Here is a 65,536-nt window from a genome sequence, read left to right as displayed (position 1 = left end):
TGACAGCAAAACAACTACAAAGAGTGATTGTAAATTGTTCAGAAGATATTTTTAATACCCTCTCCACATGCACACAAGCACACACTCTATTCCAGGAAAGAAAATTTTCTGTATGATACTTAGAGACTTAGCTGACCTGAATGTGAGTTATTTTCACATGGGCTTAGAAAGTTTGATCCCTGGGTTGGGAAGATCTGGAGAAAGGAACAGCTACCCATTCCAGTATTCTGGCCTAGAGAATTCCATGGGCTGTATAATCCATGGAGTCACAAAGAGTTGGACACAACTGAGCAACTTTCACTTTTCTAGAAGAAAAGCTAGGAGGACATCCTTAGGCTCAGCATCCTTACAACTGACTGGGTGCCTGTAGAGCTGTTAAGCATCCTGAAGACCGAGTTGCTTTCAGCCTCCTTAAAGTGGAAGGACTCTGGTATTGTTATTATAGTATTATTTAGCTTAAACCAGATGCTAAGTGCATGAATTTGTCAGACAAAGACTGCCACCAGAGATGAAGGAATATTATCTTTTAGAAATACTATGTTCTGCTTTTGTGAATAGCACAGTCTCATGACTGGTTCTTTGTAAACATTTTCTAAAGACATAAAGCATTTGTGACTTCAAATTGCACCCATTTTGAAAAACCTGAAAGCTGTTTCAGAAAGGAAATGCCAAATTTATTGCAAGTCAGTACAAAAGGAAACACTTGTCTGTTGAATATGTTTCACAGAACTGAATAGTTAGTTGTCTTTTCAGGTATAAAATAATAGCCTGATGTTTTTGTACATTGTATTTTGATGGCTGGTTATCTATGGAGCCAAAAGAAAATCAAATATGGCTTTGTGAAACTGCAAGTTTTCCCAACACTCTTCTACTGGATGACTGTAAACAAACAAGTGAACAAATAAACACACAAATTTTCACAATGAAGTGATTTGAGAATTGCTGACTATAGTTAGCTATTTTCTTTCTTGCAATATTTAAAAAACAACCTATGAGTCCATGGTTTTATCAATTTTATTTGCATTATACAAAATGATATATTATTATTGGGCAGATGTAAATTGTTACATATATCCCAGGTAGGACAAGATTTGCTTTTTCTCTTATAGAATACATATCTTAAAAAAGAACAGTCAACAATTCAATGTTTAGGTCCCAGAGTATCTGCCTTACTGCAGGCTACATCAGTAAAATAGAATAATTCTAGGGTTGTGCCCTGAGTCTTTATTGAGATTATTGTTTGTAAATTGATTGTTGATTGCTATAGTGAAAATGGAGTGGGTGTTCAAGATTTATTTGACTTGATTTTCTCCATGAACTGTGGAAAATATGGCTTCCATGGCTTGAGAGGAAAGATAAATGTCTCTGACTCTATACTGTAATATCTTTTCTATGGCATTCTTGCCAGATCAAGGTTTAAACAAATTCATTTTCAGGGTTAACATACAACTAAGTTTCTGTAAACCCCATTTTTCTCACTATGAGAAGGAAAATAAAGACGGTGAGAAGAGGATTATAAGCAAATTAGTTCCCTTGAAAAATGGAAATCACCATTCCTCTGATTCGGGGTAGGCCATCTCAATATCAATTGGTACCTGTTGCCATGGGTCTTACGAGAGAGAAGAATAGCAGAATTTAGTATGTGGTTACCTTATGCATCATTACTGTGGTATATCAGAATTAAAATCAACGTGCGATGGAGGGTCTCAATGAGGTTAACCCGCAAGACAAGAAGATGAAGTCATAAAAGACCAAAAGATTAATTAAGGGAAACCTGGCCTTTTTCTCAGTCTCTGGTACTTTCCCTGCTCTCCCATCTTTGCTCTCCCCCACTTCCACTCTACACTCTGCTGAGGTAAAGTCATCCATCATTTCTTGCATGTCTGCTTCCCAAGTCTGGTCATAGGTGACCAAGATACCTTCTTTTTTATGAACAGCAGCACTATTAGTCGAGAGAGCAGATGGGCAGCTCAGTTTGAACAAAATGTCAAGCTAACTATGGAAGTTGACCCCATCCCTCTGAGAATGACTAGTCAGACACAGCTGCTAGATTTATTCACCTGAAGTTAAACTAGGCTCTCTTCTTGGTCTCACTCTTTGCAGTCAAATTTAAAGTGAAGAAAAACAACAATAGAAAAGTTACTTTGACTTAAAATCTAATTGGCATGAAGCTCTGAGTTGATTTGATTTGCTATCTCCTTTACAACTGCCTATGAATACCTTCTGGCAAAATTTTTCAATCTTAAACTCTGTTCAGAAAACTATCATTTTTCACCCCTAATTAACCCTCCTGTCCAAGTTCTATATTTGTGCCAATTACACTATTATCCTCCCCATTTCCTAAGTGAACTATTTGATGTTATTCCTTCTTTCACTCATTACATGTATATTTTCCAAAGCCTGGACAGTCATCCTTTACAAGAAATTTTAGATTTATGCTTTCCTCCCCAGTTTCACTGTGAGCACTGAGATATAGGCTCCTAACTCACAATACCAAAACTTCTGGTGTTCATCTCTAGTCCCTTTTTGTTGTATCACATCTGCTCATAGAATAGGCACATCTATTATAATATTTGATGATATTAAAAGTTGGGGCAACAAGAGATATTTTGTGGGTTTTATTATCTGGTTTTATGAGAGATTATATAGTGACAGTGAGCAAGTCAGGTAACCCTATGTGCCCCAATTTTTTATCTGTTACCTGAGGTTAATGATCTGTATTGTTGCTGTTGTTCAGTCACTAAGTCCTGTCTGACTCTTTGCGACCCCATGGACTGCAGCATGCCAGGCCTCTCTGTCCTTCACTATCTCTTGGAGTTTGTTCAAATTCACGTCCATGGAGTCGGTGAAGCAGCCTAACCATCTCATCTAATATGATCTATTTTCTAGAGTTTCTATAAGGATTTTAAGAAAACTTCTTTAACGTATTTCTCACGTGAGAAGAGCTACATGTGTTTGTTTTTTTTGTTGTATGTTTTTTATAAAGAATTGTGCTTTTATACAGACTGATTAAAAGTCTAGTAGTTGTCTGCCAACTCTTGGATACAGTTTTTAATATGGTTGTATAAACTATTATTCTGTCTTTCCTTGCCTAAGCAATGTTAATCTTTCTCTTCAGCTCCAGTTAAACACTCAGCTGCAGTCTCTGTTCTTCCCTAGAAATCCAAGACTCAAGCCCAACCATGTGAGTGTTATCGCTTATTTAGAAATTCATCTCCCTTCTTTTATAACTAGGCTTTGTCTCAACTACTTCACACAATATTCTTGGAGGAATCCACGGTGGTTCTATATTGTTCTACAACTTAAAAAATTAAACATACAACTTGTGCTCTAATTCCTTCTGGTTATTTAGAGATTTGCGATAGCACTGCTCTCTAGTTTTTGCATTTATACAGGTCTTCTCAGATAGGTTATAAGTTCTCTGAGGGTAAGAACCATGTTTTCTGCCTTCTTCTGTATCTACAGTGCCAGGAATAATAAAGCACTCATAAGCACTAATATGCACATGTCAAATTTAGTTGACAATTTGGAAGTTTTCTGTCAATATTCATTTGTATATGCATTCTTGGAAAAAGTCCAGAGAGAGGGAAAATAAAACTTTTTGATTTGACATTTTATAGTTTAAAATAGCTAATTAAAAAGAAAATTCCCTACTTAAGAAACTGGCAAACTAAGGAGAATGTGTTTGTCAAGAAAAGAAAAAAAATTTTAACCTTGTAAAAGGCCATTTTCCTTTCTCTCCCTATAGTTCTCAACCTCTTGCTTGATCCTCTCTTTTCTCCCCAGTTCCTTCATCTAACCACACCCTTCAGTGGGGTTCCTTCCCATCTTCCAAGCTCATGCCTGCCATTCTCCCTTTTCTTACAACCAAGCTAGGTTGCCTGCTTTCTATTCCTTAAACACACCTGGTTCTTTCCAGAGACTTTAGGACTTCTGCATTTATAGATCTGTTGGCCTAGAATGCTCTTCCTCTGACTCTTCTATCTTACATTCCTTACATTCTTCTAGCAAAACTCAAGGGTACCTTTTCGGGAATCACCTCCGTGACTACCACGTTCAAGAGAAGGTGTTATTCTTTTCCCATCATCCTCTGTCGTATGACCCTGTTTATTTCCACTACAGCCCTGGCCACAGCCTGGGCTCATCATGTCTACTTTCTCCTTGCTGCTGTCTTCTTACACTGGTGTGTATGTTCCACAGTGGCTGGAACCTTAGTCTCCATGTTTATTATAATGTTTCTTGTACTTTATAAGAGTGCCTGATATACAGTGGGCACTCACATGATAATTTAATAAACAATGAACTTATAATAATAAGTTTAAGTTGCAAAAATACATAAATTATCTATTGAGGTATAAAATAAATATTCTTAAAAGGGCTGTAGTGAGGCATGGGGATACAAAATACTGACTGCTTATATATTTGCCCGCAGAGAGAAAAGGGGTCTGGAGTGAAGCTAGTATCATGTAATAAACCAATTACTTTGATAAAGCAAGGTTTCATTTCTCCCCAGATGTGAAAGGACTAATGGATCTTGGGTATATGTGTTTTTCTCCCATGCGTTTCCTGTCTATTGTGTAACAGATGAAATGAAGAGAATTATTTTAATAGCTGCTAATGTTTTCAAGCAAAAGTAAAACATGTCTTGCCCTCAGAGCTTGCCAGGGTTTCTGACTAACTCTGCCAGTTAGTTCAGAGAGGAAATAAAATTTACCTCTGCAACTTCTGCAGACTCTCATAGATGTGGAAACAAAACAATGTCTTAGCTTACGGTGTAAGAATTTATGGCATGACATTTAATATATAAATTATGTACTCTTACTAATCTAAGGAGACTTATATACTTACTTTTTTGCCCTCCTAGCTATCCATGTTTATCTCCTGCTGTCAGCTCTCCATTTCTCCCAATATACAGTTCTCAATCGCCAATAAAAGTCTGATGTTTATTCTTTCCTCCAAGTCTTGGCTGACATTACTTCCCTGGCCTACATTCACCAACTTTATTTCAAGGTCCAGTCCAAGTCCTCTGTCTTCTCTGAATTATTCTTTTCTAATCTTATCCTTTGAATTTTTTTTGCTTGTGCCCTTAATCATTTGATGTTAACGTTTCCCACTTAAAAAAAGAAAGTCTTTATGTATTCCTCCTTTAATAAAAATTTGAAGATTCTCTAGGGAAGAAACTATCCCATATATATCTTTTTCAACCCCTGTAACTCCTAGCACTGTCTATATTCATCACATGTTGGTGCTCATTAAATATATGCAGAATTGAATTGGCTTGTAAGAGACCATGGAGATGATGGAAAATAGAAGTCCACATTGTATAACTGAGCTCAGTTAGGCCTGTGTTTCTAATCTTATTGCCCACTAAATATTTGCAGAGAGTTTCAATGAAGTTATAAAACTAACTTTTTTTTCTTCTTATAAAATCAGTGTCAGTAAGAATGACCAGGGGCTTTCCTGGTGGCTCAGTAGTAAAGAATCTGCCTGCCAATGCAGGAGACACAGATTTGATCCATGATCTGGGAAGATCCCACATGCTGTAGAACAGCTAAGTCTGTGTGGCACAAATATTGAGCCAGCACTCCAGAGCCTGGGAGCCGCAACTGCTGAGGCCCACGCGCCCTAGAGCCCATGCTCAGCAACAAGAGAAGCCACCACAGTGAGAAGCCTCTGCTCTGCAGCTAGAGAGTAGCACCTGCTTGCTGCAACTAGAGAAAAGTAGCCAAAAATAAATTTAAAAAGCAATGACCAAAGGACAACAGTCTGTAATAGAAGAAGGGAAAATTTCAGCTATTAGATCAGTGAGATTATTCTTATTAATTTGAATCTCTAATTGTCTTAAAATTTGCTTTCTATAGAGAAATATATACAGTTTAGGAGGCCCAGAAGTAGCTAAAGAGAGATTTATTTTGCAGTAGCTCATATTAAAGAAACGTGGTCATATGGATTAAAGCCAAGACCATATGATGTCTGTTTTAGTTGTTATATATGTTCAAAAGACCCACACTCTTGTTTCCCTCTGCCCCTATTCAAAGAAAAACCCCTGTGTTTATCCAGAGAATGAATTACTCCATTACTGGTTCCTTTCAGCTCTCCTGTGTAGGAAAGTATAGTCTTTGGTCAGATGAGCATTCTAAATTTTGATGATGAGACTTCTATTTTTCCTTCCTTTCTCTTGGTAAATAGGAAGGTTCAGACTGCCATAGGACTCTTCCTGAGCATAGATTTTATGGCATAATATTTTTATTTCTCCACTTCTCATATACCCAAGTCAGTATTTCTGGTGAGTTTTTTTAAACATAGTTTTAATTTCACTATTTCTTTAATTTTAAATTTCATAAAACTTTTTGCAAAGTAGGTGGAGCAAACAGTATTTTTTGAAGATCCTGACTTACCATTACAAGCGAATACCCTATTCTAAATAAAAGTGCAATGGAAGGTTCTTCTTTTTCTTCTTTTTTTTTTTCAAGCTGACATACTTTCCCTATGGCAAAAGGAGAAGGGGGTGGCAGAGTATGAGATGGTTAGATAGCAATACTGAGTCAATGGACATGAATTTGAGCAAACTCCAGGAGATAGTGGAGAACAGAGGAGCCTGGTGTGTTATAGTCCATGAGGTCACAAAGAGTCAGATAATTTAGTGTGTCTGAATACAACACTTATCCCAACGTGCTTGCTCTGCTGCTGCTACTTCTGCTAAGTCACTTCAGTTGTGTCCGACTCTGTGCGACCCCATAGACGGCAGCCCAAGAGACTCCCCCATCCTTGGGATTCTCCAGGCAAGAACACTGGAGTGGGTTGCCATTTCCTTTTCCAGTGCATGAAAGTGAAAACTGAAAGTGAAGTCGCTCAGTCGTGTCCGACCCTCAGCGACCCCGTGGACTGCAGCCCTTCAGTCTCCTCCGTCCATGGGATTTTCCAGGCAAGAGTACTGGAGTGGGGTGCCATTGCCTTCTCCACACCAGGCTCCTAGGTACCGACAAAATTCCCACATTCATTTGCAACTCTACCAATATAATCGCAAGAGGCCAGGAATGGCTGTTCTTTAATGTGAGTATCTGAGACCCAAAGAAACTCGTCCAAACCTGTGGCACCTTGCTCTAGACTGCACCAAATGTTGCTGTCCCCTGAAAATACGTCATCACATAGGATTCTCATACTTACTCTGGCCTTCAGAAGGAGAGGTAGGAAGTGACCTCTTATTTCTGTGTAGCACCATGAAAACAAACTCCATCAAGTTAGTGATTCCAGCTAATGGGGAACAAAAAATATTAATGCAGTGTCAATAATGGAGATATATTTTTCTTTTAAAGATGAGATATTATTTATGAACTGTCTGAATCCAGAGACACAACTGGGCAGAAGAGCAGGATACCTACTTTAGTTCTCTTGACATGCAACTTTGAAGAAGGGGCTCAAAGAGAGGACAGGGGAAGACTGGCAAAAGCCTCTCTATTTATAAGTATTTATAACCCACATTCTGCAGTCTTGAATTAATCCAAGAGAAACATAAACTTCACCTCTGGGAACAGAAACATTATAATATCTTCATCTAACATTATGTTTGCTCCATTCAGAATTCCTTTTGCCTGATCCAAACCAGCCAAATACAGATGAGTCTATTTCAGAAGAAAAAATATCATATTGTCTCCTTAGAGATGGAAAAATCTATGTTGGAATAAACATTATAATAAGTGTTATTATGTTGATATAGCAGTAATTTATATACTATAATGGAATACAATGATTTCAGGCCAGTACATTTTCTTGATAACCCAAATTATTCTTATTTATTGCGGTTTTACATTTTAGTCATTTGGGGTGGAAGTTATTCTAAAGTGTATTATGTAATGGTTTGCTTCTCTAAACAGAGCATAATGATCATTATATGCTCATTTTACTAATGATCAAAAGTCATCTAAATGAAGAATAATTATTATTTGGTGCTATAGCATAGAAATATTATTTACAGTCTGAAGTGAGCAGAACCTTCTCAGTGGCTCAGTAATAGAGTACAGTGAGGAACTCGGTATTCTCATGGCATGAAGAAAGAAAATATCATTCCATAAGGAAGAAGTTGAAAGGTTAAATGATTAAAGTCTGGAGTTAATATCGAGGTACAAACAACTTATAGAAATACTGGCCTCATGACACCAAAACTCAATATTACTTCATTGATTCAAAGATAGATTAAGGTATCTTGAGGTAGCTTATTCTCACACTTCCCCTTAAAATGAAAGTGAATGGTTTGAAATGAGCATAACTGCTACACAAACCACATTACTCTCCCCCGCCCCCCACAAAGAAAAAAGATGGCTCTAGTTTTCTTATTGTTTTCCACTTTGATTATGTCTAAATGCATCTTTCAGTGAAAATATTCTACCCTTTTTAGAGTTGTAGTTATTTTTCAGGTATTCTTGAAAGGTCTCTGTATTGCTTATGAGGACCATTAAGGTTGTTTGGGTTAAATGTTAGTTGTGGGAATACTCTCTATTGTTATTAGCTCCAGTGTTGTTTGGGTGATAAACAGACAGTTTCATATCGGGTCACAAACAAATGTCTCCTTTGAAGGAAAGGACACTGCTTTGCTGTACTAATTCCCCTTCCCCCAGTAGAACTGAAAATTTTAAATAGTGGTATACACTAATGAAACTTGTTATGATGCTTTCCTAAGAGATTTGCTGCAGAATCCAAGCTATTTCTAATTTTAATTTTTCAGAAAGCTTTTCTGACCCAGTCTATTTACCCAGCGGTTAATATCATAGCATTCAGATCTCACACGCTCTTTCACTAAAGGAAGAACTTTGCATCTTTTCCAGACTGTATTCCTCTTTCCTGCTTTATACCTCTGATCTGATTAACAATGTTAAGACATTTCAGGAGAGCAAAACTGCTCTTCCTTTGTACTTAATGGCAGATAATCTTAGGGAAACAAACAAGTAACAATTTGATGAGAGACAACTATAATCCTTCAAATAACAGCTCCTAACTCTTTATCACACTCCAACTTGGTTTTTGCTAAATAGCTGGAATCTGTACATTCCTTTCTAAAAAAGGCTTACCTTTCTAATAGCACTGAAAAGTGGCCTTGTGGAGGAATGTTCTGTAGCACTAACTAGTAATAGCTTTTTCTCTGAACTCCAAGCCCTCTTAACTGACAGACAGATAAAACCCCATCATCTACTTCATTTTCTCTAATTCTTTTTTCCCTTTGCCTCTAGGGAAAAAAAAAAAGAAAATAGTTGGCAGCACATTAAGGACACAAAACAGAGAAAAATGTAGGTTCCTGAAATGTTTAAGGGAGATGAAAATCATCTATGTTTGGGAACTGCCTCATGGAATTTAGCTGGTGGGTTAGTTATCCAAATTACCTCTTGCTTTTATCGCACAGACAATATACAGCTGAATTGTTAAATGATCTGCACTTTTTTTTTTTCCCCCTGAGAGCAAGATTGGGTACTTAATCAGGTCAATAATTATTCACACATTAGCACAGTCTTCTTCTTAAAGTGTAACGGTGACTCATTGGGTATATAGTCATTATTACTGATTAGAAGGAAATTATTTTTGCGCATCAGTGGTTCATGTGAAAACAGCTAAATTTATTATGCTGAGTTATTTAACAGTTGGACCATGTGAAAATTCTGGTGTTACTATTGTGATTAAGTCTTATGCATATACCAGGAGATAACTATGAAAAAGACCATACTGCATTTACTGTTAAATTTGAATTTTGCTACTAACAGACCCAAATTTCTGAAGTTTGGTACTAAACTTGGACATCCATAATGCACTTCCACAATGAAATTTCTTTATAGGTAAATTTATTTGAGAAAGAAATATGGAGCAAGAAGGTAAATAATATGAAAAAAAGAAGATGAAATATGAATAAGTATAAAAAAGAGAGAAAAGCAATGAATAAGGAAGAGGAAAGAATGAGAGAAATACAATTTCACTTGGTTTGAATTGTTAATTGGATTTCATATTTGATGAAATATCTGAAATACTTGGTTTGTGCAATTAATTTTTAATATTATAAGTGAAGGACAAATCCTACATTTCATTTCAATTGTTTTACATAGAAAATATTCCAAGAATATTATATATGTATTCCAAGAATATGCTGTAAATATAGCAGCATATATTGCTAAAAGGTAAGGATTCCCTTTTAAACATACCTACAGTATTATCTTATCTTAAAAATGCATTAGAAATAACCCATTAATGTTATCTGATAACATGTCCATGTTCAAATTTTCCTATTTATATGATAGTTTATTTACAATGAGTTTGTTTACATCAGTATTCAAATAAAGTCAAAACATTGTGTTTATTTTGATGTATCTTCTTAGTATCTTTAAATCTTAGATTACCTTTTCTATTAATTTTTATTCTTGCAATTTATTTAAAACTAGATTATTTGTATGGCTTTATCTGATTGAAGCTTGTTACTTTTGGCAAAAACACTTTAAATGTGTGGTTGTATCTTTTATCAGCTGGCACATAATATATGGTTGTCTCTCTTTTGAGGCTATTAGTCAAGTATTTTGTTAAGCACTTGTTTTGTATGGGAGAAACATGTTAGATACTTGATTATTTCCCTTTATTTGCCACTTTCTAAGTAGTGAATTAGTTAAATATTATCATCTAAAATAATTAGTATATTTTCAATATAGTTTGAACTTGTGAATTTTAACATTTGCTTGTCATCAATCCTTTACAGTTATTTTTTATACACAAATCTATAATGCTATAATAAATAGCATTTCTTTTTATTGAATTGTTTCCTCATGATAAATTGTCATGATTGAAATTACTAAGTCAAAAGATATAAAAATCTCCATAGTTTTTGATATACTGTGACATATAGTTTTTCAAATAATGCAACTTTAATGTTACTAGAAGTAAGTAGTGAATTCTTTGTAGCTACAGATTTTTAATTTACAGATTGTGACTTATGTAAAAATAAATCTTTGAAATGATTTAAAAATCAAAATGTAATATATAAAATGTAAACTGTAGTCTCCTGTCCATCCTTTCCAGCAACAGTTCTGTACTCCCTGGTGGATGCCACTTTTAAATTTTTTAGTCATTTTTTTTATTTGGCTAGGTTTTAAAATAACTCATTTTGAATATCTTCCCAAATTTCAGATATTGTATATTGGCTATCTACTATAGAAACTGAAAATTTAGCTCTGCTCTCACATCCTGATGTTCCTCTTACAGATATGTGTATCTCCTCTTCCTAGCTGACGAACCCAAATTTCAGATATTGTATATTGGCTATCTACTATAGAAACTGAAAATTTAGCTCTGCTCTCACATCCTGATGTTCCTCTTACAGATATGTGTATCTCCTCTTCCTAGCTGACGAACCCAGTTGTTAGCATTCAAGTTGAAACTTTCTTCCGTTTTTAGTTATTATGCCTATGTGTATATTGTTTAATTCAGAGCCAAACTGAGCACACACACACACAGTATTAAAACTTTTTTCTTGCACAGCTTGTATTCATCTGTGGAATTAATTTCCCATTATTATTATTATTGTTATTTAGTGTTTCTTACAATCTGTGACTAACTTTTCCATATTGTTTAACACTTCTCAGTTCCATTTTCCACTAAGTGAAAATTGTCAAATAATCTATTTTTTGGAATAATTTTAATTTAATTTTAGGAAATCTCTCCCAGAACTTTAATTCTTAAGTCTTCCACTCCAGTCTGTCTGGTTGTTCTCTAAGTTCAGTGAATAACCATCGTCCTCATATTCCATGTTGTTGTCTAGGACAATTCCTTTCACCTCTCTCCACTATTTCATGGATATCATAGAAAAATATAAAAATACAACAAAACAAACACTTGTTGTCTGTTTTGTATGGCCAGCATCTGAAGCCTTTTATGTAATTGGGAAAATTCTCTCTCTGATGGACATTGGAGGAAAGTAAAGAAAGTCTTACTGTATAGTAGCTGAAAATGCTGGGCTTCCCAGGTGGCTCTGTGATAAAGAATCCACCTGCTGAGCAGGAGACGTTCTATCCCTGGGTTGGAAATATTCCCTGGGTTGGGAAGATTCCCTGGCATAGGAAATGGCAACCCACTCCAATATTCTTGCCTGGAGAATCCCATGGACAGAGGAGTCTGGTGGGCTACAGTCCATGGGGTCACAAAGGAGTTGGACATGACTTAGTGACTAAATAACAACAAAGCTGAAAATGCTAGATTCTCATTTTCTCTGATATCCTTTCACCCGGGATGCAGATGTGTGAGCACCTGATGTCTCAGTCAAATGTGTCCACGGCCAACTTTAACTTGGCTTAGGATGGATAAAGGAAGGGGCAGGGAGTGCTCTTCTCCATTGGTTTCAGAACTAACACTGTAAGGAACAGTTCTTTTTATAGGTAGGGGCAACTCAAGGCCCCCAGTCAGTTCCTAAAAGGAACTCCAGCAGTTAACTGCCCTCTCCGATTGCTGTTCTCACTGCTTCTTTCGAGCTGCTATAGAAGTTTGACCATCTGGAATCCTGCTGGAAACTCTAGATCTGTAATCACGTGATACACTGAAACCATTGTTTTTTTTTTTTTTTTTTTCTTACCTCACTTCATACCAAGTGGCTGGAGCCATATGTATCTAGGTTGTCATCTCTGAAGTGTCCACTGATCCCCAGTGATTTTGTGTACAAAATAAAAAGCTTCAGTGATTTTTTTTTCATTTTGTTTCATTTTCTTTATTACTTACATCCAAAATAGTTAATCACAAGGCAGGATCTTGGGTTAGTTTTTGGAGCTGCATCTGTCTGGTTGGACTTTGGCACGCTGGAACCTCTGGTCCCACAAAGGGTTTGGTGTGGCCATGCTGTTCCCCGGGCCTTAAGGAAACGCCTGTATACCTCCCTGCTTTTGTGAGGGCCGGAGAGCAGGATGGTGCTGCAGCCCTTGGGGGAGTCCAGGGCCAACTGGTTGAAGGTGAGGCTCTTACCCCTGGCCTTGAGGATGTGGTTCCACACATGTCTGCTCATGCACAGCCCACAACTTCAGTTTGGGCATTTCCTGGATACGCACATTGTTCTCCACTATAGTCCCGGCACCCACAGCTGTTTTGTCTTCTGGGGCCAGGATGCTTCATCTTCTGGATCATCAGGGAAAAGGACAGAGCGCTGCCAGTTGGTGTGACCCTTGAAAAGTCTCTTAAGCACAACTTGATTGAAGGCGGTGTTTATCCTCTGACCAGAAATCTGTACAATTTAACCAACAGACTTTGTTAGATGTACACGATCTTGGGTTCATTGAACTGAACTTTTCATTCTACCAGCCGTCACCCCACTCCCACCTCCGCCACTCCTTGAGAGATGAAAAATGTCACATTTCTCTGGGGTCAATGCAGTGGTATGGCTTGTTTTTCTAGCACATCCAATAAGTCTACAAATGACCCATGTCTTTCAGATAATGCTCTTCATCTAGGTAATCATCTAGAATTCTCTTTGGTTGTTTGAAACTAGGAACTCTGATAGAAAGTTGGAAGATATATCATACTTTCCTTTCTTATTTGTTCAGTCGCTAAGTTGTTTCTGACTCCTTTGTGACCCCATGGACTGCAGCCCACCAGGCTCCTCTATCCATGGGATTCTCCAGGCAAGAATACTGGAGTGGGTTGCCATTTCCTCCTCCAGGAAGTGTCTCAACCCAGGGATAGAACCTAGGTCTCCTGCTTTAGCAGGGGACATTCTTTACCACTGAGCCACCAGGGAAGCCCTCCTTTCTTATTTCCTCCCTTGTTTTGCTTTAGAACATTCTCCAGCAGCTGCTGGTGATCATATGGAGGGAGAAATTATTTGAGAGCATGTATATTGGAAAATACTTTTCTATTCTCACAGCTGATAGTTTAGACTTAAATTTTTAAGTAGCAAATCATGCTTGGTAATTTACAAGCATGTTTACCTTGTTGTTAATTCTCCTTCTCCTCACACACAAGAATCTCCCTGTCAGGTCTCCTGAATTTTTAACAACTGGCCATTTGGCTTCCATTATTCTAAAATGTAGTTAACATCACTACATTGTTCTAATTCTCTTTGGCTTTGTGAGTCTATCCTTTTTTTATAAGACTGATTCACTGCCTACTCTGCTAAGGAGGCAGACGAATCTGTTCCTTTTTAATTGCTTATGTGTGTGTGTGTGTGTGTGTGTGTGTGCTAGACAGAATAGAAATAAATGCATGTATTAAATTCACAATGCTTAACAGAAAATTCTAAGTATATTTCTTTCATAAGCAAAAATCATGTGCTAAAGAATCCTTCCATGGACAGATTGGATAATAAAACTTAGAGTGGAATGGGAATTCAGAATTCTATTAACTCTTCTTGGGCTTTCTCATATATCTGCTCCTCACTGATGGGCACAGATTGGAATTGGTCTATTCTATAATTGTATATTTTCTACTTTCTCTATCTTACTGTGTTCAGTATTAAAAATGTGTTGATATTATTTTGTCTTATATGCCTCATCTTTATCTCTCTTTCTGTGGATAAGATCAATATTATCAAAAGGTTATAAATTTTGTTCCTTACATCCCAAATTCTAGTTCTGTATTCTGTAACCTGACTGAGTCCACTTATTGAATCTGTGCTCCTGAAGCTACTCTATCACAATAACTATGTTCAAAAACACCTCTTTCTCTTTGCTCTTTGAAATTTTATTTCCTTTCTGCATGCATGTGTGCTAAGTCTCTTCAGTCGTGTTTGACTCTTGGTGACCCTATGGACTGTATAGCCTGCCAGGCTCCTCTGTCCGTGGGATTTTCCAGGCAACAATACTGGAGAGGGTTGTCCTGCCTTCCTCCAGGGGATCTTCCCTACCCAAGGACTGAATGTGCATCTCTTACCTCCAGGCAGGTTCTTTATCACTAACACCACCTGGGAAGCTCCTTATTTCCTTTCTAATATAACTTATTTTAAGATTATAAACATGTGCTAAATAATATTTATGTAACTATTATGTTTTATTAATTATACATATAAAGCATTCTATCCTCTTATTTTTCTTTCTACCTAAAAACATTGTAAGTGCCTAGCAACTATTAGGCTTCTCTGGTAGCTCAGCTGGTAAATAATCTGCCTGCGATGCAGGAAACCCTGATTCAGTTCCTGGGTTGGGCAGTTCCCCTGGAGAAGGCATAGGCCACCCACTCAGTATTCTTGGGTTTCCCTGGTGGCTCAGACAGTAAAGAATCTGCCCACAATACAGGAGACCTGGGTTCAACCCCAGGGTTGGGAAGATTCCCTGGAGGAGGGGGTGGCAACCCACCTCAGTATTCTTGCCTGGAAAATCCCCATGGACAGAGAAACCTGGCAGGCTACAGTCCATGGGGTTGCAAAGAGTCGGACATGACTGAGCGACTAAGCACCCGCAGCAAGTGTTAAACATTGCAGATAGAAGGAAAACAAGAATGTGGAAAGAGTAGAGAATGTGAATTTATCAGACATAAAGATGCACAGAAAGAAAAACAGGGGGAAAATAACAAGGTAGTCATTATAGTTGTAATTATCCTCTTGATAATTTCTGGATATTTGTTTTTATTTAACTATAATTATACAGCATATAAAACCTGATTCTTTTTTTTTTCTTTCAAAATAAGCTATTGGGAAAATTATTGCTAAGTGTTATATGTTGCTACAATGTAACCAGTAGCAACTGTCCAGAACTGCATACCTAATAGAGTGCTTCCTTATGAAGTTAATCTAAATGGGACCAAGAGACAGAGTATATTGCGCATTCTCTTTCTAATGTCCATGGAATACAAGTAAAGCACTTGTCAAATGAATAAATACCAAATAGGTTGCTTGAAATGAAGAATTCCTTTCTATAGATGTTTATACAAATTTATTCTAACATCCCTCTGCTCGCCAAGCTCTCTGGAGGGAAAAGAGTTCACAGAATTATCTATTGAAGTCTCTTTAACGTATTTGTCATTTCAACTTTCCTTTCTGTGTTGTTCAAGATTACAAACAGAATACACTGTTGTAAAGAGACATGAATGAAGATAGTCTGGTTTGATAGAAATTTTGCAGTCATTGTGATGTGTTAAACTGAAAACTTTTGAAAGAGATAGATAGCTACTTTTCTAGCATGTGAACTCAATTTCCCTAAAATATGAACTGAAAGAAATATGAGAAAATACAGAAAACAAATCCCCAGAAACCTCCTATATAATTTAAAATTTTCAATGGCTTGTTTTGTTATGAAAACCATTAGGTAAAATGCCTATCTATCCTACAATAGCATTGAAAGTGAAAATCGTTAAGTCGTGTCCGACTCTTGCGACCTCACATACTGTAGCCCTCCAGGCTCCTCTCTCAGTGGAATTCTCCAGGCAGGAATACTAGAATGGGTTGCCTTTTCCTTCTCCAGGGGATCTTTGCAACCCAGGGATTGAACTCAGGTCTTCCACATCAGAGGCAGGTTCTCTCACCATCTGAGCCATGAGGGATACCCTTACAATAGCTTTAAAATAAATCAAAATGACTCACACAGGTAGAAGAAAAAAAGAAGATATTCAGGGTATGAGTTTAAGTAAATAAAAGATGACTAAATGCCTCCTGGCTCTGTTGCTAGTCCAGTATTACCATAAGCACTCTTATCTAGTTTGAGAATATGTGCTTGTTTTTGACTGAGATGACAGTAAAACCTTAAAGTATGTCATTTTTGTTTCTGTATTGAAAACTTCTATGGGTTCACCTTCCACCTCCTTTTGTTATTAGACAAGCAAGTCTATTTGCTTTCCTACATTTTTGTTTGTTTAAGTCAGGAATTAAAACCCCAGATTTTTTAAGACAAAAGGTTCATAAATCAGTCAGGCTTGGGAAACAGATATTTTAAATTTCTGCTTCTTTTCTTATAATGCTTTTTACTCTAATCCTCGTGGCACATTGCCCTGATCACTGAATTGTTTGCTTCATGTTGATTCAACTTGATACTGTGTTTTCATTTTATACATATAGAAATTTCCAGGACAAATACTGAAAAGTGTTCACATTGTTTAAGGGTTTAACACTCTGCTTTAAGAAAAAGATAACACAGAATTGTCCTCCATTTTCTTTTGTTAAATATGAATACTTCTTTTACTCTTTATCATCACCAAATTCTATGAACGGTTTTCTTCCCTTCTAGGCTGTCTGCTCCTATATGAACAGGGCTTCTCTTTTAGCTCACTGTTTTATCTCAAGCATCTAACATCCTATCTTTCACATACTGCTAAGTCGCTTCAGTCATGTCCGACTCTGTGCGACCCCATAGATGGCAGCCCATCAGGCTCCCCTGTCCCTGGGATTCTCCAGGCAAGAATACTGGAGTAGGTTGCCATTTCCTTCTCCAATGCATGAAAGTGAAAAGTGAAAGTGAAGTCATTTAATGGTGTCTGACTCTTCAGGACCCCATGGACTGCAGCCTACCAGGCTCCTCCATTCATGGGATTTTCCAGGAGGAGTACTGGAGTGGGTTTCCATTGCCTTCTCCAATCTTTCACATAGTAGACAATAATTAATTCATTATAAAATGCCTGCATCCTGCCCTTTCATAAAAGGCATAGTATTTTCTTTTCACTTTCCATATTCTGTAATATTGTTTTAATATTTTTAATTATGGGATTTGGATACGAAAAATGGTTGTTGAATTGCCTTTTCAACCAGAGTGGTGTATGATGAGTGAATAACAATAGCAGTATTGTCTTATTTCACAGATTTAAAAAGAAACTTAACCATCTTCCTCCTCCCACATGTTGACATCTCAGATCTTGGAAAGGATCTACAATAATGGCATACCATGATTTAATTGTAGACTCTTCTTCCTTCCTCCCTCCACTCCTTCCTTTTCATGGATCATAACATAGTGATGATATATCTTAAGATCAGTGAAAACTTTTATTTGATTAAAGAGCATAACTACAATTGGATGAACTCCTATTGTATGTTAATGCACATGAGGTCTTATTTTTTTTCCTATTTTACAAATCAGGAAATTTATGTCTAAAATTTAGCAACTCACTCGAGGTTATAGATCTAGCAAATGGTGGCATCTGAGCTGATATTGCTCTAGTCCAAAGATCGTGTCTTTTTACATAACTTAAAGATACACTATTCATTGTATGTGAAGTATAACTGAAGTTATAAAAACAGAATCATATATGTTAAAGTTGGAAGAAAATTTAGAGAGCATCTATGCTAATTCCATTTAGAGAGTGTCTATTCTAATTCCATTATTTACAGATCAGAAAAGAGCTCCAGATAGGTTAAGAGCTCTGGGTAATAAATCTAGAAATTTGTGAACATAGGACTATGAGAAAAATCATGCATACTCATAGTAACAAATTGAAATACTACAGAAATGTATAATGAAAGAAACAATCTTACTGTACCCCAATTTGGACATATTCTACCTTTCTGATATATACTATATATACATATATACACATGTATATTTTCTAGTTTTTAAATAGGACTCAAATATATGTTTTATGATAAAAGATTTGTAAAACTCATTCTTAAAATTATTTTGGAAGTCAAAAACTAAATATTGATATGCATACAACTTCTAATATGTTTCTTGTAACCTTCATTTAAAGAAGAATTGATGCAGAGAATATATAGAACAAATTTAAAAATATCTATTATGTACTTAGAATTCATCATACCTTAACTCATTTAAACTACATCACAAAGTTTTGAGATGAAAACTAGCTATTTGTGAAGTAACAAGAGGTTAAAGAGGACAAGCAACTTACCAAAGGTGCAAGGATGAAATAATTGAGGACTCAGAATCTTTGGGTCATTTAAACCCTGGTTAATTAAAGTTCTGGGTGATGATAGAGGTAATAACTAATGGATAATGAGAGAAGAAAGCCAAAGATATTAGTAAAAGTCCCAGGATCAATCACAGAAATGAGGCCTATAGAAGCCTTGTATAATTTTATTTGACTATTTTTTATATGTGTGTGTGTATGTGTGTGCACTTATTTGTATCCTACAATTTTCTTCATATCTCACCTTATTCTCTGTGTCATATGAATGATATTGGCAGTTAAATTTATAATTTAGTGTTTAGGTAACAGAATATTTAGTGGGAGTCTTACTGAATCTGAGGAGCAATCAACATAGCCAATGATGGGTACAATAACTTTTTGGACTGTTTCTCATTTGAAGGAAGTAATACAATCTCTTTTAAGAAGCATAACTCTACATTATTATGTAGTGATATACAGTTGTTTTACTGTATGGGATCTAAAATGTGAGCAGCAAGGACCATGCAGAAGTTGAGAGTCAAAGAGGTAGACTGTGCTCCTTATCTATTGATTACCTATGTGCTCCAAGTCAACACTTTTTGTCTGCTCTGTGAAAAGGGATCTGGACCCTTTGACAATTGGCACAATGTTAAGCCTTATCAGAAGGATGGAGAATTAATGCAGAAGGAAGGGCTTTGTTTTCCGGTTTTGGAGTGCTTGACCAGAGGTCTCCAATAGTGTGGATGGCTTCTTCATTTTTTGGCTTCTGCAGCCCCTGAATTGTGCAACTTCTCAGTCCCAGCTCCTGCAGTGCATGGCAGCCAGCAGCATCTAGTAACCAGTAGCTTCCAGGTGGCTGATTTTGTAGTGACAGGCACGTCTCTGTGAACAGCTTTCACAAGCAGCACTTTAGACCACAGATATCCATCAAGTTCTGCCAGCTAGGCACCACAGAAAATTCTCTGCCATTCAGCCAGTCATGGCTGTGCCCTTCTCACCTTCAAGGTCTATTTCTTAGTCCTGGTGGGAGTGGGAATTCTTTAGGGTGTTCTCTCTCAACTCTAAGAGTAGTGATTGCTTCTTATGTCTGCTATTCCTATATTTTTTAGAGTTCTCTTTATGTTTTACTAGCCAACACCTCCTTATTCCAATCCTTCATTATAGTTAATAATTCATTATATTAAACTTTCCTTTTTCAAATTATTGTGTGGCTTCTCCTGATTAGACGTAAGACTGTCTGACATCTATTTCTGGGCTTTTAGACCATTACCACTGTTCCTTACCATTAACAGGGTTAAATTAAAATGGATAATAATGAGGCTTTGCATAATTTTAAACATAAATAATTAATACTTCAGGTAGTAGAATCATAAAATTTGCAGGTGAGAAGGAACATTAGAAATGATTTAATGTAGTCTTCTTTTTTGAGATATGGAAACCGAGGCCAAAATAACTTTAAAAATGAGGAGATCCATGTTCTACCTGTTTTCTATATCACCATTGTCTATCATAGAGTCAGTGTTCAGTGACTGTGAATTGAATTGAATTGAAATAAGGGAATTAACTTTGAAAATATTTATTGAGCACTGTGATTTAGACATAGTTCTTTCTCTCAAGAGATTTTCAGGCAAGTAGCTAATTTGGAATCAGAATTATAACTTTGGTTAAACCTATGCCCTCATTATTTTGGTTATTACCACTGATTTAATTGTGGATTAAAATCAGAAGTTGTTTTTCTTTGTGTACTCTTTGTACATGTGTCTAAATTTTCATTGGAAACAGGATTATATGGGCATATTTAAACCTAAGTTAATTTAACTCTGATATGGTTATTATAACCATCCATCTTCCAGGACAAGTGTTGTATGCTGCTGCTAAGTCACTTCAGTCGTGTCCTACTCTGTGCGACCCCATAGACGGCAGCCCACCAGGCTCCCCCGTCCCTGGGATTCGCCAGGCAAGAACACTAGAGTGGGTTTCCATTTCCTTCTCCAATGCATGAAAGTGAAAAGCTAAAGTGAAGTCGCTCAGTCGTGTCCGACTCTTAGCGACCCCATGGACTGCAGCCCACCAGGCTCCTCCGCCCATGGGATTCTCCAGGCAAGAATACTGGAGTGGGGTGCCATTGCCTTCTCCACAAGTGTTGTATAGTTACCCATAAAAGCTCAATTTCCAAAACACACATGTATGGTTTTACTTTTTCATTTATGGGGATATTATTTTTATACAAGAGTCTTAAACTCATTTTAGATTTTAATTTGTTAGAAACCTTCTATTCCACTTCCTAGAATGATGGGTGACAGGAAATAAGGCCACAATCTTGTAGGGTCAGATTGTGAAATACCTTGTTTATTTAGCATATGTGATTTTAATAAACCTTGGCTGAATTGGTTTATGAATTCTTATAACCTTTATAAATTTATTAGATGTCTATCTTTAGCGTGTCTTTCTGGATATATTTCTTTGATAACAGTTTGTGATACTCTAGACCATTTATTTTGTTAATGTTAATTTACTACTCTTCCCCATTTGCAAGAGAGATTAGGATATATTTGAATCCATTAAGATTTTTTTAGACAAATTCTGTTGCATTTTAATCAAATATGTATTTTAAAACTTCTGGGTATAAAGATAGGACATTATAACTTTGTAATCTTCATAAATGGTTGTGCTATCCTGTACTTCATGTAGATATCTTGCCTCAATTCATTGAAAGGGGTTGGGGGGATTGAGTATCAGAATATCTCACAAAACTTGGAATAAATAGTTCAGTTCAGGTCAGTCATTCAGTTGTGTCTGACTCTTTGCAACCCCATGAACAGCATCACGCCAGGCCTCCCTGTCCATCACCAACTGCTGGAGTCCACCCAAATCCATGTCCGTTGAGTCGGTGATGCCATCCAACCATCTCATCCTCTATTGTCTCCTTCTCCTCCTTCAATCTTTCCCAGCATCAGGGTCTTTTCAAATGAGTCAGCTCTTCGCATCAGGTGTCCAAAGTATTGGAGTTTCAGCTTCAACATCAGTCCTTCCAATGAACACCCAGGACTGATCTCCTTTAGGATGGACTGGTTGGATCTCCTTGCAGTCCAAGGGACTCTCCAGAGTCTTCTCCAACACCATAGTTCAAAACCATCAATTCTTCAGTGCTCAACCTTTATGGCTCAATTGTCACATCCATACATGACTACTGGAAAAACCATAGCCTTGACTAGACGCTACTGGAGATGGGTGAAGAACTAACTCCAGAAAGAATGAAGGAGTGGAGCCAAAGCAAAAACAACACCCAGTTGTGGATGGGACTGGTGATAGAAGCAAGGTCTGATGCTGTAAAGAGCAATATTGCATAGGAACCTGGAATGTTAGGTCCATGAATCAAGGCAAATTGGAAGTGGTCAAACAGGAGATGGCAAGGGTGAATGTCGACATTCTAGGAATGAGCGAACTAAGATGGACTGGAATGGGTGAATTTAACTCAGATGACCATTATATCTACTACTGTGGGCAGGAATCCCTTAGAAGAAATGGAGTAGCCATCATAGTCAACAAAAGAGTCTGAAATTCAGTACTTGGATACAATCTCAAAAACGACAGAGTGATCTCTGTTCATTTACAGGTAAACCATTCAATATCATGGTAATCCAAGTTTATGCCCCAACCAGTAATGCTGAAGAAGCTGAACAGTTCTATGAAGACCTACAAGACCTTTTGGAACTAACACCCCCCAAAGATGTCCTTCTCATAATAGGGGACTGGAATGCAAAAGTAGGAAGTCTAGAAACACCTGGAGTAACAGGCAAATTTGGCCTTGGAATACAGAATGAAGCAAAGGCTAATGGAGTTCTGCCAAGAAACGCACTGATCATAGCAAACACCCTCTTCCAGCAACACAAGAGAAGACTCTACACATGGACATCACCAGATGGTCAACACCAAAATCAGACTGATTATATTCTTTGCAGCCAAAGATGGAGAAGGTCTATACAGTCAACAAAAACAAGACTGGGAGCTGACTGTTGCTCAGATTATGAACTTTTTGTTGCCAAATTCAGACTTAAGTTGAAGAAATTAGGGAAAACCACCAGACCATTCAGGTGTGACCTAAATCAAATCCCTTATGACTATACAGTGGAAGTGACAAATAGATTTAAGGGACTAGATATGATAGACAGAGTGCCTGATGAACTATGGAATAAATAAATGAGGAATAAATCCTACCTTTAAAAAGTAGAATTTCTAATAATTAATATATTTTAGATAGAATAATTATCTGGTATAAAGTTTATTTCTTATGTAAAATTAGTGAATAGACAAACTGAAGATCAGTAAATGGCTTTTGTAAGTCCATATCATTTTTTATTGTAAATAATGTTCAAATTATCACACAGTTACACTCATTTCATATGCTAGCAAAGTAATGCTCAAAATTCTCCAAGCTAGGCTTCAACAGTACGTGAACTGAAAACTCCAGATGTTCAAACTGGATTTAGAAAAGGCAGAGGAACCAGAGATTAAATTTCCAACCTACATTCAATCCTCAAAAAAGCAAGAGCATCCAGAAATTGCATCTGCTTCGCTTCATTGACTATGCCAAAGCCTTTGACTGTGTGGATCACAACAAACTGTGGAAAATTCTTCAAGAGATGGGAACACCAGACCACCTGACCTTCCTCCTGAGAAACCTGTACCCAGGTTAATAAGCAACAGTTAGAACCGGACAGGGAACAATGGACTTGTTCGAAATCGGGAAAGGAGTACATCAAGGCTGTATATTGTCACCCTGCTTGTTTAACTTATATGCAGAGTACATCATGGGAAATGCCAGGCTGGATGAAGCACAAGCTGGAATCACGTTTGTCAGAAGAAATATCAATAACCTCAGATATGCAGATGATACAATCCTTATGGCAGAAACCAAAGAGGAACAAAAGACCTTCTTGAGGAATGTGAAAGAGGAGAGTGAAAAAGTTGACTTGAAACTCAACATTCAAAAAACTAAGATCATGGTATCCGGTCCCATTGCTTCATGGCAAATAGATGGAGAGTCATTGGAAACAGTGACAGACTTTATTTTCTTGGGCTCCAAAATCACTGCAGATGGTGACCGCAGCCATGAAATTAAAAGACATTTGCTCCTTGGATGAAAAGCTATAATAGATCTAGACAGAGTGTTATAAAGCAGAGATGTTATTTTGCCAACAAGGGTCCATCTAGTCAAATTATGGTTTTTCCAGTAGTCATGTATGAATGTGAGAATTGGACCATAAAGAAGGTTGAGCACTGAAGAACTGATGGTTTTGAACTGTGGTGTTGGAGAAGACTCTGGAGAGTACCTTGGACTGCAAGGAGATCAAACCAGTCAATTGTAAATTAAATTAGTCCTGAATATTCATTGGAAGGACTGATGCTGAAGCTGAAGCTGCAATACTTTGGCCACCTGATGCGAAGAGCTGACTCATTGGAAAAGACCCTGATGCTGGGAAAGATTGAAGGCAGGAGGAGAAGGGGACGACAGAGGATGAGATGATTGGATGGCATCACCGACTCTATGGACATGAGTTTGAGCAAGCTCCGGGAGATGGTAAAGAGCAGGGAAACCTTGTGTGCTGCAAGTCTATGGGGTCACAAAGAGTCGGAGGCTACTGAGCCACCGAACAACAAAGCAATTTTATATAATTTGCGATGCTAAGAAAAGTCACCAAAAAATATCTCTATCAAATAGTGGTTTTAATATCCCTTGTTTCAAATAATAGCTTGTTGTGAAATCATAATTTAAATCATTTGCTTTGTATTCAGTGAATCTTTTTATTTGCATTAATGCTTAAATTGGTGATATAAATGTAACAGCCAGGATGTCCTGAATACTTTGGAAGGTATCTCCTTTTTCGCTTTACTGTCTCCTTGTGCTTCATATTTCCATGTCTATCTTGATTATTCTCATTTATTAAATTCAATTCCCCTCCCACTTATTCCCCTCATACTTATTCCTTGCCTGTTCAGATCTCCTGCTGACCTCTAAAAGTCATGGCAGACAAATTCGATATGAATATGAGAGTAAGGATTTGGTCCTTTACTTCTACTGGTTCCTCCAGAGGTCATTTGTTTTATGATAGCACTTTAAAAATGCTCTATATTTTTAAAATGATTTAAAAATACAGTAGGCAAAATGATAAAACATAAAATCTACTAAATTTACAAAACAAGAGAAAACATAGGTACCATCTTCATGAATTTTCTCTAATTTCTTTCTGTGCATTTTGGAGATATAATTAAGATTAAACTTTATAAAAATTAGGACCTTGTAGCTTTTATTTTGGGGCTTCCCAGGTGGCTCAGTGGTAAAGAATCTTCCTCAATGCAGGAGAAGCAAGTTCGATCTCTAGGTTGGGAAGATCTCCTGGAGAGGGAAATGACAACTCTCTCCAGAATTTTTGCCTGGAAAATCCCAGGGACAGAGGAGCCTTGTAGACCACAGTCCAGGGTGTCACAAAGAATTGGATACTACTGAGCACCCATGCAACTTTTATTTTATATTTTGGAAATTTTCCCATTAGTAAGTAATCTTCCAAGACCTGATTTCTAGTAGCTTTATGACATTTCATCATATAGAAGAGTGGCTTTTAGATGCAAAGGTGAAAGTGTTTCCAAGGAATCATACAGTGAAAGAGATGGGCTGTCCTGAAATGAAGCATGGAAACATTTAATATATTGCACCTAATCTGAGGGAGGTGGCAGACAGAGCCCCAGCCCATGACATTCTTTACCCACAAGAATATGTCCCTCTTGTATGAATGGCCTAGAGGAACCATGAAGGAAAAGAGACAAGCCTGCCTCACAGAATTGTTCCCTTCAGTAAAGAATGGAACAAAAAGGTGAAACTTGTCGTCCTCTCTAGCATGATAATTGCTGAACATGGAATCCATAAAAGGAACAATGAAAATCTAAGGTGATTATATAAATAATTTATAGAATAGTAATCATTCAAATTAAATCAATATTATATTTTGATCTTAATGCACTAAGAATGATGCAATCTTTGGTTACATTATTTTCATCAATTAACGCCCCCATCCTAATTTTTACAATGGGGTAGTAGCCATTAAAGTGACCCTAAATTTGCCAGTGTGTCTGGCTTACTGTAAATGGTCATTGGAGATGAAAATTAAGTGTAACATCTCTCAAAAATGTTTACGTTTCCATAAAATCCAAACTCTTTCTTAGAGTAAAATTGTTCACATCAGCAAATCTAATGCTAAGTAGAGAGGGGTTTTTCTAGAATGGAGAGTTTTTTTTTTCCCTCCCCTAATAATAATAGTAGGCTGAATTCTCTAGCCAAGTTTATTGCTTCCAGTAGTATATTCATGTTGGTCATGATCAGTCAACAGGCATCAATATGATACAAATAAATGGAGGCTGGTGACTATTTTGAAGTCATCTATTTTGCATATTTTAGTCTCATGATAAAAATATTTGTGACTAATATTTAGACTTGAAAAACCTTTTTACGTGAAAAGATTATTTTCTGTCCTTAGAGTGCACAAATAGATAAGCTACTTTGAAAACATAAGCTAAATGAAATGTTCATGTGTATCTATTTAGATGATAGAACAGTTTGATGGTTTTCATAAAATACATTTGAAATTATTGTTTTGCGATAATGCTATTTATATAATGGTGATATTACATCCTTAATAAATATTTGAGTTATTTGACTCCTGGTGAGCATCTTTAATTGAAGTTTACCCAGATGTCTAAATTTAGCAATTGGAGGTGTTTTTTTTTTGGCTGAGATTGGAGTTGCAATCAAACCTTGACTGTAATTTCAGTTCAACCTTTTTGCATAATTATTTTGAAGTTGCCGTAATGGAGGAAAACAAAGAGCACATGTGTATGGGAGAGAGACAGACTGAGAGAGAAGAAAAGCAAGGCCATATTTTAAAATAGCATTTGATGGTTTACTAGAAAAAAGAAATAAACTCACCCAATAATGTTAACAAACAGTAAACAACTCATGTAGGATTTTAAAAATTATTATACATTTGTTCTTTATCATTTGTATAGTGCGCAATAACTTTAACAGATCATGTATTTGTTTGCTTCCCTTTGGGACCAGTTATTTCACTGCAGCAAAACACAGTGATTCTGTTTTATAGGTCTGTGGTCAGAGTAAGACATTTTTAAAGATTTGCTTTTTATCTAATTGAAATCTATAATTAAAAAAGAAAAATAAAATGGGGAAGGAAATAATCACCCAAGTCCAAGAAACCCAGAGAGTCCCAAACAGGATAAACCCAAGGCGAAACACCCCAAGACACATAGTAATCAAATTAACAAAGATCAAACACAAAGAACAAATATTAAAAGCAGCAAGGGAAAAACAACAAATAACACACAAGGGAATTCCCATAAGGATAACTGCTGATCTTTCAATAGAAACTCTTCAAGCCAGGAGGGAATGGCAAGACATACTTAAAATGATGAAAGAAAATAATCTACAGCCCAGATTATTGTACCCAGCAAGGATCTCATTCAAGTATGAAGGAGAAATCAAAAGCTTTTCAGACAAGCAAAAGCTGAGAGAATTCTGCACCACCAAACCAGCTCTCCAACAAATACTAAAGGATATTCTCTAGACAGGAAACACAAAAATGGTGTATAAATTCGAACCCAAAACAATAAAGTAAATGGCAACGGGGTCATACTTATCAGTAATTACCTTAAACGTAAATGGGTTGAATGCCCCAACCAAAAGACAAAGACTGGCTGAATGGATACAAAAACAAGACCCCTGCATATGTTGTCTACAAGAGACCCACCTCAAAACAGGGGACACATACAGACTGAAAGTGAAGGGCTGGAAAAAGATTTTCCATGCGAATAGGGACCAAAAGAAAGCAGGAGTAGCAATACTCATATCAGATAAAATAGACTTTAAAACAAAGACTGTGAAAAGAGACAAAGATGGTCACTACATAATGATCAAAGGATCAATCCAAGAAGAAGATATAACAATTATAAATATATATGCACCCAACACGGGAGCACCGCAGTATGTAAGACAAATGCTAACAAGTATGAAAGAAGAAATTAACAATAACACAATAATAGTGGGAGACTTTAATACCCCACTCACACCTATGGATAGATCAACTAAACAGAAAATTAACAAGGAAACACAAACTTTAAATGATACAATAGACCAGTTAGACCTAATTGATATCTATAGGACATTTCATCCCAAAACAATGAATTTCACCTTTTTCTCAAGCGCACATGGAACCTTCTCCAGGATAGATCACATCCTGGGCCATAAAGCTAGCCTTGGTAAATTCAAAAAAATAGAAATCATTCCAAGCATCTTTTCTGACCACAATGCAGTAAGATTAGATCTCAATTACAGGAGAAAAAGTATTAAAAAATCCAACATATGGAGGCTGAACAACACGCTGCTGAATAACCAACAAATCACAGAAGAAATCAAAAAAGAAATCAAAATTTGCATAGAAACGAATGAAAATGAAAACACAACAACCCAAAACCTGTGGGACACGGTAAAAGCAGTCCTAAGGGGAAAGTTCATAGCAATACAGGCACACCTCAAGAAACAAGAAAAAAGTCAAATAAATAACCTAACTCTACACCTAAAGCAACTAGAAAAGGAAGAAATGAAGAACCCCAGGGTTAGTAGAAGGAAAGAAATCTTAAAAATTAGAGCAGAAATAAATGCAAAAGAAACAAAAGAGACCATAGCAAAAATCAACAAAACCAAAAGCTGGTTCTTTGAAAGGATAAATAAAATTGACAAACCATTAGCCAGACTCATCAAGAAACAAAGGGAGAAAAATCAAATCAATAAAATTAGAAATGAAAATGGAGAGATCACAACAGACAACACAGAAATACAAAGGATCATAAGAGACTACTATCAACAATTATATGCCAATAAAATGGACAACGAGGAAGAAATGGACAAATTCTTAGAAAAGCACAACTTTCCAAAACTCGATCAGGAAGAAATAGAAAATCTTAACAGACCCATCACAAGCACGGAAATTGAAACTGTAATCAAAAATCTTCCAGCAAACAAAAGCCCAGGTCCAGACGGCTTCACAGCTGAATTCTACCAAAAATTTAGAGAATAGCTAACACCTATCCTGCTCAAACTCTTCCAGAAAATTGCAGAGGATGGTAAACTTCCAAACTCATTCTATGAGGCCACCATCACCCTAATACCAAAACCTGACAAAGATCCCACAAAAAAAGAAAACTACAGGCCAATATCACTGATGAACATAGATGCAAAAATCCTTAACAAAATTCTAGCAATCAGAATCCAACAACACATTAAAAAGATCATACACCATGACCAAGTGGGCTTTATCCCAGGGATGCAAGGATTCTTCAATATCCGCAAATCAATCAATGTAATACACCACATTAACAAATTGAAAAATAAAAACCATATGATTATCTCAATAGATGCAGAGAAAGCCTTTGACAAAATTAAACATCCATTTATGATCAAAACTCTCCAGAAAGCAGGAATAGAAGGAACATACCTCAACATAATCAAAGCTATATATGACAAACCCACAGCAAACATTATCCTCAATGGTGAAAAATTGAAAGCATTTCCTCTAAAGTCAGGAACAAGACAAGGGTGCCCACTTTCACCATTACTATTCAACATAGTTTTGGAAGTTTTGGCCACAGCAATCAGAACAGAAAAAGAAAGAAAAGGAATCCAAATTGGAAAAGAAGAAGTAAAGCTCTCACTGTTTGCAGATGACATGATCCTCTACATAGAAAACCCTAAAGACTCCACCAGAAAATTACTAGAACTAATCAATGACTATAGTAAAGTTGCAGGATATAAAATCAACACCCAGAAATCCCTTGCATTCCTATACACTAATAATGAGAAAACAGAAAGAGAAATTAAGGAAACAATTCCATTCACCATTGCAACGGAAAGAATAAAATACTTAGGAATATATCTACCTAAAGAATCTAAAGACCTATATATAGAAAACTATAAACCACTGGTGAAAGAAATCAAAGAGGACACTAACAGATGGAGAAATATACCATGTTCATGGATTGGAAGAATCAATGTAGTGAAAATGAGTATACTACCCAAAGCAATCTATAGATTCAATGCAATCCCTATCAAGCTACCAACAGCATTCTTCACAGAGCTAGAACAAATAATTTCACAATTTGTATGGAAAAACAAAAAACCTCGAATAGCCAAAGCGATCTTGAGAAAGAAGAATGGAACTGGAGGAATCAACCTACCTGACTTCAGGCTCTACTACAAAGCCACAGTTATCAAGACAGTATGGTACTGGCACAAAGACAGAAATATAGATCAATGGAACAAAATAGAAAGCCCAGAGATAAATCCACGCACATATGGACACCTTATCTTCGACAAAGGAGGCAAGAATATACAATGGATTAAAGACAATCTCTTTAACAAGTGGTGCTGGGAACTCTGGTCAACCACTTGTAAAAGAATGAAACTAGAACACTTTCTAACACCATACACAAAAATAAACTCAAAATGGATTAAAGATCTAAACGTAAGACCAGAAACTATAAAACTCCTAGAGGAGAACATAGGCAAAACACTCTCTGACATACATCACAGCAGGATCCTCTATGACCCACCTCCCAGAATATTGGAAATAAAAGCAAAAATAAACAAATGGGACCTAATTAACCTTAAAAGCTTCTGCACATCAAAGGAAACTATTAGCAAGGTGAAAAGACAGCCTTCAGAATGGGAGAAGATAATAGCAAATGAAGCAACTGACAAACAACTAATCTCGAGAATATACAAGCAACTCCTACAGCTCAACTCCAGAAAAATAAATGACCCAATCAAAAAATGGGCCAAAGAACTAAATAGACATTTCTCCAAAGAAGACATACAGATGGCTAACAAACACATGAAAAGATGCTCAACATCACTCATTATCAGAGAAATGCAAATCAAAACCACTATGAGATACCATTTCACACCAGTCAGAATGGCTGCGATCCAAAAGTCTACAAGTAATAAATGCTGGAGAGGGTGTGGAGAAAAGGGAACCCTCTTACACTGTTGGTGGGAATGCAAACTAGTACAGCCACTATGGAGAACAGTGTGGAGATTCCTTAAAAAACTGGAAATAGAACTGCCTTATGATCCAGCAATCCCACTGCTGGGCATACACACTGAGAAAACCAGAAGGGAAAGAGACACGAGTACCCCAATGTTCATCGCAGCACTGTTTATAATAGCCAGGACATGGAAGCAACCTAGATGTCCATCAGCAGATGAATGGATAAGAAAGCTGTGGTACATATACACAATGGAGTATTATTCAGCCATTAAAAAGAATACATTTGAATCAGTTCTAATGAGGTGGATGAAACTGGAGCCTATTATACAGAGTGAAGTAAGCCAGAAAGAAAAACACCAATACAGTATACTAACGCATATATATGGAATTTAGAAAGATGGTAACAATAACCCTGTGTACGAGACAGCAAAAGAGACACTGATGTATAGAACAGTCTTATGGACTCTGTGGGAGAGGGAGAGGGTGGGAAGATTTGGGAGAATGGCATTGAAACATGTAAAATATCATGTATGAAATGAGTTGCCAGTCCAGGTTCGAGGCACGATACTGGATGCTTGGGGCTGGTGCACTGGGACGACCCAGAGGGATGGAATGGGGAGGGAGGAGGGAAGAGGGTTCAGGATGGGGAACACATGTATACCTGTGGCGGATTCATTTTGATATCTGGCAAATCTAATACAGTTATGTAAAGTTTAAAAATAAAATAAAATTTAAAAAAAAAATAATAAAAAATAAAAAAAAATAAATAAAAAAGAAAAATAAAAAGCAAAGAAAACAAATTTTTGCCCACTGGACTTCTATATGAACTGTAAACTTTAGAGCTTGAATGAATTTAGACCTCATCTCGTCCAATAGTCTTCCTTTTACAGATGAGGCTTCTTATGTCCAGAAGGTGGTCTAGTTTTCATAAAAGCTCCTTGGAGACATGGTTGGGAGTGAGTGTAAGGTGTTTGTAGTCTTGGGCAGTTTCTTGGCTAACACCCTGTGAAGATGAATTTGTTCTTATTCTTTTGTTTAAGACCTTGTGTATTTATAGGTCCCAGGCAAGCAAGTGCTTTATCATAGCAATTTTACTCATTATCTATTTATAATAATATGCATGACTGACAGTCATATATATTTTTATTTTCTGTTAGGTAAATTTCTATTTTAAATTGTATATTAAAAACATAATTTTTCTAAAACAGTGTCTTAAGTATCAATGTGAAGAAATAGGAAGATTTTGTCATCTAAGAGCAGGCAGCATTATAGTGGGTATAGTGGGTATAACAAATACCCCACTTATTTGTGATTATAACAAATAAGCAACTAGGAATGCTGATCAGATCCTCTTCTAAACATCATTAGAGAATTTTTAAATGACTTGGGTAAGTCCCTTAAGCTATTAGCACTTATATTTCTTTATTGCAAAAAGGTGATAATAGCTGTCCTCTGGCTGTTAACCTTTAACCAATAGGTTGTACACACATTGATTCCTCTTTTATTGAAATATTAAGTTTCTTGATGTGTCTTTGTTCATGACTAGGCTGAATATTTTTTTTTTTTTTAGGCTGAATATTTTTAATGTTCTCCCAGCAGGGCTATTAAAAGAAGACTGAAAAATAGATGAAAGTTGATTCTCAAATTGGAATTTGGATTATTGCTGTGAACTTTCCCTAAGAATCATTTGATCAAATGCAGCTAGCTGCGGACAAAGTTTACCCTAAAGTGGAATACTGTGATTATCTAAGTCAGTGGCTTTCAAATGGTGATCCCTTGACCTGAGGTACCATCACTTAGAAACTTACTAGAAAGCAAATGCTTGGGTCCAACCACAGTTGTACACAGTCAAAAACTCAGGTTGAGACCCAGCCATTTGTGTCTTAATGAGGTCTACACATAATTGTGATGTATGCTGAAATTTGAGAACCAGTGGTCTAAACCAAAAAAAAACTAAAAAAGATAAACTCATGGAAGTCAAACCATCTCAGACTTGGCAACAGAACTTATGAGGTGTTGGATAGATATTTTTTGATGTTCCTTCAAGGGACACGAGACTTTGTGTTAAGCTCACTTGGACATCTTATTCTAGCTTTAGTTTATCACTGAAAATGTTGGAAGAAGTCAGGAAAATTTTAAAGTTTTGATAGTACAGCATTAGGTCATTAAGGAAAATATCATTGCTGCTGAGACATTGGTATCAGAAATCTAATAATTTGTACTGTATACAAATAAAAGCTAAGAAAGGGGGCACTCTGAAAGATTTAGCATGTGTTAAACAGAGGGATGATATGGGGAGGGAGGAGGGAGCGGGGTTCAGGATGGGGAGCACGTGTATACCTGTGGCAGATTCATGTTGATGTATGGCAAAACCAATACAATATTGTAAAGTAATTAACCTTCAATTAAAATAAATAGATTTATATTTAAAAAAAAGAAATAAAATAAAATGCTTTGATCATCTGAATGCTACTCATTTAGCCCTTGTTTTTTTATAAATAAAAGCTTGATTTGGTATTATAATAATGATGGTCTTCAGGTTTTGGGGCTTCCCTGGTTGCTCACCTGGTAAAGAATCTGCTTGCAGTGCAGGAGACCCTGGTTCGATTCCTGGGTCAGGAAGATGCCCTGGAGAAGGGATAGCTTCTCCACTCCAGTATTCTTGCCTGGAGAATCCCATGGGCAGAGGAGCCTGGCAGGCTATATTCTACGAGGTTACAAAGAGTCGGATACGATTGAGCAAGTAACACTAACACTTCAGGTTTAATTTAGCTCTTTGAGATTGAGGAAATTAAAGAAGCTAGAAAGATTTGCTTCATTACAAAGGTATTAAAATTGTATATTCTTTATACAAGAAGTATTTTTTTGTAGTGGAAGTAAGTTTTTTTTTTTCTAAGAAGAAAAATTATAAAACTAATTCAGTGCTGGACAGTTATGATAGTCTGAGCTATTTTTCTGATATTAGCATGAAAGAAGAATGATGCTGGCAAATGTCCAAGGCTAGGTTTGAGCAAGGTGGCCGAATATCAGTGGTTCTCAAAGCAGTGAAGTTTTGGTGTGACCAAAGGTGAAGTGGTGAGTTTGTCAAATTACCTGGGTGTCTTCTATTAAGTTATTTATGTTCCTCGATATCTCACATTCTCCCAACATCCATTTACAGGGCCCATAAGAAACATAATTCATAGATTATGATAAATCTAATATGAATTTGTACTTAAGAATGTCTTACTTATTATGTTTTTATTTCATTTATAATATCCATGTATCTATCTAATGTAGGTGGAACATATTACATATCAGCTAAACTTTAAAGTGTTTCTGTGAAAATAGAGGAAGAAATAAAGCTTAATCATTTCAAACTGATTTCTTTTTATATTTTTTGTAAGCTATCACAATTTTTCTACCTAGAATGGATAATTTGTTTTTTCTCCAAATACTTCTCCCTTTCTGTTATTCTAAATAAAGTTATAAAATATATTCAAAGTGAGATTTTTAGTATTGGGGAGGTTGGAATAAAAGTGAGAGTTTGAGTGTTGGGGAGGTTGGAAGGCCTGTCTTGGCCAATCAATAGATTTTTGTGGGCAAGATGCCTATAAATATTAATTGTTTAAAACCCTACTATTGTCCCTTATCTTTTTGATTCGTTATCATTAATGGACTGATGTAAATTTGTTAATGCCCAGTTTTTTGTTGATGCTGATTTTGTGAAAAGAAATGAAAGTCATCACTTTAGACTTTTGAATATGGAAAGCTGGTTCAGTGAGAGGTGTAGAGCCTTCTTCATCTGATCTTAGGTGAATTGCTGTCCTTGTTGAGATCAGCCCTGGGATTTCTTTGGAAGGAATGATGTTAAAGCTGAAACTCCAGTACTTTGGCCACCTCATGCGAAGAGTTGACTCATTGGAAAAGACTCTGATGCTGGGAGGGATTGGGGGCAGGAGGAGAAGGGCACGACAGAGGATGAGATGGCTGGATGAAAGCCTCGACTCAATGGACATGAGTTTGGGTGAACTCTGGGAGTTGGTGATGGACTGGGAGGCCTGGAGTGCTGCGATTCATGGGGTCACAAAGAGTCGGACACGACTGAGCGACTGAACTGAACTGAACTGGCTGTCAGCTCCATGGACAGTTCTACCCAGTCTTCTCTGCTTCAACCCAAATTAACACTCTGGCCAGGGCCCTGGGTCAGCCTTATTCTTACATGGCTGCCTTCTTCTCTCTAGACATTCTTTTCCATCCATAGTCTCTGTTGCCCTCTCATCAGTATCATCAGTTGCTCTATCAGGTCAAGTCGGATCACGACATTCTTTTAAAGCTCCAGCTCTCTTCTGGAAAACATACTAAAGGCAGAAATAATGCTGAGACAAGGTATAATCAATTTTGATGCAATAGACATATACCCTGAACTTGAGGAACACAATATACTTTCAAAAATAAGGTATATACCACACAGTGGCAGAACACAAGACCCCTCTGAAGACTTTGAGTCATCTGTTATGTGCTGTTCTCATAACAGTCTTCTTAATAACTCAGTTTCTTGTATACATTGCTGTGAGTACCTGATTAATATCTCAAAAGTATATTTTATAAGGGCATGGTCTGTAGCTGTTTGGTGTGCTATATGTGGACTCTGATCTTAGTGCCAACTCAAGAGTGTTTAAGAATATAAACTGGAAGGGTTCTGAAGAAGAAAACATCATTGAGAAATAGGAGAGCAAAGGAAATTTTATCAAGTGACATGAGGTGAATCTGAATACAGTGTAAAACTATTGGTAATATTAATATATGGGCTGGTGGGTACAATCTAGATAGACATGGTTGTCCTGTAATTCCAATCAGGGAAGCATCATGGAAACAAGGAACAAGGCCAGCACGTAAAGGATGTTCTTATTTAGCTTGAGCAGAGAGTTCCATATGAAATGATAGAAGAGGAGGTTAAACGTATGAAGTGGATGGTGATGGAACACTTGGCTTAATGTGGTTTAAACTGGTTCCTGGGAGCCTATTTGGCTTATCTCTTCCCACCTTTGGAAAATCAGCCATAATGAAAGTACTTACATGGTAGAAATGGACAAATGGTACAAATTAGGGCTCCTGTTCTTCCAATAAGCACCCATACAGAACCAGTTGCTAAATATTTGTAAGCAAATCACTACATTGGTTCTTAGGTTTCAAAGGTGGTGCTTGTTTCTAGGTTCAAATAGGTAGCAAGACAAAACTGAAATATTTGTAAGATTAAAAGCCACTATTTAGCACCATCATAGTGTGGAACTATTGCAATGAATAAACTCTAAGAATATTGAAGCTAGTAATTTCAGTTAGAAAATAACATGACAAAATTGATGGTTTAGGAAGGTTTGCTTGTTTTGGCACTTTTGCAATAATCTGTTGTCTTGATTTTTTTCCTTAAGTTTCTTCATATCAGTGAAACTCTTCCTGTTCTCAGAAAATAATCCTGTTTTAGGATAACTTCAAGCCCATAGAAAACCATGACACTGAGATTTAAAAAATTTATTTACTTTTATATTTATTCTAATTTTCCTTATGAAAAAGTAAATTAAACAATTTCTTATATAAATAAATCATTATAAAAATTAAATAATGCATAAAAGTATAAAAGAGCAATCACCCATAGCATATAGACAGCAATTATTAAATTTTTTTAATTATTTTAAAAATAAACCAATAATTCCAATTTCTTTTCATTCTTTCATTTTTCTTTGTAATTCTTACTATCATCTAATCAAAAATACTTAATTTTTTATTTACTCTTTCTCCTCTTTGAAAATATATCAGTTCAGTTCAGTTCAGTCACTCAGTCATGTCTGATTCTTTGTGAGCCCATGGACCACAGCACGCCAAGCCTCCCAGTCCATCACTAGCTCCCAGAGTTTACCCAAACTCATGTCCATTGAGTCCAGGCTGCCATCCAACCATCTCATCCTCTGTCATCCCCTTCTCCTCCTGCTTTCAATCTTTCCCAGCATCAAGGTCTTTTCAAATGAGTCAGCTCTTCACATCAGGTGGCCAAAGTATTGGAGTTTCAGCTTTAACATCAGTCCTTCCAATGAACACCCAGGAGTGATCTCCTTTAGGATGGACTGTCTGGATCTCCTTGCAGTGCAAAGGACTCAAAGAGTCTACTCCAATATCACAGTTTGAAAAGCATCAATTCTTTGGCAATCAGCTTTCTTTATAGTCCAAATTGCACATCCATACATGACTACTGGAAAAACCATAGCTTTGACTAAACAGACCTTTGTGGTAATGTCTGTCAAAGTAATGTCTCTGCTTTTTAATATGCTATCTAGGTTGGTCATAACTTTCCTTCCAAGGAGTAAGCATCTTTTAATTTCATGGCTGCAGTCACCATCTTCAGTGATTCTGGAGCCCCCCAAAATAAAGTCTTCACTGTTTCCCCATCTATTTGCCATGAAGTGATGGGACCGGATGCCAAGATCTTAGTTTTCTGAATGTTGAACTTTAAGCCAACTTTTCTACTCTCTTCTTTTACTTTCATCAAGAGGTGCTTTAGTTCTTCTTCACTTTTTGCCATAAGGGTGGTGTCATCTGTATATCTGAGGTTATTGATATTTCTCCTGGTAATCTTGATTCCAGCTTGTGTTTCATCCAGCCCAGTGTTTCTCATGATGTACTCTGCATATAAGTTAAATAAGCAGGGTGACAATATAAAGCCTTGACATACTCCTTTTACTATTTGGAACCAGTCTGTTGTTCCATGTCCAATTCTAACAGTTGCTTCCTGACCTGCATACACATTTCTCAAGAGGCAGATCATGTGGTCTGGTATTCCCATCTCCTTCAGAATTTTCCACCGTTTATTGTGATCCACACAGTCAAAGGCTTTGGCATAGTCAATAAAACAGAAATAGATGTTTTTCTGGAACTCTCTGCTATTTCGACAATCCAGCGGATGTTGGCAATTTGATCTCTGGTTCCTCTGCCTTTTCTAAAACCACCGTGAACATCTGGAAGTTCATGGTTTGTGTATTGCCAAAGCCTGGCTTGGAGAATTTTGAGCATTACTTTACTAGCATGTGAGGTGAGAGAAATTTTTCAGTAGTCTGAGCATTCTTTGGCATGCCTTTAATGCTATTTGAATGAAAACTGACCTTTTCCAGTCCTGTGGCCACTGTTGAGTTTTCCAAATTTGCTGGCATATTGAGTGCAGCACTTTCACAGCATCATCTTTCAGGATTTGAAATAGCTCAACTGGAATTCCATCACCTCCACTAGCTTTGTTCATAGTGATGCTTTCTAAAGCCCATTTGATTTCACATTCCAAAATGTCTGGCTCTAGGTGAGTGATCACACCATCGTGATTATCTGGGTCATGAAGATCTTTTTATTATAGGACTTCTGTGTAGTCTTGTCACCTCTTCTTAATATCTTTTGCTTATGTTAAGTCCATACCATTTCTGTCTTTCATTGAGCCCATCTCTGTATGAAATGTTCCCTTGGTATCTCTAATTTTCTTGAAAAGATCTCTAGTCTTTCCCATTCTATCATTTTCCTCTGTTTCTTTGCACTGATCACTGAGGAAGGGTTTCTTATTGCTTCTTGCTATTCTTTGGAAAAGCATTCAAATGGGAATATGTTTCCTTTTCTCCTTTGCTTTTCGCTTCTCTTCTTTTCACAGCCATTTGTAAGGCCTCCTCAGACAGCCATTTTGCTTTTTTGCATTTCTTTTTCTTGGGGATGTTCTTGGTCCCTGTCTCCTGTACAATGTCATGAACTTCTGTCCATATTTCATCAGGCACTCTGTCTATTAGATCTAGCCCCTTAAATCTATTTTTCACTTCCACTGTATAATTGTAAAGTTTTTTATTTTGGTCATACCTGAATGGTTTAGTGGTTTTCCTACTTTCTTCAATTTAAGTCTGAATTTGGCAATAAGGAGTTCATGATCTGAGCCACAGTCAGCTCCCTGTCTTGTTTTTGGTGACTGTATAGAGCGTCTCCATTTTTGGCTGCAAAGAATATAATCAATCTGATTTTGGTGTTGACCATCTGGTCATGTCCATGTCTAGAGTCTTCTCTTGTGCTGTTGGAAGATGGTGTTTGCTATGATCAGTGCATTCTCTTGACAAAACCTTATTAGCCTTTTCTCTGCTTCATTCTGTACTCCAAAGCCAAATCTGTCTGTTACTCCAGGTGTTTCTTGACTTCCTTCTTTTGCATTCCAGTCCCCTCTACTGAAAAGGACATCTTTTTTGGGTGTTAGTTCCAAAAGGTGTTGTTGGTCTTCATAGAACCATTCAACTTCAGCTTCTTCAGCATTACTGGTCAGAGCATAGACTTGGATTACTGTAATATTGATTGGTTTGCCTTGGAAACGAACAGAGATCATTTTGTCATTTTTGTGATTGCATCCAAGTACTGCATTTCAGACTCTTTTGTTGATTATGAGAGCTGCTCCATTTCTTCTAAGGGATTCTTGGCCACAGTAGTAGATATAATGGTCATCTGATTTAAATTTACCCATTTCAGTCCATTTTAAGTCACTGATTCTTAAAATGTTGATGTTCACTTTTGCCATCTCCTGTTTGACCACTTCCAATTTGCCTTAATTCATGGACCTAATATTCCACGTTCCTATGTGATATCTCTCTTTACAACATTGCACCTTGCTTCTATCACCAAGCACATCCACTACTGGGTGTTGTTTTTGCTTTGGCTTTGTCTCTTCATTCTTTCTTGAGTTATTTGATATATAAAATATATAACAACAATATAAATCCACCAGTTTTTTCCTCCTAGTTTCAAGATTATATTATTTAAAATTTTAAATCCATTTATGTATTAAATAAAATTTGAAATAAATTATGAGATTGGCTTCAATATTTCTTTTTAAATTTCTTCTTCAGTTGTCCTAAACCTTTTAATTGTTGTTCTGTTTAAATACCACTGTAGCCATTTCTGAATTTTCCTATGTACTTTTCTATGTACTCCTATGAATTTTCCTATGTACTCTGTGTTTCTTGTTTTATATTAATTTCATTTAATCATTCATTGTGTAACTTATCCAACAAATACTTACTAGATAATACTATGTACCAGGCATTGCACATGTTGAATGGTATTGGGACCATGAATTCCATCCCTGATTAACTCAGAGTTCTTTTTAAAGCTCTACATAGTTCTGTTTAGCTTAGTCTAGTGACTAGTACTCTTGCCTGGAAAATCCCATGGATGGAGGAGCCTGGTAGGCTGCAGTCCATGGGATCATTAAGAGTCGGATACCACTGAGCGACTTCACTTTCACTTTTCACTTCCATGCATTGGAGAAGGAAATGGCAACCCACTCCATTGTTCTTGCCTGGAGAATCCCAGGGACGGGGAAGCCTGGTGGGCTGTTGTCTATGGGATCGCACAGAGTCGGGCACTACTGAAGTGACTTAGCAGCAGCAGCAGCAGTGACTAGTGAATTGATTTCTTTTTAAGTTCTTGCCTGTGATTTGAAGATTTAAGTAGTGAAGTAATGGACCTGAGTGCTATAATGAAAACCAAGGGGAAAGAGCAAGGGGATCATGGAGGAAAAGAATCTATATTTAAACTCTGAGTTAGAGATAGAATTCTCCTAAATAAAATATTTTAAAGAAATTATCTTTCAAAATTCACATTTCTTCACTTATTTGTGGAAAAAAAATGGGGGCACATATAGAACAAATTTTAGTGCAATAAATTTAAGAAATTAATAAGACAAATTCCTGTATTTATGGAGCTTACAGATTTTTCAGCTAAGAAGTCAGAAAAAACAGATATAGCACTGGGGATACAGTAACAAAAACATGCCTAAGGCAATTTCATCAAAGCCCCAGAGGGTATGGATTGGCTTTCCAGAAGAAGACAAGTGAACTTGAGCTGGATCTTCAGATTTGATTATGAGTACTTCAGAAACAGAAGTGCAGAATGTCATGCAAGTTCATAGACTTCTCTAAATTAGAGATAGTGTGAATTTTACAGAAGAAAACTTTAGCAATAGTTCAGAAGAAAAAAAAAAAAATTTCTTGTGCTTAAAGAAGGGCTAGTTGCCTGATGCCTCTAAATAGTCCTGTTGTGTAAGTTGAGGAAGAGGATGCTAAAGAATATTAGCTTGAGCCATTTCTTAGAAGACTTTGTGTTAAAGACTGTTGGCTACATACACATACACTGTTTTCCTTACAAATGACACCCTAAGTTTTTTGCAGAAATGATGTGCCCAAGAAAATGTACATTCCTAAGGCTTCTGGGAATGACCAGATTACACAATTTCTTATGTATTTAACTTATTTTAACAGTTATTTATTGTTATCTGCTCTAAGCCAGACACTCTTTTAGGCACTGGAAATACAGTAATTAAAACACACATACACACACACACACAAATGAAACAGACAGTCTCTAATCTGGATGAGCTTAATTCTAGTAGGGGAAAGGGAGGCCATTCAACACAAGTCCCTTCAAAAAGTAAATATATAGTAAGCTGCAGAAATACCATGGGAAAAAAACAGGCAAGAAAATGGTTTTCTTTTTAAATAGGATGGTCATAGAGAGCTCTGTTGTTGGAACAAAAATTTAGAGGTAAGGAAGAATTCCTCATTGATTTCTAGGAAGAGAGATTTCAAGGTAGGAGGAACAGAAAGTACTGATACCCCAAATCAACGATGTGCCTAGTGTGTTCAAGGAAAATCAATAATAGGAAAGATAGTCAGAGAGGAACTCAGAGGGTAGATGCTCAAGAATTCTGTGGGCATTTTACTCAGTGTGAGATTGGAAGCCATTGAAAATTTTGAGCAGAGAAATGGCAGTCTCTGATTTGACTTTTAATAGAATCTCTCTGGCTCCTGTGCTGATGGTAGATTTTAAGAGATCAAGGTTAATGGAAGAGAGGGACATTATGAAGTTTTTAGAGTCATCAATGAGACATGCTAGTGGCTCAGACCAGGATGGAAGTAGGGAAGATGAAAGGAAGTGGTCAGAGTCTGTGTACATTGTATTTTGAAGATAGGTAGTTTGCTGAGAGCATGTGGGTGTGAAAATAACATAGGAGTTGGAGAAAATTATGAGTGTCTATCCTAAACTAATGGTAGATTGTTATGATTGTTAATTGAGAAACCCAGATGGGAAAGATTTGGGGGAAAAAGAGTTCTGTGGTTACTGTTCTGCTTTGGTTATTTATTTTTTTAAGGTGTAGACATCAAGGATTCAGTTGGGACCTGTAAAATTGAGAGGTCTATTAACACTTTTATAGAACTGTCATGGATTTAGGTAGGGGAGAATTCTTTAGGGGAAATATTTATTTGGATCCCTTTAGCATAAGGCAGTGTTAAAGTATTGATACTATGAAAGGTTGTCAAAGGACTGAATGTACATAGAGAGGCAAAGGGAAGAGCTGAGTCATGGGGCTTTCCCTGGTGAAGAATTTGAGTTGGGAGGGGCACTAGCAAAGGAGATTTAAAAGCAACCTGACAGGTAGGAAGTAAACCAAGAGAGTAGGGCGTTCTGTATGTCAAGGAAGTTTCAGAGAGGATAGAGAGATTAACTATTCCAAATGCATGCTGTAGTACAAGCTAGGAGAGAACAGAAAATGCCCATTGAATTTAGCAATGTGGAGTTCATCGGCGAGCTTGGCGAGACAACTGAGTGGAGTGGTGAAGTTAAGATCTGGCTTAATTGAGGCCAAGAGAAAGTGGGAAGAGAAGTGTTGGAAAGAATTGTGATACACAAGTCATTTCTTCAAGGAACTGTGCTATTAAAATAAAGGTCAAAGGAGCAGTTCTAAAAGTATGATACAAATGAACTTGTGTACAAAGCAGAAACAGACTCACAGACTTAGAGAATAAATTTATTATTACCATGGGAGAAAGGTGGGAGGGAGGGATAGGTAGGGAGTCTGAGATTGACATGTACACACTTCTGTGTTTAACCAACAAGGACCCACTGTATAACACAGGGAATTCTGCTCACTATTCTGTAACAGCATAATTGGGAAAAGGATTTGAGAGAATAGATACACACATATGTATAATTGAATCACTTTGTTGCACACCTGAAACTAGCACAACACTGTAAATCAGCTGTACTCCCAATATAAAATAAGTTAACAACAACAAAAAGTTAAGGGGACTGCAAACTTGAGATTTTTCTTAAAACTAAGGTTTAGAAATGACAACATGTCTATTTGCTGATGAGAAATAATAAGAGACATAGAACAGTATTCTCTGGTGGATGAAATAGACAAATATTATGCACAAGAGGAAGTTTTAGAAAAATATTCAGTCAAAGCTGGCAGGTGAGAAGATGTGGAGATGGAAGTTTATGGAAAATTTCTGTTACTTGTTTCAGGTTTTGTAGGCAAATATACAGCAAGCTCATAAGCTGAATGTGAAGATGTCCTATGGAGATATGGAGGCTTAAGTAGAGCAAAATGTGTGAACTAGGCCTTGTTGGACAGTGGTGAAATGAATTAACTAGGGAGGCTGCTGCATACCAGGAAGCCCCCTTTCCACTCTTGCCTGCATGGATTAAGGATGCAGTGATGAAAGCACAGTAGCTATCTTGCAATTATGGCATAAGAATTGTGTGGCCAGCATTTCACATGAGTAAATGGAAAGAACCTTTCATTTGTTTGTAATTTTGGAGACATTCTACCTTTCCTTCACTTACATCTAGACTTCCCAGTGTATGAGAAAAATAAAATGTCTGGGTAATCTTTGATAGTTCTTTGATCTCCTGAACCTCTATTCTAAAATATACTATAAGCTTGGCCTTATTTATTAGTTGAAGGAATTCACCAAAGTTTTTGAAAAAGAATATGACATGACATGCAAAATGCTGGGCTGGATGAATCACAAATTGGGATCAAGATTGCTGGGAGAAATACCAACTACATCAGATATGAAGAAGATACCACTCTAATGGCAGAAAGTGAAGAGGAAGTAAAGAGCCTCTGGATGATGGTGAAAGAGGAGAGTGAATAAACTGGCTTAAAACTCAACATTCAAAAAACAAATATCATGGCATATATTTTTATAACTCCACGGCAAATAGGTGGAGGAAAAATGGAAACAGTGACAGACTTTATTTTCTTGGGCTCCAAAATCATTGTGGATGGTGACTGCAGCCATGAAATTAAAAGACACTTGCTCCTTGGAAGAAAAGCTGTGACAAACCTAATGTGCGTCAGTCACTCAGTCATGTCTGACTCTCTGCAACCCCATGGACTGCAGCCTGCCAGTCTCCTCTGTCCATGGAATTCTCCAGGCAAGAATACTGGAAGGGGTAACCATTATCTTCTCCAGGGGATCTTCTTGACCCAGGGATCGAACCCAGGTCTCCTGCATTGCAGGCAGATTCTTTGCTGTCTGAGCCACTAGGGAAGCCCCTAAGTGTGAAAGTGTTAGTTACTCAGTCATGTCCAGCTGTTTGTGACCCCATGGACTGTAGCCTGCCTGGCTTCTCCGTCCATGGAATTCTCCAGCCAAGAATATTGGAGTAAGAAGCCATTCACTTCTCCAGAGAATCTTCCCAACCCAAGGATTTCTTGCACTGTAGGCAGATTCTTTACTGTTTAAGCCACCGGGGAAGCCCCAAAAACCTAGACAACATATTAAAATACACAGATATCACTTAGCTGACAAAGGTTTCTATAGTCCAAACTATGGTTTTTCCAGTAGTCAGGTATGCATGTGAGAGTTGGCTGATGCTTTCAAATTGTGGTACTGGAGAAGACTCAAGAGTTTCTTGGACTGTATGGAGATCAAACCAGTCAATCCTAAAGGAAATCATCCCTGAATATTCATTGGAAGAACTGATGCTGATGCTCCAATACTTTGGCCACCTGGGGTGAAGAATCAAGTCCTTGGAAAAGACCCTGATGCGGGAAATATTGAAGAGAAAGGACGAGTGGTGGCAGAGCATGAGATGTTTGGATGGCATCATTGACTCAATGGACATGAATCAGAGCAAACTACAGGAGATAATGAAGGACCGGAGAACCTGGTGTGCTGCAGTCTATGGGTTCACAAAGAGTAAGATGCAACTTGTTAACTGAAAAACAACACATGACATGACTGCTACTGAGGTTTAGAAGATCACTCTGATATGACAGTTGGATTTTCCCAAAGTATGCATAACCTCCATTTCTTGATGACACTGGTTTGGCTTAGAGTCAAAAGCATTGCATAGAATTTACTGATGCTTGTGCCTGGAAGGAGCATTTTTCAGTCAAAACTCATTGAAATATGGTACTAACAGGTTGTTTTTGTTGTTGCTGTAGTTAATTATTAGGTGAATGCAATGGTGTTAAAGATGCCTGAGAATAAATTGCTGTAGGCCTTCAAATTCATAGCAGTAGACTTTAGGTTCCCATAACAGGTTTTGGAGATACCCTGCCAGTGTTCCCCTGTAAACAGTCAGAGTGAATTGTGGCCTTCAAAATATCATAAAGGTTCTATTTCGTCATTGAAGGTCCTGTATTCATTTTAGGTTGCTCAATACATAAGTCCTTAAATAATCATTTCTTATGAAATAACAGAGAGATAGATTTTAAAAACTGAGCTCATTTTGGCATCCTGTAAAGTTTAGCAAGTAATAAGCTTTCATTAACTCTGTTAAAATTCTGTCTGATATTCTCCAACTCACCTGAACTGCCTCTTGAGAAATCTATATGCCGGTCAGGAAGCAAGAGTTAGAATTGGACATGGAACTGGTTCCAAATTGGGACAGGAGTACATCAGGGCTGTATATTGTCACCCTGTTTATTTAACTTATATGCAGAGTGCATCATAAGAAATGTTGGGCTGGGTGAAACACAAGCTGGAATCAAGATTGCCGGGAGAAATATCAATAACTTCAGATATGCAGATGACACCACCCTTATGGCAGAAAGTGAAGAAGAACTAAAGAGCCTCTTGATGAAACTGAAAGAGGAGAGTGAAAAAGTTGTCTTAAAACTCAACATTCAGAAAACGAAGATCATGGCATCTGATCCCATCATTTCATGGCAAATAGAAGGGCAAACAGCGGAAACAGTGGCTGACTTTATTTTTTGGGGCTCCAAAATCTCTGCAGATGGTGACTGCAGCCATGAAATTAAGAGACACTTGCTCCTTGGAAGTAAAGTTATGACCAACCTAGACAGCATATTAAAAAGAAGAGACGTTACTTTGTCAACAAAGGTCGTCTCGTCATGGCTATAGTTTTTCCAGTAGTCATGTATGGATGTAAGAGTTGGACTGTGAAGAAAGCTGTGTGCCAAAGAATTGATGCTTTTGAACTGTGGTGTTGGAGAAGACTCTTGAGAGACTTTTGGACTGCAAGGAAATTCAATCAGTCCATCCTAAAGGAAATCAGTCCCGAGTATTCATTGGAAGGACTGATGTTGAAGCTGAAACTCCGATACTTTGGCCACCTGATTCAAATAACTGACTCATTTGAAAAGACCCTGATTCTGGGAAAGATTGAAGGAGGGAGGAGAAGGGGACGACAGAGGATGAGATAGTTGGATGGCAACACCGACTCAATGGACATGAGTTTGGGTAAATTCTGGGAATTGGTGATAGACAGGGAGGCCTGGAAGTATTGCAGTCCATGGGGGTCTCAAAGAGTCAGACACAACTGAGCAACTGAACTGATACTGATTCTCCAACTCACGGTAACATCTGCACAGATACATGTGATGGTATTCTGGACTCATTGGAAAAGACCTTGATGCTTGGAAAGATTGAGGGCAGGAGGAGAAGGGGACGACAGAGGATAAGATGGTTGGATGGCATCACTGACTTGAAGGACATGAGCTTGAGCAAGCTCCAGGAGTTGGTGGACAGGGAAGCCTGGTGTGCTGTAGTCCATGGAGTTGCAAAGAGTCAGACACAACTGAGCAACTGAACTGAACTGATTTTGGGAATACTGAGATAGTCGACTTATTTTGTGGCAACAATTTAAAAATACTTTTCTGCTCAAACTACCAATGTATTGTGACAAAATGCTAATTCTCATGATTTTGAAGATCCATGTAAATGACTACATGATGGAACTTTCTAAAGCTAAATCCAAATGACTGTCTTATTTCGTTGAATTTTTTACCTATACATTTCTTGTTTTGTGCCAAGCATCGGGCTAGGGGAAGAGATAAAGCAGTGGACAAGAAAGACAGGCCTAGTCAACAGAGGGCAAATCTATTTTATGAAAGAAAGAGAACTAAATTTACTGACCACATATTAAGTGACAGTTAAATATACATCAAACCCTTGACATATATTTTACATACTCACTACTCTGCCATCCCATCGCTTAGTTCAGGTTCATACAACTGTAATGCCACCACAATTGAATGTCTTTCTAGTTAAAAGTAATTAAGGGGATTTAGAAATGAACATAAGGTGGGAGCCTCTTGTTGAAAAGTCAACAATATTTGAAATATATTCATGTAACCTGAATAATATAGCACCTAGAAGTTTTGATATAATGAAACTTTATTCTAGATTTTAATTAGCTACTGTGCAATGAACATTTTAGAAATTATTACCACTAAGATAGCACTGGATGTAAGATTTAAATGTCAAGGATTCTTTAAACTGAAAAAAGTCATAGTAATTACTAGAGGATAAATAGTGCCTCTTTTTAAAAATATAAAGTTTGATTACTTGGTTTGTGGACTATTCTGGCTTCATCATTGTCATTTTCTTGAACTTTCCTTAGCTCAATTTAGAAAGTTTTCTCTCTTTCTTATGGCTTTTTCTTCAGAAGGTTCTTCAAAAGAAGAAGGCAGTTGAAATTCATGATTAAATGAGGTATTTTTATATGGAAACTTGCTATAGTTGCATAGATTGTTGTTTTTCTGGTCTTTTACTTAATCTCCTAGCTTTCTCATTGTTTTTTCTGCTTTAGAAGGTGTAATAAGTTATGTTCATATTACAAAGAAAATCTACTAACAGGGTGGTACAAACCTTCTCAGTATGGGAAGATGGATGGTTTTATTCTATTACCTTTCCTTTACAGCAATTTCAACTTTTTAACCAATTAAAATAATAGCAATTTGATTAACACAAATTTTATGTTTAAATTTTTTAAATAAGTGTGGAAAGAATTAATGTATACCTCTTAATCCTCTGATAAACCCATCTGGGCAATAAGCATAAATTTTAGGCAATATTTTACATTTGAAAAACAATATCAAAATACTGGTTTAGTTATCATATCACTGAATTACCTACTGTTTTGATGCTCAGTAGCATTAACATTTATGGACTCACTAAAGGGACCTGAGAGTAATTTTTCCTTCATGAAAGTTCAAGACCTCAACTACAGAGGAAATGACACTTCCTAAATTAGACATATGCTTGCGAAGAAAATATTTCCTAACCAGTTATCAGGTACAGTGACTTGGGGGAAAACACCCAAAACACCAACAAGAGAATATCATTTGCATATGAAAAAATCAGAATTTCCATCAAGCTTAGTAACCTGAATGTTTTCCATGACACAAGAAGATCCTAAACAAGATCTTTATTTTCATTAAACAATCCATAGCTGACAATTTTACATGAAAGACAGTTTGCTAAAGAAGTAAATGTTTATGAAGATTTTTTAATTTCTTGTTTCTCTTTACTTTTTTGCAAAACAATTTGAAAAATAGATTAAACCTACAGTTTTGTGCATTTATTGTTTAAAAGAAAATATCAGTAAATGCAGCAGTTAAAATTGTAGTGTGTCCTTGGTAAGGTGCATATATGGTTGGTAAATTAATGTCATGAATTAGTAATTTAAATTAAACTTTGTATTGAGGTCATTGCTAATGTTGCTATAAATATATGGGCTTCTCTATAGATTTTGTAGTTTGAATATAATATTGATTATCTAGATAACTAGATGCATACATGTATGTATGTATTTTTTGTAATAGGTATATAAAGACCCTTTTCTGAGAAAAGAAGTCTTGAGAATTATTTTAGGGCAAAATTTCCCTTGTAAGAAACATAAAAAAAATTTACTCTATAATGCCACCGACATTTGGGAAAGATGGGCTATTTTTTTAAGTGAATAAGTGGTATACAATGTTCTGAACATTGATTTCTTGGTCTATAAAATGGGGCTTGAAAAGGAGGAGGTCTGGAGAGGGAACTGAATAATACTGCTTGAGCTTATTGTCTATTTTTGCAGGATTATAAATTTCTAAGGGATAGTGTAAACTGAGCATGAATTTATCTTTTTTTCATAGTTCTCTAGGTTTACAAATTGGTTATCTGACAGCTTCTTGCTCTTGTGAAATACACATTTTCCTTCCCAAATGGAAAGGCAGAGAGCTTTTTTTATTGATATAATTAAGAGTGTTACTGCTGGAAAACAAATTTTAAAGCATTGCCTATGTAGTGTTCCAATAATTGATAAATTTATAAATAAATGAAATTTAGACAAGGAAGTTAATTGATAAACAATCTTTTTAACAGCCATTTTTACAGTACTGTTAAATAGGTAAAATGCTATAAAAATGTTTTGTATTTTCTTTTTGTTAAATGACTTGATAAAATGTATTATATTCCTGGATTTGGTGGGGGGTATATTTATTGTTCAAAAGAAAACCTGTGTCAATAGATGAAGCACTTAAAAATCTTTAGATGTTGTAAAAAAATTTTAAAAAGCCAAAGTTACTGGATCTACTTAGTAAATTACAACTTTAGTGTAATAAATGGATCATATATTCCAATGACTGCTTTGGTTGGTTTCTCTAATAGTGCTTTTTTAATACTGTTCAGACAGAGTGCAAAGATTCAGGGTGAACATGACCCTGGTGAGATAATGCTATGTGCTTCTTGTGTGTCTGTGCTAGAATAAAAGTAATGGGAAAGACTGTAGAAAAGAGAGAACCAAAAAATGGGGGAGAATACTATGCACGAATAAAAAAAGTGAAGTTGGAATATTATGGAAGAAGCAATACATAGGTACACAGATATCATTAAATATTTCAAATTTAGTAAAATATTATTTTGAAAATATTTACCATTCAGGCCTTTTCTGGTGGCTCAACAGTAAAGAATCTGCCTGCAAATGCAGGAAATGCACGCAAGAGACACACATTCCATTACTGGGTGGGGAGGATCCTCTGGAGTAGAAAATGGCAACCCACTCCAGTATTCTTGCCTGGAAAATTCCATGGACAGGGGAGCCTGGAGGGTTACAGTCCATGGGGTCACAAAGAGTTGGACACAACTGAGCAACTGAACACAAACACACATTTAACATTCAGAGAGGATGATTCACTTACCTAAATTTATAATAATGGTTAAAATATATTTTATTACATATTTACTAACGTGTTTTATAAAAGAAATTATATAAATACTGATACACTTTTTTAATCTGAGAGCTCATGATTTGGGACTAACAATATGGCTGGGAAATGAATAATTATAGAATAAACAGAGTATTGACAGGGAAATCAGTTATTAGAATTAAAAACTGCAGGTGTTTTGTTGGTAAATAATCAAATAGAATTTTGATTAAGAATGTGAACTCTGAGTCAGATTGCTTACATTTCAAATACAGGCCTTACTTACAAGCTGTGCGATATTGTACAGCACTCTATATCTCACTTCATCATCTGAAAAGTGAAGATGATGATGTGCTGTGCTGTGCTTTGTCTCTCAGTCATGTTTGACTCTTTGCAACACCATGAACTGTAGCCTATTGGGCTCCTCTGTCCATGGGGATTCTCCAGGCAAGAATACTGGAGTGGGTTGCCATGCCCTCCTCCAAGGGATCTTCCCAACCCAGGAATCGAACCTGGGTCTCCTGCATTGCAGGCAGATTTTTTACCAGCTGAGCTACCAGGGAAGCCCCGAAGATGATAATAATAGAACCCCAATTCATAGTATTTTTAAGAGGATTAAATTGTATACATATATGAATATGTTATTATATGATTGTGTAATTGTGATGTGTGTAATTATGAATGTGTTTATGTATAAGTACTTGTATATGTATATGTGATTGTGGACTGTATGGAATTGTGTTTGTGAAGGTGTGCGTACGGCTATGTGTACATGTATGTGTATATATGCATATGTGATTTGAGTATGTGAGTATGTGCAAAGTTCTTTGAGTCCTTTACACATAATTGGTCTTCCATTGGCATGCATTATAGCTATAAATGATACTTGCATTGAAAGAGGGGAAGAAAAGGAGGAAGAACAGGGGACAGACAGATTGAAAATATTTCAACTATGGACATTTCGAATGAAATTAGCATCCTTTTGTTTGTGTGCAGAAGGATGAAGACTAGTTAGGAAGATTAATGCTGAAGAATTAACATAGTAGCTACTGAAAAGAAGACAAAGGGGCAGAAGGTAACACCTCAGAGGAGAGTGAATGGTAGTCTCTTAAATGTAAGCAGTTCATAAATTAGTGAGTGAGAAAATTATCTCTCTCCATGATTTGATTCTTGGTTCTCTACTCTGACTTCTCTAAAGTAGAGAAGTAAAGGGTAGAATTTTTCTCCATTCAGCTAATATGTTTCTGTGGGTACATATGCTCATGTCCCCCAAACAGTTAGGTTATATATGCCTTTGAAATTTTTAAACAGTGCTTCAGAGGGTTGTTGCTGTTGTTATTGTTTCTTTTTGATATTACATTAAAATTTAGCTTATTTTAGGATTAAGATACTGTGATTTTATTCTGCTGGCTTGTGAGCTTTAGTGTTAACCTTGGGAAGTATTTACTGAATGTTCGCACGAGAAGAATTTATGTCGCTAGGAGGATAGTAAATATACATGTTAAATATACCAAGGGTGACACATGGTGGACAACTATCTTTACTATGTTTACTGTTAACTTTGCATATTAAATATTACCTAGATTTTAGATGCAGAAGCATATTCTGTCAACATGTAAAAATGTACTCCATTTTGCTTTTATTACATAAATTTCTCTCATCCTGTTCTAATGTGAACTACAGAACAATACCTTCCACAGAAAGTTATGAAAGGGTACAGATGAATTCAGTAGGTCTGTTTGCAAAGACAACCACTGAGGAAGAAGTTATAACAATGATAAACTTATATTTACTAATTTTAAAATTTCTGAAATATGTTGAATCCATTGATCAATTAGCTCACATGTTAGTATCTCATTGATAGGTAGTAGTATTCTCTAAATCTTAATTGAAAACAAAGGTTTGTGATTATTTAAACATCTTTCTTTCGAAGAGCACCAAGTATTTCTGAAAGTTATCTGAGCTCCATATCATTTTTCATGAAAGCCAACAAATGGGAAGCATGAATATTTTCATATTAAAGCTAGAGAGCAGGAATTAACTTGAGGTAGAGTGACTTGCTCAAGATTATACATGAAATGAATTGATGGGAGAATTGATGACTTGGGTTGGCAAGTTCAATGACCATCTGAGTTGAAAAGATGTTTTACTTGAGAAGGTCATTGAGAGAAAAGGGTTCATTCAGATATACTTAATGGAGCTTATACCAAATTTTACTTTATATTCCTTCATAATATCCCCAAATATGGAAAAAAATTGCCTAGAGATTTCAAAACTACATAACTATGCTTAACAGTATTTTCTCTGTATTAATCTCCATACAGCCAGGGAAATATATTCCTTAGCATTTTCCTGAGGTACCAGAATAAGTCAAATTATAATTCATTAATTTCAAAGGAACCAACATGTGGCCTCTGAATATTTAAAGAAGATATATTTGCCTCTTGTATTTTAGACAGAGTCAGCTTCTAACCATCCTTACAATGGGGATTTCTCTGAAAAAGTGTTCCTTATGTTGCTTTACTTAATCTGTCCAGAAGGTTGGAAGTTCAGGCTGATGTACATGAATCAAGGGTAATTTAATATACAAATCATTTATTACCATTGTCTGTCATGGTAATTTCCTTAGAATCTCATCATTAATGTCAGGGAGTATTAATTGAACACTCAATTTAGACTCCAGAGGTGTCTAAAGAGCATAAGAGGCAGGGCTTCCCCTGAGTGGGCTTATGATTCATTTAAAGAATAAGATATATTTGAATACATAGCTCACATAATGAGGTAGGATATGCTAAATACTAGATCAGTGGTAAAGCCAGTGAAGGACACTGGAATTTAGTAGTGACAGATTAAGATAAATTAGAGCAATCAGAAGAGGGGGAGTTTCATTTTAAAAAATATATAAAAAATAAGCTAGTCTTCAAAGGAAAATTATGACCCAGAGCAAAATTGACAAATAGATTTCAATTTGAGTGAGAATTCGAATTAATAGGTAATGGTTTCCCAGATCAATGTTAAAGATTAGGTGACCAATCAATGTATCAAAATATTACCTTTATTGATCAGAAATTCAGTTTGCAGAGTATATCTCTTATTTGAGACCAAAATATAACTTCCTATGACTTTAAAAAATTAAGCCTTGAGATTTGGCTGAGGAAGATTGTGAGTGGACAGAACAGATCTTTTGCTAACCAGTTGCTTGGAAAACCTCAGGATACTTCACAACCAGTTGAGGTAGGATAAAGAAATAATATATACACACTTCAGTACTCTTGCCTGGCAAATCCCATGGATGGAGGAGCCTGGTAGGCTGCAGTCCACGGGGTCGCTAGGAGTTGGACACGACTGAGCAACTTCACTTTCACTTTTCACTTTCCTGCATTGGAGAAGGAAATGGCAGCCCACTCCAGTGTTCTTGCCTGGAGAATCCCAGGGACGGGGGACTCTGGTGGGCTGCCGTCTATGGGGTCGCACAGAGTCGGACACAACTGAAGTGACTTAGCATAGCATAGCATACACACTATTATATATAAAATAGATAATCAACAAGGACCTACTGTATAGCACAGGGAAATATATTCAGTATTTTGTAATAACCTATAAGTAAAAAGAATCTAAAAAGATATATGTATATCTATATCTTTATTTATGTATAACTGAATCTCTGTGCTGTGCGTCTGAAACTAACCTGACATTGTAAATCGGCTATACTTCAATTAAAAAATTAATTAATTAAAGAAGAAAATAGAATGAGTGGGCAAAGAATGTGTTCAACTTTCAACTGGGCAGAGGAGAAGAATAGGAAAGGAGTATACTCTCTTTATAGACAGATGAATTCTGGAGGTAGAGCAAGAGTCAATATGCTTGCCCATACATGTGCAGTGCCCTTTACCTCAGTCTCACTAAGTTATTCCTCCATTATGGGAAGGAGTAAACAAAAGAGTTGGAAAATATGACCACACTTTTCCTATTAAAACTTCCAGCATTCTAATGCTATTTTATCAGCTCAGGTAAGAATGCAGAAAGAGGACTAAGTTCCATTGTATTTGCCATGGGTGTGGGGTGATGGATTGGTGGTATGTCTGATGCACATTTTCCATTCCTAAAGTTGACCATGAAGACATTGTAATCAATGATAATGTTGAGAGAGCAAGGCATGGAGGCAGAGATAGGTGATCTGATCCAGGTAAAATGATAACTATCTTGCCTTGATTATGAGGCCAGTGTTGGAGAATGTTGGGGGATACTTGCTGCTGCTGCTAAGTCGCTTCAGTAGTGTCCGACTCTGTGTGACCCCATAGATGGCAGTCCACCAGGCTCCCCCGTCCCTGGGATTCTCCAGGCAAGAACACTGGACTGGGTTGCCATTTCCTTCTCCAATGCATGAAAGTGAAAAGTGGAAGTGAAGTCGCTCAGTCGTGTCAGACTCTTAGCGACCCCATGGACTGCAGCCCACCAGGCTCCTCTATCCACGGGGTTTTCCAGGCAAGAGTACTGGAGTGGGGTGCCATTGCCTTCTCTGGGGGATACTTAGCTATCACCTAAAAATTTTTTTTTTCTCCCTCACAAAGGACTCACAGCCATATTCTTTGTTCTCATCTCTTCCTTTTGTGGCTTTCCTGGTGGCTCAGATGGTAAAGAATCAGCCTTCAGTGTGGAAGATCCAGGTTTGATCCCTGGGTTGGGATGATCCCCTGGAGAAGGGAATGGCAACCCACTCCAGTATTCTTGCCTGGAGAATCCCATGCACAGAGGAGCCTGGCGGGCTGCAGTCTATAGGGCCACAAAGAGTTGGACACAACTGAGCAAATAACACTTTCACTTCTTCCTTTATATCTTGGAGAACACTGCCAATGGGTCACTTCTAGTCTTGCCAGGAGGAAGACACTGTTTCCCCCAACCTCTTTCCTTTGGCTGAAGACACTTGAATGTTCCAGACAATTTTTTCTGAATAGCAGTTTCTGTTTGTGAGCTGTGCAGTGTCCAATGGGCTTTTGAATGTAGAAATATAAGTTTGAGAAGAGGGGTGAATAAGTCATGAAAGCTCATAGCAAAATTACTTTAATAATTCTTGTCTTTTTGTTTCCTGTGTACTCTTTTCTATTATAATTGTTTATTAAGCCATTAGTGTTTTGGGAGCATTTGATAAAATTTCTGACTCAGATTCTTATTTATATATTTAGATATTCTCTTGGGGCAGGAAATCTGAGTCTGTTTATCCATGATTGTAAATCATGTAAATCTGGGTCAGTTTACCCCTAATAGAATGTATATTTGCAATCCCAGACAGTTGTGGGATGATGGGCAGGCGGAGATAATAACTGCTATCCTGTTATGCTTTTACAAGTTGATGCTGATGCATTATTATGACCTAGATTCACATTCTGACTACAACACTGAAGAATCTGGAGACCTGAAGCAAATCATCTGGTCTCTCTAAGCCTCGGTCTTCACAGCTGTGCATTAGCGATAACACTTTCTGCCTTGCCTACCTCACAAAACTTTATGAGGACAAAATATAACAACAGAAAGTTAGAAAGTTTTACAGACATACATAACTTTTTATAACATCACTGAGATAATTAAAGTGGGCTGTAGGACCATACATTACCTAATCCTTAACTTAAGCTGTTTCTTGTAGGAAATTTATTAAACTCCATTCTGTATTTACTTCACCATCAAAACACACAGCCAGTGGGTCCTCTAGCAGCACTGGCTGATGATAATTTGGATACACCATTGTCTTTCATCATGGCAAAAATAGACTAGTAAAGAAATATCTAAGCTTATTGAGTGTGCACTGTCCTTAACTGACTATTAATATATACAGGAGTGTTACAAAATTGGAATTTGCTTTTAGTAGCTTACATTTTCTTTTTTGAATATAGAAAAAATGCTTTGAGTTTTATGAGCATTAATCTTAGTATGAATTGTTTACTGGTTGTTTATTATTATCTGGTAACTTAGAGGATAGAATTTTATATAAGAAGTTTGATGATAGAGTAGAAATGGAAAATGTAGCTCATTTGTTTATTTCATAGGATGCCTGTCATTATCTGTATTGGTGACATTAAGTGTCAGTGTATCAATTCCAGGCTGCTTTCAACATGAGCTGTGTATTCTTTTAATGGCTAGCTTTATTCACACCTCTATTTTTAGTAGATATCATTTAATCTTGAAGTGTAAAAAACCATAACACAGTCATCATTCTTAAGTACATCTTGAAAACACATTCTTCTGAAAATACTCACTTTCCACTAGAGTATATTTTGGACACTGAAACGTTGACTTGGGAACAGATTGATAATTGGCATTGTTTTGCCCTTACAAATGATTATTTTGAAACTAAATAAAAAATAATGTTGATTGTGTTGTATAAACCCAGCAGGTTCCTAAAGTTTCAGTTTTATTTTGTATCAAAATATTTGTCAGTAACTTGACTAATAAATATTTTTAAGTGGTATAATAGTCGATCAGTATAATAATCTGTCAAGCATATCTATTTTAGATACACACAAGCATACACATATGCACGTGCATATATGCTGGACACATCATAAAATGCTATGATATAAAAGTTAAAAAAAAGAAAACTATAAAGACTCAAATACTCTGTCCTTTGTGTCATTAAAGATTATGTTTTTGGAACTTGGGAAATGGACCGGTTCTTAGAGCACCTTCTTTATCTTTATCAGAAAATATAAAAAACATAGGTCTATTTTAAACTCTGTTTCCTGTTAATTCTAACTCCTTGCTTTCCAGATCCCTTTGGGACCCAGTCAGTATTGTAAATAGTGGTGGCCAATCCTTGATTTTCCTTACTCCCTGAAGACCAGTGCATAGATGACTTTGACACTTTTCTTTGCTTGGTAGAGATTAGAGGAGCAAATGTACCACACCAATGAATAAGCGACAGGGGACTCTATTTAGTATATAGCCCAGTTGTTTTGCAGAAGCTGTACCACTGGTAAGAGCTGCTGGGGTCACCACTACAGAGAACTCTTTGCTATATACTGAAGGCAAAATCTTCAGACTAAAATGATGCAGCAATGGCAAAAATAGTGAGATGCTGAGTAAAATCTTTGCATTCTTCAGGGGTCATAACAGCAAGCCATGGATCCAATGCTGCCTTACATATTAGCAGCAGAGGATGAGATGATTAGATAGCATTACTGACTCAGTGAACATGAATTTGAGCAAACTCAGGTTGATAGTGGACAGGGAGCCTGCTGTGCTACAGTCCATGGGGTCACAGAGAGTCGGACACGACTTAGCGACTGAACAATAACAAGCATTCTTAAAGGGAATAAGTGTCCTCAAGTTGAAGCAGTTGGTAGGGTTTTACTATTATTCTGAACAAACTTATAAAGAACAAAAGTGAACCCATATTTTTTGATGAGAAAGAAACTAGTCAAAAATAAAGACCTAAATTTTTAGTTGGATAGCAGATAGAATTTATCTGAAATATACATGAAACATATATTAAAACTATAAAAAATTGATTATTTAACATTTTGTATTAATTCACTTAATAAATAAATTTCAGAGATAGATGGATTACATTTTAATTCTGGGTGACACATTTCTAAGACTGCTTAGTCCAGATTTTATTTCAAATGCTATATAATTAAGTGGATCATCCACATAGATCCACATGAATCCACAGTTTACTCAAAGGTCACTGGACTCTTAAGAATACAAAATAAGATACAACATCACCAGCACAGGAATATCTGAGCCTTGGTAAGCCTCAGAAAAATTGAGAATGTTATTCACTCACTGTGATGTTAAAAGACTATGATCTCATTTTAGGACTATGTAGATAGTGGCCAGACAAAGAAAGAAAAAAAAAAAAAAAAAGAGCTGATTCATGCTGAAGAAAGAAAATCCTAAATAATAAGGCAATGGCTCCAAAGCAGTGACCAGGAAATTACTTTCTGAGTAAGATGCTCCAGGGCAAAAGTCTTTCTTTAACAAATATTGTTTAAGGCAGTGAAATCTGTTTGCCATCACTTTTTCTTCTCCTAGGTGATTAAATGCAGAAGAAAAACAGTCATTTGATAGCCACAGAAGCTATTTACTGAAAGTATATTCAATCACCATAAACATTATTTTTACAGCAAGACTAGTGAAAGATACTATGGGGGATCCCATAAAACATTTTTTAAAAGAAAAAAATGATAGTACCATATATTTTTATGAGAGTTTCAGAGTGATCTGTATGCAGCTGTTTCCTCCAAGTACTGCCTGACATTGCAAGCTCTGCTTTTGGAGCCAGATGGCATAAAATTCAGTTCCCAAATGCGAGAGATTTCAGAGGCTAAAGAATAGGTTCAGGGCTTGTTTTATTTTGTGACTAAGGATGATTCCTAATTATCTTCTGTATATTTCTCATCTATAAAATGAGATAACCTATTGTAATACAGGGGATCTTCATTCAGGGCCTGTTTTATTTTGTGACTAAGGATGATTCGTGATTATTTTCTGTATATTTCTCATTTATAAAATAAGATAACCTATTGTAATACAGGGGATCTTCCCAACCCAGGGATCTAACCCAGGTCTCCAGCATTGTAAGTGGATTCTTTACCAGCTGAGCCACAAGGGAAGCCCATTGTAATATAAGCACTAGATAATTATAAAGCATTTCATTGCCATATATTTTAAAGACAGAAAGAAACAGAAAAGCCTGATATGTCTTCAAATTGAAATTTTCCTTTTTTTTTTTTTTTTTCACCCCTGTCTCCTTTCGAAAACATGACATAAGTCATTCTGTAGGAAAAGACTATCACATTTATTCTCTTGGATTTCCAAGTAGAAGCTGCAGGTTTAGTTTGAAAGAGAAAGGACCGACTCAAACTCTCAAGGTGTAGAAAGGCTTTTTCTAGGGAAAGTGTGGGGTGCTACAAAAGGGAAGTTGCCAATGGATGTGAATGGGACAAAACAGCTACTATAAGCTCTGGTTTGAGTATGGGGCTCACTTATGTGGAGCTGGGACCTTTTATCTAGGCTGACTAAAGTGACTACACAGTCCTCTGATGCTGGGACCATACTCCTTATGTTGCCCTTTGACTGTGGCATAGCTGTCTTGTCCTCTTTTGTCTTAACCCTTTCTTCCTGGAGCCTTTTCATTTTTCTCATCCTTTCCTAGTCCAAAGGCAGGAGTTGCCTCTCTAAACCCTCAGACTTTTCCTTAAGGATGTAGACTACTGAAGCACAAAGATAGAAAGAGACTCAACATTTTTTTTTTATTTTTTTCCAGTTCTGCCCTATCACCTTCTTGAGACAATAATTATATGTGCATGCTTAGTTGTTCAGTCGTGTCTGATTCTTTGCCACTCCATAGACTGTAGCCCACCAGGCTCCTCTGTCTGTATGATTCTCCAGGCAGGAATACTGGAGTGGGTTGCCATTTCCTTCTCCAGGGAATCTTCCCAACCCAAGGATCAAATCCAGGTCTCCGGCACTGCAGGTGGTTTCTTTACCTTCTGAGCCACCAGGGAAGCCTGATAATAAGTATAAAATTACCCAAATTAGTTTTTCTCAACATTGGTTGCACAAAAGAATCATCTCTGGGAACTTTTGAGAAATACCAGTGCGTGAGCCCACCTCCAGAGATGTATTGCAGGCAAAAATATTTTTTAAAAGCATGCTAGTGGGTCTGAGAACATCTGGTTAGGTATTTGAATAGGAAAAGACAAAGATGAGAAAGGAAATGAAGAAGCAATGATGAGGAGCTATTAATTAACAATTTAAAAATTATTTTGCATATAGTAGTTTAAACTACAAACTGTGTTTAGAGTTGTCTCAAAATCAAGTATACCTTCATATGGAAGGCTTCACTATTCAAAGTATTCAGAATGATATATTACAGGCTTGGGAGATATTTTCAGAGTATTTTGACTCATAGCAGTGTGACTGGAATGTATGTGATATCTATGAACATAATTATATTGAAGGGGAACTGTAGAGCTGGAATCCACATTTCTGACATACTAGAATAGCAATATTATAATCTTAGTAATTTTAGTTCTTATATTGTTACTAGGCATTGTCCAAAAAACTCAAACTAGCATTGATATATAAAAATCTAAAATAGAATCAATGATAAATCTGTACTTTTTTAAAAATGGAAAAGTGACAATGTTGCTTAATTTTTCTCTTGGAGCCATTATACTGTGACTTCTTGTGGAAGTCTGGACCCTGAAAATTTATCTGAAATGCTCCAATTGCATACATATTTTGACATATGCCTGACTCAGGTGACGTTTCCCTAGGCTTATGCATTGACCCAGTGTTTTTCTTCTATATATGTCCTCCTCAGAGTTTTTCTTCCTTTTCCATAGTTTCAATTCCCCTGTTACTTGGATGATATTCAACTCTGTCACAGTTCCTTTATCTTCTTAAATTGTTTTACATTTTCAACTAATTGTTGAATCATTCCAAAGGAAATGTTTTCATGATGCCCTATGGTGGCAGTTATCTCTGATCCCTTTTCATATGGGAAGCTTAAGAAAGTATATACTGGATTTTAATGGCTCCCTTCCTCGTTTTCAATCCATTTGTGCATAAGAACGATGTGAGAGTACAATGTAGAAAAAAAATAATAAACAGGATGATATGTTATTCATAATTATATTAAAGAAGCCCTGGGATATTCCTCAGTTATATTTCAAAATATTTATGACAGAACTATATTATATTCTTTCAATATACTTAAAACTGTATATTCAAGTAGAAAAACTACAATTAAATAATAAAATCCATGCATTTAAAAATAAGTAACTATTTCTTTTAATAAATGTAACAAACATCCTATATAATTTTAATAGTATGTTTTTCTCTTGAGAACGTGCTGAACTACTGGAAAATGATAATGGACGTAGTACTCTATTATGTGAATTTACTAAACAGAGACTTAAATTTAAGAAAAAAACAGTGAATGTGAGCTCTAGGATACAGAATTGTGAGTTTATCCAAAAATATTTAAATTATTTTTACATAGTATGTCACTCCCTTCTCTCTCTGTTCCCAATGCCTAGCTACTGCTATATGGAGAAAAATACTTAGGTTAGTTTCTAGGATTTTAGTTATACCCAAATGCATGTAATTAAAAGAATTTAATATGGACTTTAAAATTATACTGAAGTGTGTGTATGTGTGCAATTACATGCCTAGTGGCTAATAAACCAAACAACTTTTAAGTAATAAAAACATACTAATGATAGTAATTATAAAGATAAAACTAACTCTCAGGAATTTTAGAACTTGATATTGCAGAGTTCTGAAATGTAGGCTATATTTTTTGAAGAGTAAGCCATTGCACAAAAGCATACTTGTATAAATGAAAAGTTAAGATGAGTTTATTTTTATAAATAAATGGATTTTTCATGTTTTATTTGTCTTGAAACCACCACAACATATTTGCAGCACTATTATAACCAGAGGCTGTTTTGAAGTTATGCTGTGAACGTTAGCCAGTGTGTCAAGGCTAGGCTGGTATGCCTGCTATTTACTTTTTGTATGAAGATTTTTTTTTTTTCAGATGATTGAACCATTTTTGATTTGATAAGCACTGACCTGCACAATGAGGGTGTAGTTTTCCCTGCCCACCCTGGATTTTTTTTTTTTTTAAATAAGTAGGGAAACAAGTAGCTAATTATAAAATTTCCAATGAGTGTTTGATTTTGTTTTCATCACAGAAGTGTACATTCTGAGGAGCTGGCAATAATCTGAAATGACTTCAACAACTTGAACCAGTTTTTCTTCTCTGTTTGCCCAGATGGATATGTGCTCCTCTGGGTTGTCCATGAACATTCTCTTTACCTTTGATTTTGCTGGAGTATTTCTCTGATCATGTGGTCAATCATTGACTTATATTTCAGTTCTGCTGCAAGGAGAAATTTGTCTGATATTTGGAGGCATGTGGAGAGCTAAATGGGAATGTCCCAAAGATAGCCAGACAAAGTATGAGATATTTTCCCTTTTTCAAATAAATAATAATTATAAAATAGGAAAATAAAACTTTTTAGAGCTTGGGACTATAGAAATTCATCTGTGTTAAACCTGTGGAAGATTAACCATAGCTAGCCTGCTAGAGCAGAGAAGGCAATGGCACACCACTCCAGTACTTTTGCCTGGAAAATCCCACAGATAGAGGAGCCTGGTAGCCTGTAGTCCATGGGGTCGCGAAGAGTCAGACACGACTGAGCGACTTCACTTTCACTTTTCACTTTCATACATTGGAGAAGGAAATGGCAACCCACTCCAGTGTTCTTGCCTGGAGAATCCCATGACGGGGGAGCTTAGTGGGCTGCCGTCTATGGGGTCGCACAGAGTCGGACACGACTGAAGCGACTTGGCAGCAGCAGCAGCAGCAGCTGCCTGCTAGAGAGCCCTTGTCCAGCTGTAGGTGCAGATGTGTGCTTCCTTTAACCAGCTGTAGCTGGAACCATGTGAATGGATGAACATTCTATCTAAAAGAATTAAAGAAAGCCCCAGATGGAGTCCAGAGCAAACCCCAGAAAGGCATCCTAAGGAAAACTAAATGAGAAAAACCATAAAGATTAAGTTTGCCATTTGTGTCAAAACAAATGAATTGTGTATAGGAGCCAAAGGTTACTAGGTAATCAGAAGTGGTTTCAGCTTCAGTTATGTGTTTAATTCATACAGGATAAAGCACTTATACTAAAAACATATGTTTTTGAAATAATTCCCATAATCATTCTGGGGGATGATATAATACAATTTTTAATGTACATATGAGGAAACATAAAACCATAGTGCGCAGTTGAATTATTTATTTTTAACTAGAGATGTCATTTCTTAAGCTTCTTGTTTTGACAGATGGGCTTAGTCCATTTTAGAAAGCCACTTCCTCAATGATCACAGTTATTTTTCATGTATACTTAAAAGAAATTGTATTCCCTATTTTCTTTTGAAAAATTATATTAACAAATGCAAAGTGTTTGGTAATTGAATATCCATTAATTAAGCCAACTTACATTGAACTCTCATTTTGCTAAGGGAACAATTTCACAAGAGTTTCTGTTCCCACTGGCTTTACTTCCTTTTTTTTTGAGGTTTCTCCAAGAATGAACATTTTAGTAGTGCTCTTCACATGATATGCTCCTGAAAAGACATATGCTGTGATCATTGTTCCACCGAAATGCCGTGAAATAAAATATGTTCATAAGGTTTTAATTTTTGCTTTTTGTTTCTTATAATCTGAAATTAGTATTTCTGAAAATGAGCCTGCCTAGGGCTGCTTGCCTTGAGAATCCCATGAACAGTATGAAAAGGCAAAATGATAGGATACTGAAAGAAGAACTCCCCAGGTAAGTAGGGGCCCAATATGCTACTGGAGATCAGTGGAGAAATAACTCCAGAAAAAATGAAGGGATGGAGCCAAAGCAAAAACAACACCCAGTAGTGGATGTGCTTGGTGATAGAAGCAAGGTGCGATGTTGTAAAGAGAGATATCACATAGGAACCTGGAATGTCAGGTCCATGAATCAAGGCAAATTGGAAGTGGTCAAATAAGAGATGGCAAGAGTGAATGTCGACATTCTAGAAATCAGCGAACTGAAATGGACTGGAATGGGTGAATTTAACTCAGATGACCATTATATCTACTACTGAGGGCAGGAATCCCTCAGAAGAAATGGAGTAGCCATCATGGTCAACAAAAGTGTCTGATATGCAGTATTTGGATGCAGTCCCAAAAACGACAGAATGATCTCTGTTTGTTTCCAAGGCAAACCATTCAATATCACAGTAATCCAAGTCGATGCCCCAACCAGTAATGCTGAAGAAGCTGAAGTTGAACGGTTCTATGAAGACCTGCAAGACCTTTTAGAACTAAGACCCAAAAAAGATGTCCTTTTCATTATAGGGGACTGGAATGCAAAAGTAGGCAGTCAAGAAACACCTGAAGTAACAGGCAAATTTGGCCTTGGAATACGGAATGAGGCCGGGCAAAGACTAATAGAGTTTTGCCAAGAAAATGCACTGGTCATAACAAACACCCTCTTCCAACAACACAAGAGAAGAATCTATACATGGACATCAACAGATGGTCAACACTGAAATCAGATTGATTATATTCTTTGCAGCCAAAGATGGAGAAGCTCTATACAGTCAGCAAAAATAAGACCAGAAGTTGATTGTGGCTCAGATCATGAACTCCTTATTATCAAATTCAGACTTAAATTGGAGAAAGTAGAGAAAACCACTAGACCATTCAGGTATGACCTAAATCAGATCCCTTACAGTAGAAGTGAGAAATAGATTTAAGGGCCTAGATCTGATAGACAGAGAGCCTGATCAACTATGGAATGAGGTTAGTGACATTGTACAGGAGACAGGGATCAAGACCATCCCCATGGAAAAGAAATGCAAAAAAGCAAAATGGCTGTCTGGGGAGGCCTTACAAATAGCTGTGAAAAGAAGAGAAGCAAAAAGCAAAGGAGAAAAGGAAAGATATAAGCATCTGAATGTAGAGTTTCAAAGAATAGCAAGAAGAGATAAGACAGCCTTCCTCAGTGATCAATGCAAAGAAATAGAGGAAAACAACAGAATGAGAAAGATTAGAGATCTCTTCAAGAAAATTAGAGATACCAAGGGGGTATTTCATGCAAAGATGGGCTCAATAAAGGACAGAAATGGTATGGACCTAACAGAAGCAGAAGATATTAAGAAGAGGTGGCAAGAATACAAGAAGAACTGTGCAAAAAAGATCTTCATGACCCAGATAATCACGATGGTGTGATCAATCACCTAGAGCCAGACATCCTGGAATGTGAAGTCAAGTGGGCCTTAGGAAGCATCACTACGAACAAAGCTAGTGGAGGTGATGGAATTCCAGTTGAGCTATTTCAGATCCTGAAAGATGATGCTGTGAAAGTGCTGCACTCAATATGCCAGCAAATTTGGAAAACTCAGCAGTGGCCACAGGACTGGAAAAGGTCAGTTTTCATTCCAATCCCAAAGAAAGGCAATGCCAAAGAATGCTCAAACTACTGCACAATTGCACTCATCTCACAAGCTAGCAAAGTAATGCTCAAAATTCTCCGAGCCAGGCTTCAGCAATACGAGAACCATGAACTTCCAGATTTTCAAGCTGGTTTTAGAAAAGGCAGAGGAATCAGAGATCAAATTGCCAACATCCACTGGATCATCGAAAAAGCAAAAGAGTTTCAGAAAAACATCTACTTCTGCTTTATTGACTATGCCAAAGCCTTTGACTGTGTGGATCACAATAAACTGTGGAAAATTCTGAAAGAGATGGGAATACCAGACCACCTGACCTACCTCTTGAGAAATCTGTATGCAGGTCAGGAAGCAACAGGTAGAACTGGACATGGAACAACAGACTGGTTTCAAATAC

At 36.7% G+C, this 65,536-nt stretch overlaps 1 pseudogene; it reads right to left on the bottom strand.

The window, feature by feature from the left end:
• Positions 1-12,750: 12,750 nt before the first annotated feature.
• LOC129644447 (ribosomal protein L18-like) lies at positions 12,751-46,070 on the bottom strand (annotated as a pseudogene).
• Between the last annotated feature and the right edge of the window lie 19,466 nt (positions 46,071-65,536).

Source organism: Bubalus kerabau, chromosome 2 (assembly GCF_029407905.1).
Source record: "Bubalus kerabau isolate K-KA32 ecotype Philippines breed swamp buffalo chromosome 2, PCC_UOA_SB_1v2, whole genome shotgun sequence".
NCBI lineage: Eukaryota > Metazoa > Chordata > Mammalia > Artiodactyla > Bovidae > Bubalus > Bubalus kerabau.
The sequence above is the reverse complement of the archived record's forward strand: the minus strand, read 5'-3'. Positions and strand labels throughout refer to the sequence as shown.